Source organism: Pinus tabuliformis, chromosome 5_1 (assembly GCF_031772625.1).
Source record: "Pinus tabuliformis cultivar Carrire ecotype Pingquan chromosome 5_1, CPIR1, whole genome shotgun sequence".
Taxonomy (NCBI): domain Eukaryota; kingdom Viridiplantae; phylum Streptophyta; class Pinopsida; order Pinales; family Pinaceae; genus Pinus; species Pinus tabuliformis.
Window position 1 is genome coordinate 145,152,437 of NC_142305.1, and position 72,089 is coordinate 145,224,525.

At 37.2% G+C, this 72,089-nt stretch overlaps 1 protein-coding gene and 2 pseudogenes across 1 annotated transcript; 1 reads left to right on the plus strand and 2 right to left on the minus strand.

Annotated features, from left to right (window-relative positions):
- Positions 1-2,731: 2,731 nt before the first annotated feature.
- Positions 2,732-5,264, minus strand: LOC149163830 (L-ascorbate oxidase-like). The gene is made up of 5 exons (XM_089430815.1): positions 4,716-5,264; positions 4,490-4,582; positions 4,206-4,412; positions 3,931-4,104; positions 2,732-3,842 (listed from the first exon to the last, which is right to left on the minus strand). Exons 1-5 carry the CDS (start codon positions 5,001-5,003, stop codon positions 2,862-2,864), a joined length of 1,743 nt encoding a protein of 580 aa, XP_089286941.1. The 5' UTR covers positions 5,004-5,264; the 3' UTR covers positions 2,732-2,861.
- Positions 5,265-30,029: 24,765 nt separating this feature from the next.
- On the plus strand, positions 30,030-44,826 carry LOC149163831 (ABC transporter A family member 2-like; annotated as a pseudogene).
- Positions 44,827-62,144: 17,318 nt separating this feature from the next.
- LOC149163832 (uncharacterized) lies at positions 62,145-62,542 on the minus strand (annotated as a pseudogene).
- Positions 62,543-72,089: the final 9,547 nt, after the last annotated feature.

Here is a 72,089-nt window from a genome sequence, read left to right on the forward strand (position 1 = left end):
ATATAACAATATTTTTTTTTAATTATTATTATTAAATAAAAATCATATTTATTTAAAAAAAACTATAATTTATATATATATATATATATATATATATATATATATAACAATAATTATTTTTAATTATTATTATTAAATAAAAATCATATTTATTTAAAAAAAACTATAATTTATGGTTATTTATAATATATCTTTTATGATTCACTAAAAAATAAAAATAACAACCAAACTAATTAACAAATTTTATTACAATTAATGTAACAAATCATATTAAAAAAATAATATTAAAAAATAATATTCAAACTTATAATAATGTATTCCAAAACTACAATCCCCACACCATCAAAGACTTATAAATGATATAACTAATATTTATAATTGGTTTAAATTATATAATTTAAAAAATTGAATCTATTTCGATAATTAAAATTATTTTTTAAATAATAAAAATTTAAATTTAAATTATTTGTAAGTTATCTTAGGTGGTTTGATTTGATTTTAATAATAATGAATTAATTTTCGTTTGTGGATAATAATCAGAAATCACTCCCCTGGCTGCTTTGATAATGAAATTAAAATAGATTTTCCACTTTTCAAAAAATCTAAATAAAAATAATCCGAAATTTTTATAAGCTAATATGTTTTTATAGTTTTAAGTCAAAATTTTGATGATTGTATCAGGAGGCGGAGGAATTGTATTACCAGGCAGAGGAATTGTCTAATCAAGCGGAGGAATTGCCCTGCGACCAAAAGTCGCTGGAATCTGGGCAAAAAAAATTCAAAAAATCTTGTAGAAGCAGTGTTTGAATAGTGTTTTTGATGGTAGAAATAGATTCAGCACCATCAAAAACATCTAAATTACCTAAAATTTTGAAGTTTAACAACTATAATTTGGATTTACAAAAATCCTTGCTGGATTTTATGTAAATATGACCAAAATTTCCATAACTTTCCAAGTAACTCTTCCGCCTCATTAAACCACTGTTTTTTCAACTGTATTGGACAGATAAATCACCCATAATGGGCAATTTGCCCGTCAAATTCCAAAAGTGTCCTTGATCACCAATTAGAAATAGATGTGCATTGGTGGGGCGTGGAATAGGCTGTCGTAGTATAATTTCATTTGTCAGACTTCTGTGCGTTACATGAGACATTTTGGCATTGACTAAACAGACAAACGCGTATGCTACCAAACGCTACCAAACGCGTATCGCTAACAAAGAAAATTCTGCGGGTACTCAGACTGTATTGAAAATCTCCTTTCATGGGAAGGATACGCCGACAATTGTGAAATCGCTCTAGCATGGTTCGAATTTGAACTTTTGAAGATTGTTTTTTCCATTTTTAAACGTAGGGGAAGGCGGAGGAAAATTTTGAAATCTATTATTATAAAGAAAAATTAAAAACCATTTGGAGGTTTAAGTATTTAAGTTATAAATTCTAAGGAATGGTTTAAATTTTAACGAGTTATAAATTATTAGATACCCCATCGACATAAGAGAGAATGGCTAGAGGTGCTGCTAGAGTGAGTTGCATAGCTCGTGGGCGGGGCAAGGGGACTATGTACTGTTTTCAACTATGTGCCCGGTACTCTTACTATGAATCCTAAGCTTTCTCCTTGCCTCGATTTCGTGATTGGGTTGGGAAGGAAAGAGACTCTACTGGTCCCGTTAGGCTAGTTAGAGTTTCCCTCCTTCCCTCCCCTTAAGGAAGGTAGGAAGAAGGATTAAGACTCGATGGGCCCTCTTCGCTCTCTCGATGGTCAAGCGAGTAGTTCCTCCTCGGCTTAATCTGTCAGTTGACCTGAGTTGTCGGTATGGGGGGGGTGGGTTGTGGGGTGGTATGCCGATGTTACATATTATAATACGATGCGCCACTCTGGTTACAAGAGGTTAAGTTAGACAATATGTTTAATTGAGTTACTTAGTCAATTGGGTAGGAATAAAATTCTTATACACACAAAGGAATATCGAAAAAGATTGTACAGTGGTATTCTTTAGTTAAACACTGCTGGCATATATTTTATAAAGAATTATTTGATGCTAGTAAGTTAGATTGATGAGTTATTATGATTTTTTTTCAAAAATTAGGTTGATACTTATTTCTCAATTATTATAAAAATATTTGACGCTAAAATATAAATAACCATCATCAAATGAATATTTGACACTTAAAAATTTACATAAACATAAAATATAAATAATCATCATCAAATTTTTCATATGAAAATTACAATAAATTTGAAATCCAAGCCTGCTTAATTCTTTTAAATTCCTTTACTTATTTTTAAAAATAACTACTTTAAAACCCACACCCAAATTATTTTTTAAAAATAGCATATAATTCTTTTTGTTTTTATCAATCTATATAAAACTGATAAAAAAAAATTAAATTTGAGAGTCCAAGCCTGCTGTAACTTTATATATATATATAGTTGTGAACTTTTTTTAAATGCTTAAATTTAATTTGAGATTCCAAGCCTGCTTTAACTTTATATATATATAGTTGGTAAAGTGCTTTTAAATCCTTTTATTGAATTCTTTTATTTGTTTATGAGATTTGGGCTAAAGCTAAAGATCACATCGACTTACCATCGAAATCCGCAGACGGGAAAACGATAGTTGACTCTAATTACAAACACTTCCGGCTCATCAGAATGACAAGGAGAATCAAGATAGCAACATTCAGTAATTAAATATTTACACAGTCTGACACAAAGTTGATCCTGTAACGCCGCAGCCAATTTTATTCTCTGTTTTCTCCTTTAGGAAGGACATAGATGGTACAGGTATGCCGTTAAGGATAATGAATAAATAATGTCAAATTTCAATTTGAATTACAATAAGTTAAATAAATATGGCTCAATAATGCAGCATATTGTTAAGGGTCAGGCCGCATCCCATGGCTGAACGAGGCAACCTTCCTACTTTCGCAATCCCCTCTGCAAACATCACCCCCATTCCCATGAAGAAATGGGCCTCCAAATGGCAGTGAAAAGCCCACACTCCCGGATTGTCTGCCTTGAACCGCAGAGCAGTCCATCCGTAGGGAAACAGCGCCACTGTGTTACGAAGCGGAGGATTCACCAAGTTGTATTTCTTTGGATCCTTCTCAGGATCAAATGCACCCTCGCCGTAGCCGAGAATCCAGAAATCATGACCGTGCAGGTGCCATGGATGGATCTCAGAGTTATTTGCGGTCAGTGTGTTTGCATTCTGGAGAATCACATCTACCACAGAGTTCAGCTCGAATACGTACACGCCATTCCCTTCAACAGCATTTGGATTGGTGGGAGGGATACTGATGTTGTAATCTCGGGGATGGTAGGCGTCAGGAGGGGGCATGGTGTCGTAAGCGCCCTTGATTTTGTATTTCATGGCGGCTAGGTATGGAGTGGGAGGAGGAACCAGCGAGATGTTGTTGATGGCCCATTTTACAAATCCATTGATCTTGTTCTGCGTATTCAGTAAAATCAACTGTCTGGTGGGTTTCATAGGAGGAGGCTCTTCGTGTCCGGTGAGGGCCACAAACTTCTTGGCGAGTGACTTACTATAGGCATAATCGTTCCAGACAGGGCTCGTAGGAGGCGGTGTGGTGGGTAGCTTGGTGGAGAGATTCGGAAGATAGTTGAGGATGGCCAAGCCCGTAGGCGTATTGGGCTTCCGCCCTCTCACATTTACAGCTGCCCAATAGTTCTTGGTGGGATCCTGATCGGCCGTTATCAAAACTGAATACGTTTCTCCGGAGTACACATCCAGATTCTCCAGCTCCACCGCTTCCACGTAGTGGCCGTCCGCTTCCACGTAGTGGCCGTCCGCTTCCACAACGGTCATCTTGTGTCCCTGAAAAACACGGAACAACTAGTTAGATCTTCATTTTAAGCTTTAATTGAATTGAAATGATGAAGAATCCATGAATGCGTTATTTCACCTGAATCAAAAAATTGAGGGCCGATAAGGAAGCTACGCTGGCGATGCGCAGGCGGTATGTCTGGCCAGGTTTCACCGGTAGAATGTAGGGCGAACATTGGCTGCTGGTAGCGTTGCAACTTGTACTGCTGCCTGCGGAGCAGTTGTATTTTCCTCGGCCCTCTATCAGCAGAGACTGCAATATCAACCCACAAATTCACGTTTATTCATCCAGTTTCGATCAATCGGGATTTCAAACCGGAGTACCTTGATGAAAATAAAACGATATATATATACCTGAGGTTCCCCAACCCAGACAAAAGGATTGGATGAGAGGCCCACGGCTTGTTCGTAAGTGGTAGTGTGCCACCAGTCATTGAGGATGATGCTCAGTTCTCCGTCATAGACAAAGGGCTCTGTTTTTGCGGAGTCGACTATCAAAGAGCCATACAAACCAGCCGAACGCTGCAGACCGTAGTGACCATGATAGAAATATGTGCCAGGCTGCATACATAATTACATTAGGTCACTGTCTTCTAATTACAGAATCCCAACATGAAAAGAAAATGTGTTAAACATACTCTGTCAACAACGAATCTGTAGATAAATGTCTCGCCCGGTAGGATCGCACATTGAGACATGGATGCAGTTCCATCGCTCCACGGAGTTCCGATCTGAAGCACATGAGCATTCCGATCAGAACTCTTAAATATTATAAGAGCATATGTGGTGGTTAAAGAAAGAAAGAATCAATCTATCATAATGAGAATTAGGTCTGAAATTACGCGGATGGAGAGCGAATGGTACCTGGCGAATTCCATGCCAATGAATGACAACATTTTCAGTGGGCATCTGGTTCTCTAATTCAACAACAACGGTGTCTCCTTCCCGAGCTCTGATTGTTGGACCCGGATACTGCCCATTAATGGAGATGATCGTTGTTTGCATACAATCAGGAGACCAATTTTGGTAACTGAGCTTCCATTTATGGTGATGGACTGTCGCCTCGGAGACAGGTGCCATTGCCAAAATCACCATCACCGCAAACAAAATCCAGGTGACTCGGCTGAACAAGTGTGAATCTCCCGAGTCCATAATTTCACAGTTCAAAAACTGATGTCTTAGGCTAGGACCGACTTCACCAACGTACGAGGCTGAGTTTCAAATCTCAGCTAAGAAATCATACAATTCAAACCGGATACGCTGTAAAAGCCTGCAGACTGCAGCAGCGTTAGCGGAATGCTTAACTGATCTCTGTAAACGAATGTTTGCAGCTCTGAACTGATCACATTCCAGTGGGACGGTAGTCTTATATAGGGTTTACATCTATGAAAGAGCGCATTTCTTTATTGGATGCCATTCATTCAACTCTTGGAAAGATTCCTTGTGCTGAAGAGTTCAGGTCTCTTAAGAAGACCTTTCCAAACCAGAGGTTAACTCACCAATGAAGCAGTCAATATCACATGTGTGTTAGGGTTTTTGTAATGGAGTTGTCTATAATATAATGTGACTTTTTGGAGATTCCGGTGAGGAATCTGGTAGAAGAAATTGAGATTAAATCTTGATTTGTTGCAGTTAAAATGGTTTTTTAACTGCATATTTGGATTCAGCACCCTGAAAAAACCCTGGGACGCTTTGATTGTGCAGAAACTAGCGATCAAACTTGCGATTCCAATAAATTGCTGCCGGATTTTGACCGGAAAAACCCACCGAAAAGACTTCCAAAAAGTCGCATTATAGACAACTACTTTTGTAATGAATTGTGTAGATTGATCATATTTCCACATGCGGTTAAAATAAGTTGCAGATATTCCAAAGCTACAGTGTGCTACGTGGTCGTGTTGCACCGAGTCGAAAGGCTGTAAGATAGTTGTAATACACCACACCACACCACATGGGCCCCATCTTACATACGATGCTTCATTTCAACTACATGGGCCCCACGTTACCTACATAGTTAACTCTAATGCACTTCTTTTAAACAACCGTTGAATTTTGGTCTATCAAATCGTAAAGAAAAATGATAGAAGATTTAATTAATTTGTTTTAATATGGTTCATATGATTAAGAAGCTTTGGACTGAATTTTTTTATTGATAGGGTTATTTATGCTTTTTATCTCCTGTTTTTCACATGTTTTTATTGATAGGGTTATTTAGTATTATAATTTTTTTTTTATATCAAGTTCTTTTTTTTTAATCGATAATGTTCTTTATGCTTTTTATGTTGAATTTTTTTTTTAATGTATTTTTTTTAATCTTATAAAAGTCATAAGTTTTTCGTATTAATATATTATTTAATACAATTTTAAAACTTTTATTAATTAATTGATAAGGTTATTTATGCTTCTTATGTTTTTTTTTAGATGTATTTTTTATTTTTAATCTTATAAAAGTCATAAGTTTTTCGTATTAATATATTATTTAATACCATTTCAAAAAATTTATTAAAAAATAATAAAGATCATTTTTTAATAATATTAATGTTTTAATAATTATAACATAAATATATTTTTAATATTTTAATTTTTAATCACTCATATTTTTATAAGATCATAATTTTTTCTTCTCTTTATATTTTTATTTCGGTAATTTGCAATCCATAGTTTCTATGTTTCACCAATATAAATTCTTATAAAATTAAAATTATTCCAAGTATATATTTTCACTTTATCAAACTACTTCTTTGTTAGTCATGATCACCATGGCCCATAAACATATAAGAACAACGTTTAACCAGTGTTGAAATAAAATATTGATGTATTATAATTGCAAATCAATACATAGATTTTGTGAACTAAATAAACCATATATGAAATCATTTGTAACCTTTAACCTATACAAATATGAAATAGGTCTTATGGCTTATTCTAATATTGATGGGTTATAAGATATATGGATGGTCACACTATTTCCTATTATGTTTGATGGGCTAGATATATGGATGATCACACTATATATTTGAGTTATATATTTGAGTTGAGGTTTTTTTCCAGAGCTTTAGTTGTCAATTTTATTGATATGTATTGTCTTTTTTTAAATATGTTTAGGTCTTTCATACTTCTTCGATGTCTTTATATATAGTCAAGTGGTTTTATCCGACGAGAGCTTGCCATGTATCTTTTGTAATGGTTATCGGTAATCTTCATTAATTTGGTTTTATGGTTTGTTTTCCATATTATACTGGGTTTGAAGACCATTTTTATTGTCTAATCTCTATATGGGTTGTTAATATGGTTAATCTTGTACTAAAGAGCATCCTTTTCTCTGCATCTAGAATGAGGGTGATTAGTGATTTCAATTTCCTTAGATTTTTTGGGTTATCGAGTGAAGATTGTGATATTTTGTATGTGAATTTCTATTTTACTTATGAGTACAAATAGTCCCAGTTAAAAAAAAAAACATTTAACCCATACAAAATGCATTACAAAAATAATTAACTTAGACTAAAAGGGATTTTCATTGTATATCAGTGATATTATTAAAAACTACAGCTTAATGGTGAGTGCATGCAATTTACAGTGCCTCATACATGAGGGATTTAAAGAACGTTTTATGAATACTCAATGCTTTCATGAATGTCTAATTGAATACTTATTTTAGCTAAATTAGGGGAAGAAATTAAGCCCAATGATTAATGGCATTGACTACAAATACCATCACAATTCAAATAAGGGAGAATAATTGGCATAATCATAGCATTGTATTTCTTAAGTCAACAATGAAACTAAATGTAATTACAAAAATAACTAACACTTACATAGAAATTACCCTAGAAATCCAAATGGAAAAATTGTGAGTTAATCAATGATTTTTATTATTGTCAAGAAATGCTTATAATGATGAGTTATGCACTATTAACTATGAATGTGATGTATTCTTAATCACGGACACATTTCCACAATTTATTTATTTATTTTTTTTTTTTAATTTTTTTTTTTTCTTCAAACAAAATTCTTCTTCCAATGTCCCTCATGCTTTGTTACTATCTTACTTCATCACTTCCTCTCAAGCTCTCTTCTCAGACTCCCCTTCTCTTCTCTATAAATTCCCTTGGATATCCAACTATCACAATAGTTCATCTCATCCTCCAAGTGAAAAAAGAGAGATTACTTAAAAGATCCATATTAGATCATATTTCCTTGATTTTTCATTCAACTTTCCAAAATTAAATATTCTCATTATAAAATTAAAAGAGAGATTACTTAAAAAAATCCATAAATCCATATTCGATTATATCTCCCCATTTACAAGATCTTGGTTCTTAAAAAATTAAGCTCCCTTCAATCTCCATCTATAATCCTTCGTACCTACCTCATTGTATATTTGGATCAAGAGCATTCGTAATATTGGTAATGACATAAAAAAAATCTTGTAAAGGATATATTTCCTAAAACCTATTTGCAAACATGCTATGTTATTTTTAATTAGACTCTAACTATTTTGGTTGTTTTACAAAATTACACTAAATATGCATAATTATAGACTTTATAACATGCTTTGAATATCTAGAAATCTACGCATAGGACCTAATTCCATTATTTTTTAAAGAATGTTTTTATTAGAAGTATTGTGGAAGAAAATACACCGAAAGTGTTGATGTAGTGCCCAACAAATTTGTTGGAATCTTGTAAGAGAGATTAAAGTGTTTAGATGGTAACAAATACAAATACTAAAAAAACCCTTTTATTTCTTTTATTTCCTACCCTCACCCTCTCTGGTAGCTAATACCATCCCTTTCCCCACTCATCCCTTGAGGGAAAAAAAAAAAAAAAAAAAAAAATCATCCCCATGAGAAGTCATACAATTCCAAAGTCTCAATCATTATTATAGTTGTGATGACTGCTATTTCAAAGGAATTGAAAATAAAGAAAAAAAATATATTCCAAATGGGTGTGTCCTCCAAAGACTAATTGGAAGGCATTACTAAATTATAATTAGCAGAGACCACCCATATTCCTTATGAATAACAAACTTTGAAGCTCCTTGTTACGAACACCAAATTTCCTGGGAAGTTCTTCATTATGCATTTCCACACCCCAAACATTGAAGTTGATTGGTGACATAAAGAAATATAAGCTAATTATTTTGTTGATAGTGGCAACACCCACAATTTTATTCATAGGAGATTGGCCAAATAATCTCATTGTTATATCCATGCCATGCATAATTCAAGTTATGATATCCAATGGAAGTATGATAAAATGTTAAAGCCAATGTAAAAATGTAAAATTTCAAATGGGAGATTATCAACTCAAATCTCAAATATTAATTATTAAAATGGGTGGTTGTGATTTACATTTTAATGTATAATGGTTATGAATTGTGGGTCCTATTACCTTGAATTGCAAGGAATTGTGTTTTAGCATCAATAAGGGAATAAACATACATTGAAAGGGATTATGTTTGGTTCCCCTAAAATTATCAACTCTTAATGGGGAAAATATCGTGGAACGGTCATTCTAGTGTTATTGTTTAGCTCAATTGGAAGGAATTGTGTTTCAACATCAATAAGGGAATAAAAATACATTGAAAGCGATTATGTTTGATTCCCCGAAAATTATCAACTCTTAATGTATGGGGAAAATATCAAGGAAAGGTCATTCTAGTGTTATTGTTTATCTCAATGACAAACAATTTGTGGATCTCCCCATAGGAGATTCACCATGCATTCTAAATGGTTTTAACGAATATTGTAATTATAGACATTGGGATAAAATCGAAAAGGGTCTAGAAAACCAAAAAATTGTAAAACTTAGGGAAATATTAGTAAAATAAAAAAACATTAGCAAAAGTAAAAATATATATAAAATTTGGAAAAGTCAAGAAAAAGTAAAAAAAGTTTCACATAAATCATGATATTTTTCATCAAATTGCAATTTTTTCATGCGGTTTGTAGTAAAATCAAGATTTTTTTTCCCTTACAAAAATTGTTGTTTTTTCTGCTCAACAAAATTTGGCTAGGCCAAAAATTTCAATTTTGTGACATTTTTCATGATAAAATCAGGATGTTTTCCACCATTATTTTCAACTAAGCATCAATATGTATTTGAAACATCTTGTAGCTCACCAACTTTATGCCGTGAGTATCAAACTCACAAAAATAGATAAGATATTAATTTGAATAAGATGTGAGGTTGCATATTATTTACAAAATATACATATAAATACATTTTTTTTTGTGACCCTTCATTTCATCTTCCAAGAGGTCACTTGGAATTCTCATGACTATTGGTGTTCATTTGAGGCTTTTTTCCTTCCTCTCAAGTTAATAAGTCAAATTTACATCACCCAAATGGATAATTTTTCAAACATTCTTCCACTTAATTTGGAGTGTATGTGAGTCCAAAAATAGAGTTGAAATACAAAGTTGTCTAGTAGTCAATGGCTAGATGTGTTGTCTGAAATTGTGATTTAGAGAATATTGCAAACCAAATGAGGTAGCAGAAGCTAAAGTATTCCATTGGTGATGGTTTAAGGATATCCACCAACTCTGGAACTTGGCTTGATGCAATTCCTGGAACTATTTTGAATCTAGCTATAAGATGAATGCTTTTGCGAAGTGGAAGTGCCCCCTAATGATGGTTTAAATATGACCACAAACTCATGATATGGGTAGTAGAATCTAAATTCTTTTGTATGTGGTGGTTTAAGAATGACCGCCAACCAAATCATCCTCATTGAACATGAGTTTATCTTTGGCCACAACTCTAACTCTAACATTGGTTGACTTTGGCTCTAGACTCTAGTTCTAGGCCTAGTTAATGTTGTGGCTCAAACTCTCTTGATAAGAGTTTGGAACTAGTAGTTGACTATCAATTCCCCTGTATCAGGTACAACATGGGAAGAATATTATCTATAATAAGATGTGTCAATACTAAACAATGGAATATGTGGTATGACTGATATATCTTCTTAGCTATGAACGACCATTGAAAAGAAACAATCCATCCAAGATGAATATTTTCTCTTGCAAGAGTCTTGTGTTTGGAACATATTTCTGAACAATCAATATGTTTCCCATAATTCACACAAGAGTGAAGATAAATAAAAGCCAAATCTCGTGTGAATAACCAAAATTATATAACTCAAGAGGATTATGTTTTGAATAGTGAGCATGACCATGCTATTTACCTATTTCTAAGTAGTTTACGACCCAATGTGGATCTTTATACACACAATTTGTGCATAATTATGAAATAGAAAGAAATAATTTTAAAAATAGTGGATAAACTTATTGGATTCATATATTTCAATATAAGCATTTACTCATTGCCCATGGTTATGGTGTTATAAAAACAGGGTAGTTGGCATGTGTCGCCCAATTTTCAGGCCCTCAATAAATTTATCATCAAATAAAAAATTCCCATCCTAGTTATTGATGAGCTTCATGGAGCCAAGTTCTTCACTAAAAGTACCTTCAAATATAATACCACCACACACAAATGAAGGACGTGGACATCCCTGTGGTAGCCTTCCAAGCATGTGAAGTTCATTATGAGGTATTTGTGTTGCTCTTTAGACTTTGCAATTCTCCATCTATAATTAAAACACATTAAACATGAATTTTCAACCTTTTGTATGGAATTTTGTATTTCTATTATTTGATGATATCTTCATCTACAATAAAACTTGATGCTTCTAAGTAGAGCATGTTGATAGATCCTTAGAGCTCCTATATGACCCCTAGTTATTCCTTTTTCCAAATGTGCTTTTGAGGATTCTGTTGAGGGCCCCGAGGTCGGGTCAACAACAAGGGGGATACCCACCCGGTCCGGAACCTGGTTGGCGACTCCTTGCCCGTTTGGAGTGGCGGGTCCGACTGGGGGTAATGGGACCAGTTTTCCAATGTGATGGGTGTGTGTGTGTGCGTAGAGTCTGATGGTATTAATCTAAGGAAGGGGGGAAGGATTCTTCTAATCTAGTTTTAATTCTAACTGCTAAATTAACTCTATGCTAATGTAATCTAATGAAGAAAAATACATCTAATATACGCTAACCCGGGTGTTTTTCTTTTGTTATGCGATCTAGAAAGATTTCTAACAGCAGCCGGTAATAAAGATCATTCAACTGATATCAGAATATAAATCAATAAAGATAAACCATTCTGCATAAGAAGTTAGGCAGAGTAGTTGTGAACAACATATCGCATAATCAGTTTTCTATATGTTAAACATAAATAAATGACCCCACCGTACAGAAGTGCCAAATGGTAATACAGACATTCATGCAATAACATACAAAGAACTCAGCCACATATCACTTTAGGAATACTAGCAGAATCTAGCCAAGAGATAAAAGTACCATTTATGACTAAGTTCACTAATAAACTTCAAGTAACAATGATTTATTTCTACTTGTTCTAACATCTGCTAAGAGTACAGAAGTGCAACATCAGTAACAGATATTAAAATGCAAACATAAATAAATCTCGATCCATCCATTCATCAAAAACCTCCTCTGAGGGTGCAGAAGTGCATGTTCTGAGGATAAGTTTTTTGACAGATTTCCGGACCCTTCTCCAAAAACCATGAGAAGGGTTAAATACTACTAACTAATCAATATTAATTACATGAAATTATGGAATCGGCCTCAAATGACCGCCCTTTTACTAAAAGCAACTTTATTTCTAAACTTAAAATCTAATTTCTGACCGTTTCTGTATATTCTCTTTAGTGTTGTCAACAGTGTAATGCTTTCCTGGGAAGAGTCGGCTAGCCGCCTTCTTGTTTCACTCGGGAGATAAAAGTGGAAATAGCAGGAGCTGGCACTTCCTTTCGGCAGACCAGAAGATATTTTCGAAAACCTTTCTCTAGCTGGGTGTATTCGCTGTGTATACTTAGCGTGTCCCAGTTTCTTCTCGAACTGATTTTGCTGTTGCCGTTTTCGGTTTCCGGTCGTGCGAATGACTGAGTGGGTTAAGAGTCGTGCTGCATGGGCAACTCCCTGTGTCGAGAATTTCTTCCGTTCTTTGTTCCAGGTTTCCCTGAAGCGTTCTCCTTCTCATGCGCTTCTTTCTCTGCTTCACTAAGTCTTAGCTTCAGGATCTTTTCTGAATACGCTGCTTTTGTGCGCCTTTGACTCTGAGTCCTGGATAGTCTAATTTCATCAGTGCCGGTTGGCTGATAGCCTGGAATCCGCGGTTCTGCTGCATGCGGCATCCATTTTGCGAAAGCATTCTCTCTTTGTTGATTGGTGCTTTCCTCTTTCCTTCAGATGTTTCCTGCATATAAACTTATATCAGTTGCGTGTCTTGCAGTTTACGCAAAGGAGAAGTGAAATGAAAAGACTTGACGTGAAAGCATTAATCTCTAATGAATGCATAATTCTGACATCCATCGTCACTTGACTCTTCGATAAATGTAACGCAATCATTCCTAGATACTTAAGCATGCGGTCATTAAATTCTTTCAAGGCGCGCGCTTAATGCATGGGTCTATCGTGTGGTAAGTCTTTTCAGATCGCAGGTCGCAGATCGCAGATCGCCGCCATCGCAGATCGCAAATCGCCGCCATCGCAGATCGCAAATCGCAAATATCGCAAGTTCTCGTTTAATGGTCACGTCGTATAGCGTAATGCTTGCGATTTGCGATATCGCATATCGGCGATCGCATTGCTCGAAGGTTTTTCTTTTAAGGGGCGAGTGTGAGGTATGCGATGCGATGAACTTCGCATCGCAATTTCGCAGTATTTGTTTTTTGCGCTCGAGTTATGCTTCGGCCTTTCTTTGCGATGCGATTTGAGCCTTAGGGAGAGAAATACAAAAACTTTAGAAAAAGTATTTTTTTGGGATTTTTGTTCAGGGTCCCCTCTTCGCTTGACGTTATTGCTAATGTCAAATGAAGAAAGGGGGGTTGTTGGTGACCACAACAATGGCGATTCACTGTGAAGAACCAGTTATCTCTGCTTGTTCTATTGCATTTTCACTTCCAAAACAGAAAAGTTTTCTTGTGCCTAAATTTTGTTATGGACAGATAGAGTATTAACTTTTATCCTGTTAATGATGCTTCGTCACAACTTCTTATTTGATTCTGATTGTTTGTTTCCCCTGGGTTATTTTTTGTATTCATACCTAGTCATTACTCAGTCTCCTCAAAGACAAAATAAGGTCTTCTCTGCGTACTGGCTTTGTAAAGTATGCTCATTTGTCGCAGGTAGAGCCTCTGCTGCCCGCAAGCGTCCATAGCCTCGACAGGGTTACCATGTTATCCAGCAATGATCCTTTTTCCTGCTTGAGGTTATTTACAACATTCCAGAGAAAAATCCTTTTGACACTTTTTCTTTCTTTTTTTTGATTTTTTATTCTCTAAAGAACAATGTCTTGGTTTGGTGGCCAAATTATGACACAGTCATTCACTTGATTTATACTTCTTGCTGAACAAGCTGGCTCGTGATGAGACCCCTTGTCTTTCGATTGCACAATCTTGAGTCGTTGCCCTGTTTTGGTAGACAGTAGTGGCAAAGTCAGCAAGTTATAATATCTGTGATCATGATAAGCCGGCTCGTGATGAGACCTCTTATTCTTTGAGATATAGTGTTTTCTTGGATTGTTTCTCTGGATGCTGCGATTTTCCTTAGCAGGGAGGAAGTCATTGTTTTTCCTTAAGAAAGCTCTGGACGACAATAATAGAGTTTTAAGAACAGCAGTTTTGCAGAGAATACCTATTTTGCTATCGATGATACCTTTCATAGCATTGGCATAAAACAATTTTTTCCAAAAGTTACTCTCATCCCAGGTTTCTTTGTGAAGTTTGAAACTAACATCATATTCAGGTTAAAGTCAACTCTATTTGTCAATAATAAAAATCGGATTTTTTCGAAAAGTTTTGCTATTTATACAAGTGAAATCAAAATTTGATACAGAAATGGTATGTTTCTTCATGAATACTATTTATGATCATTCACAACCAGCCCTATCTATATAAAAAAAAAAAAAATGAAAAATGAAAACTAACATGAAAATTTAAAACTATCCTACAAAAACAGAAGGATGACTTTCTATGGGAAATACATTTTGAGGATTTGTCCGTTTACAGACAGAGAATCTCTCCTGCCTGTCAAGTCCTGCAACACAAAAGTCGACGGGCCTATGACTTCTACGATTTGAAAAGGACCAAGCCATAGCTTCTGGAATTTCGTATGTTTGCCCTTCTCTTCGTGAGCCTTATCCCACTTCAAAACTAGATCACCCATCTGGAAGTTTTTTCTGGTCTTTATGTTCGAGTCAAAAGAGGATTTTATCAGCGCTTGGTGGTGAGCATGGGTTTTCTTGGCCTGTTCTCGTCGTTCTTCTAACTTGATTACCTCCATTTGCCTTAGTTGTAAGGGAGAAGTAGGTACTTCATCAATGTATTGTACTAAGGACAAAGAGGGGATGAGTAAGTGAGTAGGAAGAACTGCTTCTCTCCCGTAAACCAAATTAAAGGGAGAAGTCCCGATAGAGGCTTTCTTGGTAATTCTGTCTGCCCATAAGGCGTTTACCAGCGCTTTGTGCCAATTCTTTTGGTTTTGGTCAACTGTCTTTTTGATAATCCTAATTAGGTTCTTGTTCGTTGATTCAGCCAACCCATTACCTTGCGGGTAGTAGTTGGCAGAATACTTCAGTTTGAACCCTCTTTTGAGCGTGAACTCAGTCATGGTATTTCCAGAAAAATATGAAGCATTATCAAATATTAAGGCCGTCGGCAATCCAAACCTAGTAATGATAAACTGATCTATGAATTCAACAATGTTTCCAGAATTAGCTGTCTTGAGCAGAACCGCCTCTACCCATTTAGTAAAATAGTCGGTTGCAGTGAGGATATACCTATGCTGTTTAGAGGAGTGAGGAACGATCTCACCTATTATGTCCAGGCCCCATTGGCTGAACGGCTGTTCGATGTTAACCGGCTGCAGTGGCATGGATGACTTCTTTTGTTTTCCTGCAGCAGTTTGGCAGACTTGGCATTTTCTCACGTGATTGTACGAGTCTTTGAACAGCGTGAGCCAGTAGTATCCTGCACGTAAGATCTTGTGTGCGGTGGCTTCTCCAGCATAGTGTCCACCTGTTGGTCCATCGTGGAGTTCCTGCAAAACCTTTTCGGCTTCAGTTTTCTCAAGACATCTAAGAAGCACAGAATCATAGTTTCTTTTAAATAAGACATCATTTACGAGCTGGTATTGTTTAGCTTTTAACCTCAGGGCTCTCTTTTTTATGTGATCCAGGTGGAATGGAGCATATCCGTTCTTTAGGAAATAAATGATGTCGGCATAAAATGATTCTGCGTCGTTTAGGCTTACCTCATACGCATGTACCTCTTCAGGTGACTCTTCGGGGATTTGCGATGCTCCAGCTAACATCTTGCAGAAGCCTTGGCCTCTTACGATGTGTGCCGGCTTGATTTCCAGGTCGTATTCTTGCAAGGCGGTGATCCAATTCGCTCTCTTTTCGCCCACGTCTTTCTGAATCAGGAGGTTTCTTACCGCCGGGAATGGTACTATGACCTTGGTATGGGCCTTTAGCAAGAAGGGTCTGAAATATTTGACTGCTTTAAAGACGGAATATGCCTGTTTTTCTACGTCCGAATATTTCAGCTCAGCACCTTGTAAGTTTGAGCTAAAGAATGCTATTGGGGCTTCTGCCTTTTCTTTGTTTGCCTGGGTCAAGATCGCAGCATAAGAATGCTCTGAGGCAAACGTGTATAAGACAAATGGTTCTGAAAAATTTGGGGTTGCTAGGGATGGAGCGTCGATGATGGCTTGTTTGATTAAGTTAAACGCTTCGTGCTCGTCTAGACCCCATTTAAAGTTTGAATTCTTTTTTATCATTTTTTGTAAAGGAGAAATAATACGTGAAAAATCTGGGACAAATCTTTTCACAAAATTGATCTGTCCTAGGAAAGATTGCATGGTCTTTTTGTTATGGGGCATGGATATCTCGGAAATTTCTTTGATTCTGGCAGATTCGATGTGAATGCCCGATTTGGACACTATGAATCCTAGCAATTTTCCTTCACTCAACGCGAAAAAAGATTTCTTCGGGTTAAGCGAGATTCCATACCTTAAACATCTTTGAAAGATTTGCTTCAAATCTCTGAGATGGTCGCTTCGTTTTTTGGAGTACACAGTTATATCATCCAGGTAAATCACTACTGATTTATTGATTAACCCTTTGAACGCAATATCCATAGCTCTTTGAAAAGTAGCGCCGGCGTTGATCAGACCGAACGACATCCTTCGATATGCGTAGGTACCCCATTTAGTTCGGAAGGTGGTTTTTAGCTGATCGTCTGGGTGTACCAGCACTTGATTATATCCTGAAAATCCATCCAGGAAAGACATCAATTCTGAGCCTGCTACAGCCTGTAATATTTTCTCCATAGGTGGGAGGGGAAAATTGTCCTTCTGACAGGCTTTGTTGAGATTCCGGAAGTCGATGCAGATTCTAATATCTTCGTTTTTCTTCCTAACAGGTACCATATTGGATACCCATTTGGAATGTCTGACCGAGAAAATTATTCTGGCTCTCAACAACTTATTCAGCTCCGTTTTTATCTGATTTTCCAGGTTGGGGTTAATTTTCCTGAGCTTTTGTTGGACGGGTTTCTCGTTGTCGATCATAGGGATAGTGTGCTGAATGATAGAAGTGTTATAAGTTTTCAGCTCATCGTAGTTCCAGGCAAAGACGTTTTTGTACTGTCGTAGAAGACGGATGTATGCTGATTTTTCTTCAGGAGCTAGGCCTTGGCCTAGATTGACGTTTTGGGGTTTCTCGTCGGTTCCTAAGTTCACTGATTCGTAGTTCAGAGTTGAACTGTAAAGTTTGGCGTTAGCTGACCTTTTGAACCGACTTTTTAAGTCATACAAATCTTCTAATTTGACCACTGATTTGGGTATAGCGTTATTAGTGCCACTTTGTTGTATTTGGTGGTCGTGACAGTCCTCGTCGATTATCTGGTTTGAGTAGGATCCTTCGGACATAAGGAAACTTACGATGTCTGGGTCGTCGTTGAATACTCTCCAGTTGGTGATGTTGTCAGGAATAGACGGTTTAAAAATTAATTCTATCGAAAACCTATCTGGACTAAAGTCTTCGGAGGGAATGAGTCTGGAGGCTACGTTTGCTAGCAGGTCTGCGCTTGCATTATGAAGTCTTGGGATTGATGAAATATTAAATGCTGTAAAATGCGCAGTGAGATCTTGCACTAAAGATTGGTAGTGCTTTAAATGACTAGACAGGCAATGTATGGTGTTACGTACCTGTTTGACGACGATCTCGGAATCTCCAAAGACTTGAAGATATTTGACGTTGGAGCCGATTGCTTTGTATAGGCCTTGCACCAAGGCTTCGTATTCCGCTGTGTTGTTCGTGCAATCGAACTCCAGTCTGCATGTGAGCATGGTCTTATTTCCGTCTGGGCTAATCAAGACGCATCCTACTCCCGCTCCCTCGTTGGACTTAGAGCCATCAAAATATAATTTCCAAAATAAAGAAGTATTTACAGGGTTATCTAAGAAACTAACACATTTTGAATCATCGGTCTGGGAAAAGTTTTCTACTTGGGACACGACTGAATTTTCTAAATATGGTGATATGTGAGCATTGAAATTTCCAAGGAAAGAGTCTACCGAATAGTTGCCTATGATGCTGCTGTTGTATGCTATGGCTTCGTTCTCTCCCTCCAGGTCCGTCACTATGTACTTTTGGTGCAGTTCTCGTTCAACCTTTATTTGATTTGGCTTCCCGTTGAAGGGTAACCACATGTGCGACCAGTCAGTCGAAAAATATCCGTGGAGCTTCTCGGACCAATCCCTGCTAAGAATTAGACCATAAAATTCAGGGATGTCAGCAACTAGAATATCGATGACCTGGCACACCTTGGGGTTGGACGATAGTCTTATGTTCACTTGATTTAGTTCGCCTATCACTTCGACTTGTGATCGATCAAGTTGAACTATGCGTACTGCGGATTTTTGCGGTTGAACATTAAGTTTGGCACATATTGACTTGGGTAGAATATTGGTTGAAGCACCAGAATCAACCAAGCAGTTATGCACGTTTCTGTTAAAGATCTCGTAAGTGAGGAGGAAAGGGGGAGTGTGAGATCTAGACCTCCCTCCAATCAAGGCGATGTCATTTGGATCGATTTTATTGACCGCGTTGATTGGGGGTCTCCCTATGTTATGAGAAGCTATAGTTGTAGGTAGAGGCGCAGTAGGTACGGCGTGTAACTCTTTCATCATGATCTTCTGTTGGTGTTTCAATTTGCTCAACTCGTATAGGGTGATATTGGCCCTAGTCTTCTTCATGTCGTCGATGATGTTATACTCCATTTCATCCGACACTATTAGTGTCTTTGATGGAGGCGATTGCTCTGATTGGACTGGGCTAAATGAGGTCGCTTTAGGGGTTGTCTTCTTTGTTGCGACCTTTTCTTTTGCTGGAGGGCTTGCGCCCTTCTGTTTTGGGGTAGTCTGGGGAGGATCAAGTTGATTTCTGCTTCTTGTACTAATCGGAAGTGCTTCTTGATCTTCCTCTTATGGGAGGATGAAATCCCACATTCCTTGCAGTTCCACCACTTCTTCATCGTCGGTATGTGTTTCAACGGTGTTCTATTCTTCTTCTTCTTCTTCAGATTCCACGTTAGAGACCACGCTGGGTGGCTTCGTCTCCATAGGAGGATTTCTCTTAAAACTCCTAAAAGGCTTTCTTGGGGACGATTCTGCTACTTGTTTCCTGATATCAATCATCTCATTTGACATGGCGTTTAATACCTTTTGTAATCCTTCCATGTCGAAAGGATCTTTCGTTTGCTTCTTCTTGGTTTCTTCTTTGAAAGAGATTTTCTTAGATTTACGCTCTTCGATTGTAGATCTCTTTTCTAGGGCTACTAATCGTCTTTCGACTGCTAATGCCTCAGCCAAATTTTCGACTAAGGTTGTCTTGCTTGCCCTATCTACGAAGATGGCCAAGTTTGAAGGTAAGGCGGTGATGTACCATTTGCATATTACTTCCTCGCTGGGTTGGGAAGCAACGGGGATTTTATTGAGGATCTTGTTGAACCGTAAGTTAAAATCTTTAATGGGTTCCCGAGCCTCAGCTTTAAGATTGGACAGATCATTGATCAGTGTCGCTGTCGATGTATCATCGCCGAATTTAGTGAGAAATTGATTTTGAAAAATATCCCAGCTGGTGATAGATCCAGAGGGTAGCGAGAAGTACCATGACCCGACCGTCCCTTGCATCGTATAGGGGAAGAGTCGAACCACCGCGTCTTCGTTGGTAACTCCGTTGAGATTAACAGAAAGCATGAAATTATTGATATGTTCTTCAGCTAGCATTCCAGTTTCTGGATTGAACTTTGGTAACCACTTCTCGGGATGGGCAGGTATTGGACTCAGGGGTGGAGGCATTAGAACCGCCCCAGGGTTGTTCCATGGAGATTGTGCCATCGCTGAGTTACTGGTTAGTAAAAGTGTAGAAGATGATCTTTGAGGTTGAGAAGATAGAGATGTTATGATCTTTGACGATTGTGGAGGAAGAGTTGCGGAAGATGGATGAGTGATTTGAGGTGGAGATGTGGGTGGTCGACTTCGCGGAGAGGGAGTTGAAATGGATGAGGTGGATGAAAGAGTCTCTTTGTCAGACTCTTGAAATGTTTTCCTTGCTCTTTTCCTAGTGGGGAGAGGGATTTCAGTTGGCTGAATGCCAAACTTTTCACTCTTCAATCGGGTCAGGGGATGAGCAGGGTTGTATTGCGAAGTCAAGCTGCTTTTAGATTTATCAGATTTCTGGTTAAAAATAGAGAATCCCTGGAGTTTACGGATCAAGGTTTGAACTTCAGGGGGATCGACAATAAGTTGTTCTGATGTATCGGGATGTATAGCAGCGGTGGATGTCCGAGTGACTTCCAGTTCCGAGTTTAGTCGTATTGGGGAAGTCAGGGAAGTTGGTGAGGGTGATTTGCTCTTAGAATGGTATTTGGGTTTTGAATTATGTGCCATTCATAGCTGTGGCCCTCCTTCTAGCGCCAGAAATGTTGAGGGCCCCGAGGTCGGGTCAACAACAAGGGGGATACCCACCCGGTCCGGAACCTGGTTGGCGGCTCCTTGCCCGTTTGGAGTAGCGGGTCCGACTGGGGGTAATGGGACCAGTTTCCCAATGTGATGGGTGTGTGTGTGTGCGTAGAGTCTGATGGTATTAATCTAAGGAAGGGGGGAAGGATTCTTCTAATCTAGTTTTAATTCTAACTGCTAAATTAACTCTATGCTAATGTAATCTAATGAAGAAAAATACATCTAATCTATGCTAACCCGGGGTGTTTTTCTTTTGTTATGCGATCTAGAAAGATTTCTAACAGCAGCCGGTAATAAAGATCATTCAACTGATATCAGAATATAAATCAATAAAGATAAACCATTCTGCATAAGAAGTTAGGCAGAGTAGTTGTGAACAACATATCGCATAATCAATTTTCTATATGTTAAACATAAATAAATGACCCCACCGTACAGAAGTGCCAAATGGTAATACAGACATTCATGCAATAACATACAAAGAACTCAGCCACATATCACTTTAGGAATACTAGCAGAATCTAGCCAAGAGATAAAAGTACCATTTATGACTAAATTCACTAATAAACTTCAAGTAACAATGATTTATTTCTACTTGTTCTAACATCTGCTAAGAGTACAGAAGTGCAACATCAGTAACAGATATTAAAATGCAAACATAAATAAATCTCGATCCATCCATTCATCAAAAACCTCCTCTGAGGGTGCAGAAGTGCATGTTCTGAGGATAAGTTTTTTGACAGATTTCCGGACCCTTCTCCAAAAACCATGAGAAGGGTTAAATACTACTAACTAATCAATATTAATTACATGAAATTAGGGAATCGGCCTCAAATGACCGCCCTTTTACTAAAAGCAACTTTATTTCTAAACTTAAAATCTAATTTCTGACCGTTTCTGTATATTCTCTTTAGTGCTGTCAACAGTGTAATGCTTTCCTGGGAAGAGTCGGCTAGCCGCCTTCTTGTTTCACTCGGGAGATAAAAGTGGAAATAGCAGGAGCTGGCACTTCCTTCCGGCAGACCAGAAGATATTTTCGAAAACCTTTCTCTAGCTGGGTGTATTCGCTGTGTGTATACTTAGCGTGTCCCAGTTTCTTCTCGAACTGATTTTGCTGTTGCCGTTTTCGGTTTCCGGTCGTGCGAATGCCTGAGTGGGTTAAGAGTCGTGCTGCATGGGCAACTCCCTGTGTCGAGAATTTCTTCCGTTCTTTGTTCCAGGTTTCCCTGAAGCGTTCTCCTTCTCATGCGCTTCTTTCTCTGCTTCACTAAGTCTTAGCTTCAGGATCTTTTCTGAATACGCTGCTTTTGTGCGCCTTTGACTCTGAGTCCTGGATAGTCTAATTTCATCAGTGCCGGTTGGCTGATAGCCTGGAATCCGCGGTTCTGCTGCATGCGGCATCCATTTTGCGAAAGCATTCTCTCTTTGCTGATTGGCGCTTTCCTCTTTCCTTCAGATGTTTCCTGCATATAAACTTATATCAGTTGCGTGTCTTGCAGTTTACGCAAAGGAGAAGTGAAATGAAAAGACTTGACGTGAAAGCATTAATCTCTAATGAATGCATAATTCTGACATCCATCGTCACTTGACTCTTCGATAAATGTAACGCAATCATTCATAGATACTTAAGCATGCGGTCATTAAATTCTTTCAAGGCGCGCGCTTAATGCATGGGTCTATCGTGTGGTAAGTCTTTTCAGATCGCAGGTCGCAGATCGCAGATCGCCGCCATCGCAGATAGCAAATCGCCGCCATCGCAGATCGCAAATCGCGAATATCGCAAGTTCTCGTTTAATGGTCACGTCGTATAGCGTAATTCTTGCGATTTGCGATATCGCATATCGGCGATCGCATTGCTCGAAGGTTTTTCTTTTAAGGGGCGCGTGTGAGGTATGCGATGCGATGAACTTCGCATCGCAATTTCGCAGTATTTGTTTTTTTCGCTCGAGTTATGCTTCGGCCTTTCTTTGCGATGCGATTTGAGCCTTAGGGAGAGAAATACAAAAACTTTAGAAAAAGTATTTTTTTGGGATTTTCGTTTAGGGTCCCCTCTTCGCTTGACGTTATTGCTAATGTCAAATGAAGAAAGGGGGGTTGTTGGTGACCACAACAGATTCATAGGTTGAATATTTCGGTAACACCATCATTAATTAGGATAGGGTGTTAATTCATCCCATGAAATTTGTGAATATGTAGCATTGGTCATGCCTTAATACCATAGTATGTGGTTTCTTATAACTTATGGGCTACAATAGGAAGTTTCAAAAGTGATCATAAAATTTATATCCTCTTAACAAACTTGCTGAAATGAATGCCTTCTTATGGAACAAAGACACCAAATATACATTTTCAGTTTTAATGGAAACCATGTGCACTACACCCATTTTAGTAGTCCCATTTTTTACTATGAATTTTGTCTTGCAACATTATGCTTCAAGTAAAGGCATTGGAGCTATTTTGATGTAAGAAGGGAACCCTTGGCAGTCACCAACAAGTAGTTGTGTGACATAAAATTGGGAAAATTGACCTATGAGAAAGACATTGTGGTCATACTTCATGAATTTGACATTTGATATCCATATCTCCTTGGGCGGTGCTTCCAAATCAAGACCAAGCATCATAATTTAAGGTATATTATGTATTAGGTATTATCATCTATGGAGAAACACAAGTGGATCATTAATATTCTTGGGTTTGATTATGATATCATATAAAAGAAAGGAAGATATCATGTGATGTTTCATGCTTTAGTATGAACATATGAGGGAATATTTATCTTTTCCTTATTGAAAACGATACTTGATTTGTCTCACCAAATCACGTTAAAAATGGTTGGTGAATGACATTGTGGTTTAACTTATTCAAAGGATTAATGAAGATCATAATTCTTCCTAAGGGTCATTCATGGTAGTAAGATAACTTAAGGTATCAAGGGAGAATTGTTTTGGTGTAAAATTATACTTTAAAACATTGGGTCTTATAGGAGTTCTGTTAACCCTATATATTGTGTCACTTTGGATTTTAGAAAGCCTATGGATGAGTTAAGTGTTACTTATTTTGTGAAACCATGGAAACATGCATACATTGTTTGTAGCTAAATGTGATAGTTATAAAATGAATAAGGGTGAGATAGTGAAGACTCTTTGTGCATTACAACCACCATTGATGCCAATTGTTGGACATAATTCTTTAGAATTTTTCTCCTAAAATAAAATAATACAAAAAGGGAATATGAAATGACTTTTGGGTAATGAAATTAATGGCCATTTCTTTATGTAATTTCTCTAATTCATAAATTAAATTCACATTTGGGAGTTACCTATGACATGGTGTCATATCTTGGTTCATATTATTTCCTACACAAAGCCTCTCTTCTCGTTAGATGATCATTTCCTTTTCTGGCTATCCACCTAACTTGGCTACCCTCGACTGACTATCTCTTTCTCAAGCCTATTTAGCATTGTTACCTATCTTATGAGCATTGTTGATCATTGATGTGGCCATGTTATTTGCACCATTTTCTATTTGTAACTCTAAGTGCTCTCCTTGAGCCCTAGGGCCATCTCTTTCATGTTCACTACCCTCACTCAACCACCTTCTACATGTACTCCACTAGGTCTTCATAATGCTAATCTTGTTTCTAAGATAGTGATATATTTCCACTATTGCTCACACGGTCCTACATTGTCCTTTATTTTGGTTTCATGCATGCAATATCCAAGATCGTCTCAGTGTTGAAAAGTTTCAAGCTAGGTTTTTGTAACATCTAATACTTAAATGAAGGGATTGTTTAGACACTATCATAGCGCATAAAACTGAAGCCTCTATTCACAACCCTCCATCTCTGATCATTCCAAGGGCTCTTTGGTCCACTACGGTGTGCCTTTGAATTTCTCATTGAGTTAGTGAAGTCATGGTTTAGAGTAAAGCAAAGGAAATATTTCCAATGCAAGCTTATCCTTTCCAAAACAAAATTTTATCAAGTGTCCCATGACCTAGTAGATTTTGAAGCCCTTTTAGCCCACAATTCCAACATGGTTTTCTTTTCTTTTCTTTTTCGTTCTTCTTATTCATTCTCAACGTTGTGTTATATACCTTACATTTTTTGGGGACTTAATTCATTCATTTTTTTTAAATTCCACTCATTGTCGAGGGATACTATTGTAGTTTGTATTTTTTTAGAAATATGAAGGCTTGTAATGAGAAAATATTGGAAAATTTAGTATGATAGATCCTTGTTTCTTCTAGACATATATTATAATTTTTCATCTAAGATTATTTTTGTAGAGATTTTCATTACTTAGACCTTAGCTTTGGACTTTGTTTAAAATGTATTCTCTCATTTCCATTGTCGATGTAGTGTTGATTGGAAAGGAGAACTATCGAAAGTGGTCTATAGATATCAAGAACATGTATTAAGCCCACATCGTATAGAAGTTACCCATTTGAGATAATAAGGAAAAGAAACCTATGCCTTGACTATGTTTATGTAAGTGAAGTGGTGAGCCATCATAGAGTTATGATTACAAATTCTTATGTTGCATTGAATAATTCAAAGATATATATGACTCATACTCAAAATTGAATATTGTTCAATTGATTGTCAAACTCTTCAACCTTTAGTTAAACTATGACGATCCCTTGGTCCTAGCCTCTAAAATTAGAGCGATGATGCATGATGTAGATGCAAATGGAGTGAAGATGGTAATTCCTCTGACAACCTTTGTTAAGGCCCTGTACCTTACATATTCTCATTATCATGAACCTCAACATGCTAGAGAGCAACATAAGTCCATTATGGTTGAGAATATTAAAGAACGAGAAAATATTTTGTGAAGAGGAAGACAACAAATCATTCCCTTGAAGAATAAATGTGTCTTGCTTAGAAAATGAAAAAATAGTCACATGATTCTCCTAAAGGAAGTGGGAGGAGAACAGGACATCGAAGAAAGAGATTCAATTGCAAGGGGGTAAACATCATTAAAAATCAAATATTTCATTTTCACTGCCTTAGTTGTGGCATAGATGGACATGATGTATCAACATGCAGAATCCCTTGGGAGATAATTGAAACCAAAAATAAGATAGAGGTGAAGCACCAGATCCTGCTAAAGGTAAAGCATGTACATTTACTTAGTATATTTTTTCCCATTACAATATTCGAGTCACAAAAGATAAGTTTAACACTTAATTTTCTTCTTACATAGATGCATGACTGCTTAATACGACTACAAACATGCCACATGACCTTCCAAATAGAATTCAGTGAAATGTAAATGAAACGATGTATTAGGTAGATAAATCAAACCTAAAACCCTTGTGACTTAACACCATCATGCTTAAACTACCTAGATTTCTTCATTTTCTTCTACAAGATGTGCTCTACCTTCCATAGATATCAAGAAATCTGGTGTCACTTGTTCACATTTGCCAGAAAGGCCACTTTATTCATATCTTTGATGGTAACATGGAATAAGAAAATCATTTGGAAACATGGTTGTCATGACTACTGTGGAGGATGAAATATTGTTGAATTTGAAAAGGATATTGTTTAATATACAACATTATGCATACATTTCTCATCATAATGAAGGTACATTGCCATCTAGTTTAATATGGTATTTTATAATGACATTCTTCATGTATTACAAAACAATGGTGTTTCTAGTTTTCCTACTATTCTTAGGAAATTCAAGCAATGTGATGTGTGTATCCTTGGAAAGCATAACAAACAACCTTTTCATGATTCTACTTCTAGAGCATGTAGACAACTTGGATTGATATACTCTAATTTGTGTGGCCCTATGCTTGTTCATTTTTCTAATGAAATAAGTATATGATGACTTTTATTGATGATTACACCATAAATTATTGTCTGTACTTGTTGAAAATTAAATCTAAAGCTTTTGAAACTTTCAGAAATTTCAATGTATTGAATGAAAATGAAACACAGTCATATATTGACTCTCTTCATACAAATAATGAAAGAGAATACACCTATAACGAATCTAAAAACTATTGTTGCTAGCATGGGATCCAAAATCAAACCACAATGTTATACAACTCTCAACGAAACGGTGTAGCTGAAAGGTTGAACAAGATTGTCTTGAACATGGTCCTTTCAATGATTTTTTCAAAAAAGCAAAATTGATGTTTTGGGTCGAAGCGGTTCTATGTGTAGTGTATGTGCAAAATAGATGTCCATCTCATGCTCTTAGAAATAAGAGTCCTTATGAAATGCTATATGGCCACATTCCTTTGGTAGGGCATCTTAGGGTCTTTGGTTTCACCTACTATGCCTTGATTCCTAAGGAAAATAGAAGCAAAGTTGTTGGAAGGAGCCAAAAGTGCATATCCTTTGTGTATTTAGACACCACCAAAGCATATCCTCTTTAGGATAAGATAAATAAGACATTTATCCTTTCTGGAGATGCAAACACTATTGAGCAATAATTCATCTTTTATAAAGATTCACTCATGTAAAAATATATCAAGGATTTGATAATATATATGTAATGGACCATTATCTTATATACATTCTTTTATCTTTCTCATCACTAAATTGGATCACTTTATCAATATTCACCATTTTAGTTATGTAAATATTTTATTATTATCTTTATTTTATTATTCTATATTAATTTAGATAAAAATATTAAGATAAAATAAGTTTAATTTACTAATTTCTAAATTTACTTACCTTGTATATATATATATATATATAATTAAATTAAATAATTTCAATTTTATACAACATTTTGAAGTGTTACCATGTTTAAAGAAACTAACATAAATATATATATCTTAATTGTCTCAAGTCAAGGGAACCTTTTCAAGTTTGCTTTGTTTTTTGTGTTTTTTTTAAATCTATTTGTTTTCTTTTTACAAAATTTAATAATTATAATTATGTTGTGTATAACTATTTATTTTTGGGGCTAAAATAAAAATGATGGTCAAGAATATTGTTGGGAATTCAAATATATAGTTGTAAAACATACCTATGTAACTGACTTAAAATATTCCGTGCTCCCTTTAAATAAAGAAGGGTGTCGAGAGATGAGCATCCATCCCACTAGAGTGTGTTAAAGTTGAAGGGAACCATATACTTCGCCATTTTTAGTCCCTGTCATCCAGGGGACTATAGTAATCGGAAATGAGCACTTTAGTATTATTAGTGTTGCTTTTACTCGTCGCTTATCAACTATAAAGCAAGTTTTGTAGACACATATTGATAAATCATGTTATTTGGCCTCCGAACCTAATCCGAAGCTAAAGCATATGTTATAATTTTGTGTTTGCTTCATATTTTGAAACTGTTAAAAATACTACCTAATCTAATGCTGGCATTAGTCAACGGCACTAAATGTTAGCTCCACTATTTTGGATTTCCATGGACTACATGGTATAATAGAACAAGTATCGACCCGGCTTGTACACCAGGGTATGCCTGCCACCACTACTTATCACCGCCTTTTTGCTTGCCACTCCTACCTGCCACAACTTCCAGGGGCCATCTCTCTTATGTTTGCATGTAAGCAGGTGTAATCTTATTTCAAATCTTATTGCAGGACTGGCAGCACTGGAAACTCCCCTATATCTCACCATATAGGGGAATGATTCATGAAGAAAGGAAAATGAATCATGAAAAAAATACAGAAGTTACCTCCTGCTTCTACCTATCGCCAGCGCTCTGTGATTGATCCTGCTCAAGTGCTGAATGCAACCTTGCTCAACTGCTGAATGCTTTTACAGTATTGTTGCTCAACTGCTGAATGCTTTTACAGTATTGTTGTATTATCCAGCCTGCAGCCCTGGAATATTCCAGGGTTCATTTAATTGTGTCATTGACTAGTACAGGGTTGGCTCTGAAGGAAGGAAGGAGAAGGAAAGAATAAGCTTTTACCCGGGAGCCTTTCATCTTCTACCTTCAACTTGGAACCACTTTTACGGACAAGAACCCGCATCTGCTTCACATTTGGCCAATCCAAAATTGGCGATCTTTGCTCGAAAATTCTTGTCCAGAAAAATGTTGCGGCTATTAAGGTCCTTGTGAACACAGGTGGGAGTGGATGTAGATACTCCAACCCCTCTGCGATGTCCAGAGCGTCTGCAGCCTCTGGTTCCATGACAGGGTCGAACCCCCTGCATGTGACTGTGCGCTATGGATATAGTAGTCCTGGTCCGACGATTCTTCAAGGCAGATGCCAAGCAGAGTGACGAGACTTGTGTGGTGGAATCTGTGAAGGGTGTTGATCTCCTTTAATACCTTCCCTCTCATTTGTTTGATCGCCACTCTGTTTCCGTGCAGAACCACGTGGAAGACAGAATTCTTGATTCTGTGCGCCCCGCTGAAATTGTCGGTGGCCCCCTGAAGTTCTTTGAAGGAAAAGCCTATTAATCTATCCAATGCCAGCAATTCTGACATGTTCGAAAGAAGGCTCGATTCGATCTCGAAACCCTTCGCATCGCCTGCGTCTGGATTTATTGTCTCTGGTTTGCTTCACCTTTTTCTTTAAAATCAAATGGCTCACAGAAGCCCGAGTCCAAGAAGTAGTGTTCCTCCTACGGATGCAATAATTGGTACATAAATATGGCTGGAGCTCTTGTGGGAGGAAGGTGCGGGGTTATAAACGAAGGTAGGCGCCTTTGCTATAATAGGAGGAGGGGCGGAGAGAATAGGGTAGAAGGGGGAATCACAGTGCTGTGGTCGAGGAGAATTAGCAGAGTTGTGTAGTAATTGTTGCGGGGACATTGGGCTGATAGTTTATACTATCAATGAAAAGGATGGAGGCAGTGGTGGTGGCACTGGCAATGGCAATGGTAACAGCAACAGCAACCCATCTGGGGCTCAGACACCGGTGAAGTCTGTGCAAGAGAAGAAATTGGAAGTGAGGCATGCATTCAAGATAAGACAGGTAGCACCTGATTTCCCATACCTCCGACACCTACGAAGCATGCTCTTGGCGTGGCAAAGTATCTTTTTAAACGTCTCTTTTTAATTTAATTTAATTCACTTTATTATTTTTATTTTTTAACATTCTCATATCTAATGGGTTGGGTCAATTTTCATGGGGCTTGCTTATGGCTTCTTCTTCGGGCATGGCCTTGCTTCTGGTGGTCTTCATGCTCAGTGGGGTATGGACTTCGAACGGCTGCTGAATTCTGCTTTCTGTCACAAATGTAATGGCAACGGTATGGCTTAACTAGAGGGAATGAACCATTTCAGGTTTCACAATTTGTAGCATCTAATAATGCACAAATTCGCATATCTGCACCGTCAAGGTCTGTGCAAACAAATGTTCCAACGTAGGTGGCATTGGAAACTTTGGAGGACATGTATTTCGCTTGCTGCAGGGGAGCAATTTCAGAGCGTTTAAGGCTGCAAGCTCACAAGATATCCAAGGCACCATAGGTTTGCGCAGGTCCTCAGAAACACAAAACGATTCTCATGATCAACATGGTATGGTGCACCAGGGAAGTAGACAGTTTACTGATGCGCAGTTGTTGAGGTCTTTTGAATCATCTATTTACGACACTCATCGACTGCTGTAGCTATGATCTGTTTGGTCATACGACAGTATTTTCTTTGCCGTCGGACTTGAAGCTAACCGTTAAAAATTCATTATGACAATTATCCATATTCTCTAGTTGCAATTACTTTCAAGTTGCAGTTAATCTTGCTTAATTTGCTTGTTACCATGTGTGGTCCTGGTTGTTGTCTTTATCTAGAGTACAATATCATATTCGCAGTTTCTCTATTGTTGAACAAGCCGGGCCTACATTTTTTCTTGCCGCTGCAATGTTCGGGTTTGTCATTCAACTGGGTTCTATAGTTGCCGAAAATGAGCTTAAACTTCGTCAGGCATCCATGTCAATGATTGCCTTTTTTGGTTCCCTATTGAAAATTTCAAATGCTTCTAGAACGCATTTCAAAAAGATTTCTCTTGATTTAGCATTTGAATTTTGTTGGGGATTTTTCTGGTAAAATCCCAAAAAACACACAAATAAAACTCAACAAGAGGCAATGCTCTGTTTCTCTATCCACAGGATCTTTAATACAAGGAAGCTAATAAAATTTCTGAGAACAGAGATTTTTCACACCCATAATAAACTTGTATTAATTCATAAAAGGCCTGATACAATTTTCTTCCTCTTTCACTCAGAGGGATTTACCAAAAAAAACTTTCACCAAAACAAAATACTCTGTCTCTCTTTTACAAAATGATTTTTACACTGCTGTGTAAAATCTTCATTCACATTTTACTGCTGTAAAAAGCATTTTACATATACTGCTGTAAAAATAATTTTACATATGCAGTAAAAATTTTCATTACATTCACAAAAAAAATTCTTTGCTCACACCATACAAATCTTCATTCGTTCTTCCCTTTTTTTTGAGCAACCAACAAAACTCAGGTTTTTATATTTCGCACTGTTGTGCGTTCATCTCCTCCTTGCTTCACACGCTGTTCAATTCATAACTTATGCACTGCTGTGCACTCCTCTCTGTTCTCTTTTGCTGCCCCGGGCTCACATATTACAATGGTCAACACCAAACAAAAACATATTTCATATACGATACATATGCAACCAAATAAAAAAAACTTACGTGCTTTTCTTACCCATACCTCCATAAGTTTAAAAAACAATAAAATTAAAAGTTTCTACCTCAAACTATGACTAAGCATTAAATGCATTAATTAAAAGCCAGCAGTAAAAGTAAAATTAACGTTCTGGCAGGTTGGAGTGAATCCATATGCGTTGACCTGATCGGACGCAATTCGCACACCAACCTCACACAACTCAAACGACTTTTAATGGCCGGGGAATGGGCGGTTTCATGGTTGTACATTGGACGCGTGTCTCGTGCTGATTGTGTCGGAGCCCTCCTTATGGAAACAACCTTTTGCGAATGGTGGTGTGGGGAAGATACCGATGGTTTTGATGACGCGCAGATGAAATTACAACTTCAACACTCCCCTTTAATTTCAACTGCTGGGCATTCAGTCATACCCAAACACTTCCTCAAAAATTCAAAGCTTTTCTGGTCCAGTGGCTTGGTCAAAATGTCTGCAACCTGTTCCTGAGTCCTGCAATGTTCTAGAACAATTTCTCCATTGCTCACCAATTCTCTGATGTAGTGAAACCTTGTATCAATGTGTTTCGTTCTCTTATGAAACACTGAATTCTTTGACAATGCAATAGCTGAGCTATTGTCACAAAAAATCACTGTCGCTTTTGCCTGCTCTTGGCCTAAGCTCCTCAACATTCTTCTCATCCAAACTGCTTGACATGCTGCTGCTGTAGCTGCCACATATTCAGCCTCTGCTGTAGATAATGCTACAATGGACTGCTTCTTAGAAGCCCATGAAATGGCTCCTGAACCCATATGAAAAACATAACCGGAAGTGCTTTTCCGATCATCTACACTTCCAGCCCAATCACTATCAGTGTATCCAATTAAATCTGAACTTTCTGAGACATTATATAAAATTCCAAACATTTTGGTACCTTTGACATACCTTAAAATTCTTTTTGCTGCCTGCCAATGTGCCTCCTTTGGCCTCTCCATGAATCTGGAAATTAAACTAACAGCAAACATAATGTCAGGCCTAGTTGCTGTTAAATACATAAGGCTGCCAACAATACTCTTATACAAGCTAGGATCAAAATCCTTGCTGCTGTCCTCTCTGCCGAGTTTTAATCCCATTACTATGGGAGTGATCGCTGCTTTGCATTCTTGCATGTTAAATCTGCCCAACACTTGATTTACATATCTAGCTTGTGAGATAAAAATTCCTTTTTCATTTTGATCTACTTCTATGCCTAAGAAGTATCTCAAGAAACCCATGTCAGTCATTTCAAATTCCTCTTTCATGACTGATTTAAAATTCTCAATGAGCTAATCATCATTTCCTGTGAAAATAACATCATCAACATATAAGACAACAATTAAAATTTTACCATCTTTTTCTTTGATGTAGATGGTGGGTTCTCCTTCACACTTGTCAAATTCATTATCCAATAGATAGGAATCTATCCTGTTGTACCATGCTCTTGGCGCTTGCTTCAGCCCATAAAGAACCTTCTTCAATTTGCACACTTTGTGCTCTTCACCTTTCTTCTCATAGCCTAGAGGTTGTTCAACATAAACCTCTTCCTTTAACACTCCATTTAGGAATGCTGACTTCACGTCCATTTGGTAGACTTTCCATTTGTTTTGTGCTGCTATGGACAACACTGCTCTCACGGTTTCCATTCTTGCAACCGATGCGAAAGTCTCCTCATAGTCTCTCCCATATTGCTGCTTGTACCCTTTGACAACCAGCCTTGCCTTGTGTCTTTCTATTTTACCTTCAGCATTGCTCTTGGTCTTGTAAACCCATTTCACTCCAATGACTTCTTTGCCTTTTGGTAGCTCAACCAAATCCCATGTTTTGTTTCTCTCTATGGCATTCATCTCCTCATCCATAGCTTCTATCCATTTCTTATCTTTAATTGCATCTTCAAAATGAATAGGATCATCAACATGACAATACAAGGCAAACAAAGAATTCATTCCTTCATCATAAATGTCACTTAGATTTCTAAACTTCTTACCTCTTTCATTTGGTGTGCAAGTGCTTGAAGATGCACTTGAATTTCCTCCTTGTGGTGTGCTTGGAGAAGCACTTTCATTTATCCTCAATGGTGTCCCTTGCTGTCCTTGTGTTGGCGCTGTTGTTTGGGGATGCATTTCAGCCACCTCCTCATCATCTTCATCATGAGACAAACAGTTTTTTACATTCACTGTTTTCTCTATGCTTCCATCCCAAGCTTCCTCCTCAATGAACTGAACATCTCTGCTGACAAAAAACTTCTTGGTGGATGGGATATACAACCTGTAGGCTTTGGATTCCTCACTGTATCCAATGAAAAGACATTTCTCCCCTTTGCTGTCCAACTTCCTCCTTAGCTGATCTGGAATGTGTGCATAGGCCACACATCCAAAAACTCTCATGTGGGTGACTCCTTGCTTTCTCCCACTCCATGCTTCTTCCGGCACTTTGTTCATCACTGCTTTTGTAGGACACCTGTTCAAAATATAAACTGCACAATGTACAGCTTCAGCCCAATAATCATTTGGCAAATGCTTTGCCTTCAACATGCTCCTCGCCATATCCATGATGGTCCTGTTCTTCCTTTCAGCAACTCCATTTTGCTGTGGGGTGTACCTAGCTGTAAACTGTTTATGAATTCCATTTTCTCTACAAAATCTTAGGAATTCCTTGGAGATATACTCACCTCCTCTATCAGTTCTCAAAACTTTAATGTGCAGCCCGCTTTGGTTTTCCACAAATGCCTTGAAATTTTGGAATTTCTCAAACACTTCACTTTTGTTTTTAAGGAAATATACCCAAGTTTTTCTTGTAAAATCATCAATGAATGTTAGGAAATATTGGCTACCTGCTAATGATGGAGCTTGCATCGGTCCACATAAATTTGAGTGAATGATCTCTAAGGGTGCCTTTGCCCTTATGCTCTTCCCTGATGGAAAACTTTCTCTGTGTTGTTTTCCCAAAATGCAACCTTCACAAAGGCTGTCCGGTTTCTCTATCAATGGTAATCCTCTTACCATTCCTTTCCTGCTCAACAAGTTTAGACCTCCAAAATTGAGATGTCCAAATCTCAAGTGCCACAATCAATTTTCATCCTTTGGCACGCTTTGGAAAGCCTCTTGGGTGACTGCTGCAATTTCTCCTTTGTTTTTCAAATCTGCTCTTATCCTGAGAGGGAACATCCTGTTCCTCGTCATCTTCACTTCAGCAATGCATCGTTTGCTGGGTGCTATATCCATGATGGTGCATACATCATTTTCAAAGAAGACATTGTACCCCTTTTGAACAAGCTGTCCAATACTCAAGAGGTTACATCTCATTCCAGGGACATAGTAGACATCTGCTATGGTTTTCCTTTCTCCTTGCTTTGTAAATATTTTTACCTCTCCTTTTCCCATAACAGAAATTTTGCTATCAGTTCCTAGTGTGACTTCTGATTTCATATTTTTATCTAGGGCAGAAAAGAGGGATATGTTTCCTGTCATATGGTTGCTGCAACCTGAGTCTAAAAACCATATGTCCTCACTGTTTGTTTCAGCCATGTTACAAGCTAACAACACATTATCCTGGCTGATGTTTTCTCTAGTGACATTTGCATTTTGTCTATTACTCATATCATGTTGCTTCTTCCTACATTCACTGGCATAATGCCCATATTTTTTACAATAATAACATTGGACATTGGATTTTTCATACCTTTGTCCTTGAGCATGATGTTGTCCTCTTTGTTGGATGCTGCCTTGGCCTTGGTTCTGATTTGGATTGCTGCCTCTTCCTTGAGCATTTGCTAGACTGTTCCTTCCACCTTTGTTCTGGCTTCTGCCTCTTCCTCTCTTGTTTCCTCTGCCTTGACCTCTTCCTCTTCCAAAAGACATCTGGGTCTTAAAGGCTTGCTCTAGAGATGAGTTTTCATTTCTACTCAACCTCTGCTCATGTGTTATCAGTGATGCATGAAGCTCATCAACTGAAAAGTTTGAGAGATCCTTTGTCTCTTCTATGGTGGTGACAATCACATCAAACTTTGAGGGTAGGACCCTCAACAGTTTCTCCACAATCCTTCTTTCTTCAATGGTTTCTCCATGAGTCCTCATCTGTGTGACTAGACCAATTACATGTGTGAAAAATGAGTCAATGGTGTCTGACTCCTTCATGCTCAGATTTTTAAAATCTTTCCTCAGCAGTTGTAGTTTTGTTGTCTTCACTTTCTCCATGCTTTGATAGGTTGTTTTGAGGGTTTGCCATGCTTCATTGGATGTCTTAGCTGCTGCTATCCTTGGAAACACACTCTGGTCCACTGCTTGATACAACAATACAATGGCTTTTGCATCCTTCTTCCTATTGCTCTTCAGCAGATATCTCTCTGCCTGAGTTAAGTTGTTAAATTGATTTACATCTGCTGGTTCTTCAAACCCAGATTCAACTAATTCCCATAAATCTTGAGAGATAAATAAAGATCTCATGGTTATTGACCAGTAGTCATAGTTCTTCCCATTAAACTGTGGGAACTGGGAGTTAAACATACCCATGCTAGTGCTAGTGCTAGCCATTCCTTGCATCCTCAACTATGCTTCAATTTCTTGACTGTGTATTTTAAAACAACTGACTGTTTCTTCAGCAATAAAAAAAACTTTGTGAAATACCTGAATCCTTTGTTGACTGAGTCTTCACTCTGCTGGAGAAGATTTACTGATACAACAAAAGGAACCTTCCTTCAGCTTCTTGAACACCTTCAAAGAGCCTAAGCCTGCTCTGATACCACTGTTGGGGATTTTTCTGGTAAAATCCCAAAAAACACACAAATAAAACTCAACACAGAGGCAATGCTCTATTTCTCTATCCACAGGATCTTTAATACAAGGAAGCTAATAAAATTTCTGAGAACAGAGATTTTTCACACCCATAATAAACTTGTATTAATTCATAAAAGGCCTGATACAATTTTCTTCCTCTTTCACTCAGAGGGATTTACCAAAAAAAACTTTCACCAAGACAAAATACTCTGTCTCTCTTTTACAAAATGATTTTTACACTGCTGTGTAAAATCTTCATTCACATTTTACTGCTGTAAAAAGCATTTTACATATACTGCTGTAAAAATAATTTTACATATGCAGTAAAATTTTTCATTACATTCACAAAAAAATTCTTTGCTCACACCATACAAATATTCATTAGTTCTTCCCTTTTTTTTGAGCAACCAACAAAACTCAGATTTTTATATTTCGCACTGTTGTACGTTCATCACCTCCTTGCTTCACACGCTGTTCAATTCATAACTTATGCGCTGCCGTGCACTCCTCTCTGTTCTCTTTTGCTGCCCCGGGCTCACATATTACAATGGTCAACACCAAACAAAAACATATTTCATATACGATACATATGCAACCAAATAAAAAAAACTTACGTGCTTTTCTTACCCATACCTCCGTAAGTTTAAAAAACAATAAAATTAAAAGTTTCTACCTCAAACTATGACTAAGCATTAAATGCATTAATTAAAAGCCAGCGGTAAAAGTAAAATTAACGTTCTGGCAGGTTGGAGTGAATCCATATGCGTTGACCTGATCGGACGCAATTCGCACACCAACCTCACACAACTCAAACGACTTTTAATGGCCGGGGAATGGGCGGTTTCATGGTTGTACACTGGACGCGTGTCTCGTGCTGATTGTGTCGGAGCCCTCCTTACGGAAACAACCTTTTGCGAATGGTGGTGCGGGGAAGATACCGGTGGTTTTGATGACGCGCAGATGAAATTACAACTTCAACAAATTTATGCCGAAAATGCTTTCTTTTAGTTTGAATCATGATTGCATTTAACAAAATTGTAAGTTGGTATATGCATTGTTATCTAGCTGTCTTTAGGGATCCGATAGGCAATGTCTATTATGGGGCTTTATAATTCAGCCTACTGGTTGACTTGGCTGACTTGGGAAGGCATCCTCACATTTGTATCTGCGATTCTCATGGTTCTTTTTGGAATGATGTTCCAATTCGACTTTTTCCTCACGAACAACTTCTCAAGTTTGTTCCTTTTGTTCTTTCTATGTCAGTTCAACATGGTGAGGACATGAACCTCCATCCCAATTATTTTCGAACCTGTAGAGTAAAGACTTTGATTTTCTTTAAAAAAACAAGAAGAATTTCAGATGCACATCGAGGCCATCAACATTTCAATCACAATTCATGAGTGCACATGATGACACAAATATGCATATATTTGATACACACTCTGTATGTATATGGTTCATCTTGACATTTATATTGAATGACCACATGTTAATACATTACCGTTGAAATAATGAAGTAAACATTTATTTCAAAATACAGATTTCACATTTGCAGAGATGAAATGACTTTATACTCAGGGAAAAGAAGAGGAATATACATTGAGACTAAATTCTTTTGGATTGCAATATTTAGGCATGAATAACATATACTCACTTCACAAGATCATGCAACAGGTTGGATTTGCTTTCTTGTTCTCTGCCTTTACAAGCAAATCTTCCTCTGCCACCACTCTCGGATTCTTTGTCTACATAATTGGGTTCATAACACAGGTTTGTTTTTAGCTGTAGCAGTGTTTGCTTTATGTTCATGTTTCAATCCTTTGTAAAATCTCCATAAAACTATCATTTTGCACCACTCCTAAAAGCAGAGTCCATATAATCCAAAACACTAATAGAAGTATCTTCCTTTTTGTGCAGCTTGTTACAACATTTGGATTTCCATATTCACATACATATTCTAAGAGCTACCGTGCCATCTGGTCCTTTTTCCTTTTTCCTTCCAAATCTTTTTGCTCAATGCCTGTTGGAATTCAGAGGCACAGTAAATCAATTAAAACACACAGCAGAATAAATCAAGCACATAAACACAATTTTTAACGTGGTTCACCCAACCAATCTGGGCTACGTCCACCAAACATAGGCATCAGGAATTTATTAATCAAATTGGAGATTACATCAAGAAATCCTCACAAAACTCTCACACTCTCAGCAAACCATCCGAATGGTTGCCTGTTATATAGCATAGAGAATCTAACAGCTTCATTAACTCACTCACATCAAATATAGGAGGCATTAACTCCCTCCCAACAACCTGGAGCTAATCTAGGAACTGAATTCCTATTGTTGTCACCTTCAGAGATTTTTGCCTATTTCATCCCAAACAGAAAATCTCAACAATCTCCACCTTGACAATAATTCGCTTGATGCCCTGTTATTATTATTTTATCTTTTCTGCAAGCCAAGAGAAGCCAAACACCAGCGTAGCTTCTCCAACAAAACTGGTTTCGTGAACATGTCTGCACAGTTCTCCTTTGTATGCACCTTTTCAAGAGAGACTCCTCTTTCAGTGATAACCTGTCTTACAAAATGATATTTGATTGGAATATGCTTTGATTTACTATGATAGGACGGATTCTTAGCCAAATGTATTGCACTTTGACTGTCACAAAGTAACCTGATGTTGTCCTGTAACCTACCAAACTCACCAAGCAAACCTTTCAACCAAACCGCCTCTTTGCAAGCATGCGAAGCAGCAATGTATTCTGCTTCAGTAGTGGATAAAGCAACAATGTTTTGTAGCTTTGACATCCAGCTTATAGCTCCACCTGCAAGAGTAAAGACGTACCCTGAAGTTGATCTTTTCTTATCCAAATCACCTGCAAAATCGGAATCAACATACCCGCAAACAAATTCACTACTCTTATTGTAAGAAATACAATAACTAGTTGTGCCTCTCAAGTACCGAAGCACCCATTTCACTGCTGACCAGTGTTCTTTACCCGGATTTTCCATGTACCTGCTGACAACCCCAACTGCATGTGAAATATCTGGTCGAGTACAAATCATCGCATACATTAAACACCCTACTACATTGGCATATGGAATTCGAGACATATAATCCTTTTCTTCGTCTGTATTAGGACATAAACTCGAAGAAAGCTTAAAATGGGAAGCTAAAGGGATTGATACAGGCTTCACATTGTTCATACCAAACCTCAAAAGTATTTTCTCAACATACTTCTGTTGTGATAGCCACAGCTTACCATTACTCCTGTCTCTGAAAATCTCCATGCCCAAAATCTGTCTTGCGGCTCCTAGATCTTTCATATCAAACGTCCTTGTCATCTGAGTCTTCAACCTGTTGATTTCTTCAATGCTTTTGCTTGCTAAAAGCATATCATCAACATACAACACTAAGATAATGAACATGCCATTATTTAACTGCTTAAAGTAAACACAATGATCATATTCACTTCTTACATATTTCTGACTCAACATGAAAGAATCAAACTTCTTATACCACTGCCGAGGCGACTGCTTCAGGCCATATAATGACTTCTTGAGCCTGCAGACAAATTTTTCATTGCGATGCTGAACAAACCCTTCCGGTTGTTCCATATATATTTCCTCATCTAAATCACCATGTAGAAATGCAGTCTTAACATCTAACTGCTGCAACTCTAAATCAAGCAAAGCCACTAATGCTAACACAAGTCGAATTGAAACAATTTTAACCACTGGTGAAAAAATCTCATGAAAGTCTATGCCAGCTTTCTGAGAAAACCCTTTTGCAACCAGCCTCGCTTTGTACCTGTCTTCATTCACACCCCGTTTCACTTTGAACACCCACTTGCATCCCACAGTTTTCCTGCCTTTAGGAAGTTCAACCAGATCCCACGTGCCATTCTTACCTAAGGCCATCATTTCTTCCTTCATAGCTGCTTTCCATTTGTCACTATTTGAACCTTCTACAGCTTCCTGATAACACAAAGGTTCATCATCATTAGCGATCAAAGCAACTGAAGTAACATGATCATCATACCTTCTCGGAGGGCGTTTGATCCTTGTAGACCTCCTTAAGAATGTTTCTGGTGCTTCCACAATTGGCTGTCTATCATCTGTAGGAATTTATTCATGATCGCCATCTGAGACCTGTTCATGTCCTCCATCTGAACCCTGTTCATAATCTGATTCTGAAACCTGTTCATGACTAGAATCTAAACTATGATCATCATGACTATCAGAAGAAGTGCTGTCAAATTGAATATGCTAGAAATCAGATACATCATCCTGTTTCAATCTACTATTTACATCTAACTGTACAAGAGAGGATTCATTAAACTTTACATCTCTGTTGATGATGATTTTGTGGGTAGTAGGATCCCACAATCTATATCCCTTTGTTCCATCACCATACCCAACAAAGATATACCTTTTAGACTTTTGATCTAATTTAGTTCGCTGATGTTTAGGCACTAGAGCATATGCATCACAGCCAAACACTCTGAGTTTAGAATAGTCACAAGGGTGTCCTTTCCATACCTCTTGCGGAACCTTGCAGCCTATCGCCGTTGATGGAGATCGGTTTATCACATAACAAGCTGTTGCCACCGCTTCCATCCACAACTCCTTCGGCAACCCGGCGTTACTCAGCATACACCTTGCTCTCTCTAGAAGAGTCCTGTTCATGCGTTCAGCAACTCCATTCTGCTGAGGAGTATAAATCGTGGTCTTATGTCTCTCGATCTCTGCATCCTTGCAATAGCTGTCAAACTCCTTGGAGGAAAACTCACCACCATTGTCAGTTCTTAAACATTTTATAGTTCTACCAGTGCTGTTTTCTACCAATGCTCTAAACTGCTTGAAAACTATAAAAACATCAGACTTCCGTTTCAACATGTAGACCCACACTTTCCGAGAAAAGTCATCAATAAACGACACAAAATACGACGAGCCACCATACGACGCTGTAGGAGCTGGACCCCACACATCTGAATGGATATAATCAAGTATGCCTTTACTAGTATGTTTGCCTGTTTTAAACTTTTGTTTACTTTGTTTACCAAACAGACAATGTTTACAGAAATCCAATTTTCCAGATCTTAGATTAGGAAGTAACTTTCGGTCAGCCAAAATTTTCAACCCTCTTTCACTCATATGCCCCAATCTTTGATGCCATAAGTGAATGGAACTATTGTCATGTTCAGACACAGACACATGATCTGACCCAGTTCTACCTTCTAACTGAAATAGATTTCCTACTTTCTTAGCCTTCATCACTAGTAAGATACCTTTATAAATTTTCATAACTCCACCTTGAATTACAGTTTTATATCCATTTGAATCAAGTGCTCCTAATGAAATCAAATTTTTCCTTAAATCTGGTACATGCCTCACATCTGTTAATATTTTTGTTGTCCCATCAAACATTTGCAGTTGTATGCTCCCAATTCCCACAATATTACATGTTACATCATTACCCATGTACACAACACCATCATCAATTGATTTATATGTTTTAAACCAATCTTTATGTATACACATGTGGTTAGATGCCCCGGAATCTAACAACCAATGTTGATCATGCTTTGAAACATTAACAGACAATACCTCATCACTCATACCTGAACCAGATACTGAACCTGTATCTGTGGTGTTGGCTTCCTTCTTTTCTGTCGAAGAGCCTTCTTTAGCAGCCTGCTTTCGCTTCCAGCAATCCTTTTTCAGATGTCCAGCCTTGCCACAATGCCAGCACTTCACCTTTGGCTTCTTTCCTTTGGACTTTGAGCGAGAGTCGCTAGGTTTTCCCCCGGAGTGTCTCTCTCGTGAGCGACCTATGGCCATCATTACCTTTGATGTAGAGGTGTCTGCATTCGACCTCTTCCTCGTCTCCTCAGCCAACAAGGCTCCAACAACATCGTCAAACTCAAGAATTTTTGATGTACTAAAACTTATGGAAGTAACAAAGTGATCCCAGGATTCAGGCAAAGAACATAATAGAGTTATTGCCTTATCCTCTGAATCAAATTTCACATCTAGACTGTCTAATTGCACCAGTAAGGTATTAAAAACATTCAGGTGATCAGCAATTGAGGTACCTTCTTTCATCCGCAAACCGTAAAGCTGTCGTTTCAGGAGAATCCGATTTGTCAATGATTTCGTCATATAGAGCTTCTCAAACTTCGACCACAAGCCTGCGGCGGATTTCTCTGACACAATGTTGAACAGAACATCGTCCGCCAGACATAACCGAATTGCACTCAGAGCTCTATCGTCCATCTCATCCCATTCATCCTCCGTCATGGAAGGAGGTCTTTTGTTTTTCCCCAACAGTGCTTTCGCCACACCTTGTTGAACCAGCAGATCGTGCATCTTCACCTTTATTCTACCAGCAAATGAACGCCACGCACAGCAATGAATTCCACGCACGCTATACACAGCTCCCTCCAGCGCCTTTGTGCTCCACCGTTCGGGATGGCTATCTACGCACGCAGAGACACCACGCAGCGCTTCCAGGCAGCACCTCCAGGCAGCAAATCCAATCTTGTCTCCAACTTGCTCTGATACCAATTGTTGGAATTCAGAGGCACAGTAAATCAATTAAAACACACAGCAGAATAAATCAAGCACATAAACACAGTTTTTAACGTGGTTCACCCAACCAATCTGGGCTACGTCCACCAAACATAGGCATCAGGAATTTATTAATCAAATTGGAGATTACATCAAGAAATCCTCACAAAACTCTCACACTCTCAGCAAACCATCCGAATGGTTGCCTGTTATATAGCATAGAGAATCTAACAGCTTCATTAACTCACTCACATCAAATATAGGAGGCATTAACTCCCTCCCAACAACCTGGACCTAATCTAGGAACTGAATTCCTATTGTTGTCACCTTCAGAGATTTTTGCCTATTTCATCCCAAACAGAAAATCTCAACAATGCCTAAACTTGCTGGGAGATGCGACGGCTACAGGTCAAGATGAAGGAATCAGTTGGTCTAGTAGATCAAAATGTCCTTCAACAGACTCTGACTGCGTTATTCAAATGGTTGGTTCACGTGATCTTAAGGATAGAATATTTTTATTTTAGGAAATATTCTTAGTTACTAATATATAATATATAATTGTAAAAATTTTTATTATATTTTTATAAAAATATTTAAATTTCTAATAATCTTATACCATAAATATTTTTTTTTATAAATATTTTTTTTTTTACAATGATCATAAAAAATTTGCCCATCTACTAATATTAACCCTTTTCCCTTTTATGAATTGTACGTTTGCTTATTATCAAGGGCCCGATTCACATTTAGTTGCTTCATATTTAGTAGTTATGAGCCCTATGATAGTCGACGAATATTTTTTTTACAATGATCCTAAAAGATTTGCCCATCTACGAATATTAACCCTTTCCCTTGGATAGACTTGCTTCATATCTAGTAGTTATGAGCCCTATGATAGTCTACGAATATTTTTTTTTACAATGATCATAAAAGATTTGCCCATCTACGAATATTAACCCTTTTCCCTTATATGAATTGTACGTTTGCGTATTATCAAGGGCCCGATTCACATTTAGCTAATTTGGATAGACTTGCTTCATGTTTAGTAGTTATGAGCCCTATGATAGGAAACTAGATGGCTTGGGGAATGGGCTAAAGGTTGCAGTCCCTCCTGTTTTACTTGGAGCCATTTTACCTAAAAAAACCTAATATTTTCCTTATTATAGAGCAGAGGATGTCAACTAGATTCTGCATTGGAATAGAACTAGAACTTGCCATTCATCACTGTCTCGTTGCCTCCCCACTGATGCATAATGCTAAATATTCCAGTAGTTTATGAGCTCTATGGTAGTAAACTGAGTGGCTTGGTGAATGGGCTAAAAGTTGTGTCCGTCCTGTTTTTACTTCTTTTAGAGACATGACACGAGAGATGCACCATGTTTCCAGGATGATATTTTCAAATGGCTCACTGCAACATTCTTTCTGTGGTTCATTCTCGCCATTTACTTTGACAATGCACTCCCAGATGTGAATGGTGTTAAAATGTCCTGGTTTTACTTTTTGAAGATATCATATTGGACTGGAAAAGCCAGCGATCGAGAAGAAGGTAATCAGGAAATTTAATTAATTTGCTCATCGTTGTTCTCTTTTCACTGATGTGATTGTAGTTTCTGAAAAAGTTAACACCCATCAATGTGCTTCACTAAGAAGATTTGATTTCTGCAGGCGGTGGTTGTTGTATCTGTACAGGATCTGTTCCACCGTTACTTGAAAGTAGTCCTGATGATGAAGATGTTGCCGCAGAGGAATCATTAGTCAGACAGCAAGTCACTGAGGATACCACGAGTCCAAATGTGGCTGTCCAAGTTCGTGGCCTCATCAAGACATTCCCTGGTATAAGAAATATGGTTGGTTGCTGCAAATGCAGAAAAACGGCTCCTCAGCATGCTGTAAAGGTATATTAACACATAAGAATGGCATTGGATATCTTATGATTCATTCTCAACTTTCTTACATGAAAGAGCAGAATACAACTGATTTTCTTGAGTACCAGCAGTCACATTGGTATCATCAAACCTCTGGATCCTAAAATTCCATTGTGCTGAAGATTGTTGTGCTTCAATTGGACAGCTCTATAAGCAATTCCATAAGAGCAAATTCTCCTTAAACTCCAACAGAGTACCAGAGCAACAATGACCAGTGCCCAAAACACGAAAAAATCACAAAGTTTCCTCTTCTGCACCATATTCGCTGACATAATTTCAAACTGTGAAGCTTTCACCATGAACCCTCTATCTCTGTAATAGGGTTTTGCTTCACATCTGCCACAGCTCATCCACTCATCTGTTCTACTCTGTAATATAAACAAATACAACCATGGGATGAATCGAAAGCCTCATTATTCTCTCCCTTATGTAAGTTCTCATATCAATGACAAAGTAATCATGATGGGGACTTGTCGCCAAATTATGCAAGAATTAAAATGACAGTTAAGAGAAGAATCTTTCACCGACTTGAAACTCAGATCTCTATATAGTAGTCGATACCTTCTGCTGTTCACCTGTAACATCCATTCACTATGTGGCCAAACGCAACCCATCTATAAAAGTGGCTGTGCTTTTTTTTGAGGTATGCTATTATATTTATTAAGGAATCATGACAAAACAAAAGTTCAGGTTGTGAAATCATTTTCACAGCAAGATATGTAATGTTTCTGGCACTTTTTTATTCACTTCATCTGTTCTACTCTGTAATATAAACAAATACATGTTCTACTCTGTAATATAAACAAATACAACCATGGGATGAATAGAAAGGCTCATTATTCTCTCCCTTGTGTGAGTTCTCATATCAATGCCAAAGTAATCATGACGGGGACTTGTGGCCAAATTATGCAAGAATTAAAATGACAGTTAAGAGAAGAATTTTTCACCGACTTGAAACTCAGCTCTCTATATGGTAGTCGATACCTTCTGCTGTTCACCTGTAACATCCATTCACTATATGGCCAAACGCAGCCCATCTGTAAAAGTGGCTGTGTGCCTTTTTGTGAGGTATGCTATTATATTTATTAAGGAATCATGACAAAACAAAAGTTCAGGTTGTGAAATCATTTTCACAATCATGACAAAACAAAATTTCAGGTTGTGAAATCATTTTCACAGCAAGTTATGTAATGTTTTTGGCACTTTTTTATTCATTTACAAAGCGCGCTATTCGAATTAGTGCATTATTTGATATAAAGCAGTTTTATGTTTGAAATTCATTTTATTTTAATTCATTTACAAAGTATTATTTGATATAAAGCAGTTTTATGTTTGAAATTCATTTTATTTTAATTCATTTACAAAGCGCGCTATTCGAATTAGTGCATTATTGGATATAAAGCAGTTTTATGTTTGAAATTCATTTTATTTTAATTAGCTTCATGAGAGATTTTCAGGCCACTGACACTTACTTCTTTGCCCATCCTGATAACATTTATGCCATCCCCACCTGCAGAATAACAGACCTTATTAGCTTCTTGTTAAATATTATGCTTGTTCTTTTTAGTGTTAGCTTATTTCTATTTTAGTTATTGACTTCCTCTTTGAGTTTCCAGGAGACTGATATTGGTAGATAAGTGAATGGACTGCGAAGAGATTCCTATGCTGACATTCCAAAGCTAGTAAAAGAGCCCATAAGGTTAGTTCACTTTTGGTTCACGAAGGTTCTTGTTCGTTTTCTTGCATGACTTTGCAGAAGTGACTTTCTTAAAAAAACAAGGATAATTTCAAATGCACATCGAGGCCATCAACATTTCAATCACAATTCATAAGTGCACATGATGACTCAAATATGCATATATTTGATACACACTTTGTATGTATATGGTTCCTCTTGACATTTATATTGAATGACCACATGTTAATACATTACCGTTGAAATAAAGAAGTAAACATTTATTTCAAAATACAGATTTCACATTTGCAGAGATGAAATGACTTTAAACTCAGGGAAAAGAAGTGGAATATACATTGAGACTGAATTCTTTTGGATTGCAATATTTAGGAATGAATAGCATATAGTCATTTCACAAGATCATGCAACAGGTTGGATTTGCTTTCTTGTTGTCTGCCTTTACAAGCAAATCTTCATCTGCCACCACTCTCGGATTCTTCGTCTACATAATTGGGTTCATAACACAGGTTTGTTTTTAGCGGTAGTAGTGTTTGCTTTATGTTCATGTTTCAAACCTTTGTCAAATCTTCATAAAACTATCATTTTGCACAACTCCTATAAGCAGAGTCCATATAATCCAAAACACTAATAGAAGTATCTTCTCTTTTGTGCAGTTTGTTACAACATTTGGATTTCCATATTCACATACATATTCTAAGAGCTACCGTGCCATCTGGTCCTTTTTCCCTCCAAATCTTTTTTCTCAAGGCCTAAACTTGCTGGGAGATGCGACGGCTACAGGTCAAGATGAAGGAATCAAGATGAAGGAATCAGCTGGTCTAGTAGATCAAAATGTCCTTCAGCAGACTCTGGCTGCGTTATTCAAATGGTTGGTTCACGTGATCTTAAGGATAGAATATTTTTATTTTAGGAAATATTCTTAGTTACTTATATATAATATATAATTGTAAAATATTTAGCTATATTTTTTTAAAAATATTTAAATTTCTAATAATCTTATACTATAAATAATTTTTTTTTTTTTAAATTTGCCCATGTACGAATATTAACCCTAAACCTTTTCCCTTATATGAATTGCACATTTGCGTATTTCCAAGGGCTCGATTCACATTTAGCTAATCTGGATAGACTTGCTTCATATTTAGTAGTTATGAGCCCTATCATTTGCGTATTTCCAAGGGCTCGATTCACATTTAGCTAATCTGGATAGACTTGCTTCATATTTAGTAGTTATGAGCCCTAGGATAGGAAACTAGATAGCTTGGGGAATAGACTAAAGGTCGCAGTCCCTCCTGTTTTACTTGGAGCCATTTTACCTAAAGAAACCTAATATTTTCCTTATTATAGAGCAGAGGATGTCAACTAGATTCTGCATTGGAATAGAACTAGAACTTGCCATTCATCACTGTCAGGTTGCCTCCCCACTGATGCATAATGCTAAATATTCTACTAGTTTATGAGCTCTATGGTAGTAAACTGAGTGGCTTAGTGAATGGGTTAAAAGTTGTGGTCCGTCCTGTTTTACTTCTTTTAAAGACATGACACGAGAAATGCACCATGTTTCCAGGATGATATTTTCAAATGGCTCACTGCAACATTCTTTCTGTGGTTCATTCTTGCCATCTACTTTGACAATGCACTCCCAAATGTGAATGGTGTTAAAATGTCCTAGTTTTACTTTTTGAAGATATCATATTGGACTGGAAAAGCCAGTGATCGAGAAGAAGGTAATCAGGAAATTTAATTAATTTGCTCATTGTTGTTCTCTTTTCACTAATGTGATTGTAGTTTCTGAAAAAATTAACACCCATCAATGTGCTTCACTAAGAAGATTTGATCTCTGCAGGCGGTGGTTGTTGTACCTGTACAGGATCTGTTCCACCGTTACCTGAAAGTAGTCCTGATGATGAAGATGTTGCCGCAGAGGAATCATTAGTCAGACAGCAAAGGATACGACGAGTCCAAATGTGGCTGTCCAAGTTCGTGGCCTCATCAAGATATTCCCTGGTATAAGAAATATGGTTGGTTGCTGCAAATGCAGAAAAACGGCTCCTCATCATGCTGTAAAGGTTCATAAGAATGGCATTGGATATCTTATGATTCATTCTCAACTTTCTTACATGAAAGAGCAGAATACAACTGATTTTCTTGAGTACCAGCGGTCACAATGGTATCATCAATCCTCTAGATCCTGAAATTCCATTGTGCTGAAGATTGTTGTGCTTCAATTGGAATGCACTGCGAAAAAAGTGTTTCAATTGGAATGGACTGCGAAAAAAGAGCTCATAAGGTCAGTTCACATTTTGGTTCACGAAGGTTTGTCGTCCTAGGGGCCATGAGAAGAATGTTGCTTCCGAAATCTCGAGGTCTATGTGGGGAACAGGGTTGGAATTTAGATTCCTCTTTACCCGTCAGACAATTTTTTTTTTTACGTTTTGTGTCTTTAAGTTGCCCATCAAAGAACGTTATGTTTAAAATTTTGCCCTTTAAGATTGATGTTTTAATAATAAATTAACCCTTCACCAATGAAGATTTGATTAAAATATTACCCTTCAATATTACAATTATTTTTAAAAAAATCACCTATTTATTATAAGCAAAAAAACAAAATGACCATAACACACAAAAGACTTAGTGAATCATGAATGTTAGTTTGAAATTTCATGAAGGGACACAATAAAATCTCCATAGCTTATTTTCCTTACCATGCCAGAACATTCATATATAACATGCACCTCAAGTCACATCAACAAATCAATCAAGATCAAAAGGGGCCTAAATAGTTTTACCCATGAAAAATTTAAATCTTACAATACTTGTGGCACACAATCAAATAAATAAAGGCTAAAAATGTAAAGCCTAGGAGTAAAAATACATACAAACTTTATCTACAAGTTTATAGTTTGTATTTGTAATAATTGCCAAAGCATAAAAAGAGCCAAACAAAGCAATTTCTGGATGGTTTTGTCAAAAAAAATTCCAAGGTAAGATATCTACATTATTATCGTATTTACAATTGATTTCTTCAACACCAAAGAAAGAGATCAATGTGCCACAATGACAAGAAGTGAAAGTGCACAGTTTTGGTCTCAAGGTGGCAACCAATGTTGCCAATATTAACAACTGGGTAGCTCGAGTAGTCAAGACTGGGGTGTGAGGAATGGTGGAAGACTAATGTATTGGGGTGTGAGGTATGGTGGATGATTAATGTAGTGGGGTTGGCCCAAGTAACTCATTTTTGTTTATATTCAACTCATAATTTATTTACTAACAATAAATCTATTACAATGTTCTCAAATAGAAAAGAAGATGGACGAATGAGCCCTAAATTATTCATCAACTATGGTGACTAATTCTTTTAACGGTATTGAATTATCAAAAATCAATATCTTTATATATATATATATAGAAGCATGGGTCTCTGAATGTTGTGGCCTACCATAAATTGAGAACTTAAACAAGGTTCACCAATGCTAAAGTGGCCTACCATAAATTGAAAACTTAAATAAGGTTCACTATTGCAAAAGTAAATGTGGAGACGTATAAGCAAGACTTGCAAAATAGAATTTTTGAGACAAAGTTATCCTATAATTATATTTAAGGAAATTAGTATCCATGATTAGAGAGATGATTAAGGAACAAAGTATGCAACAATTGCAGTGTGTTCCACTCTCCATTTACCAATAAAGTGCAAGCTACAAAATATGGTACAACAACTATAACTAATTATTTTACCAGTATAGAATTATAAAAAATTGATATATATTTATATACTTATAAAAGAATGAGTACCTAATATGCCATCACAAATTGATAAGTGGAACAAGGTTTGTCCTCGGAAAAATAAATGTGAATACATATATCAAAGGATTGCAAAGTAAATTGATTATTGAGGTGATCAAGCAATAGAGTCTACTACAGTTAGTATTTAAAACAATGGGTATCTCATAATTAGTGAGGTGATCAAGCAATAGAGTCTACCACAGTTATAAAGAGCTTCACTACCCACTTTCCCCAATATGCAAAAACAAAAAAACTGTTAAAAGATGGTACAAATCATTGTGGGTAGTTCCCTTTTGCTAAACATTAAAAATATATGAATTACTTTTGTAGTAATTCAAATATATAATCCAAACATTCCATAGATTCGAATTTTCCAAACCAATAATTAAGGGCAACAATGATAATGGATAGGTAAATGATAATTGTGTGCATCCATAACCAATGGAGCCAATAGAATACTAGCATTTGCACCTTATGTTGCAAAGGAAACGCCGTAAGGCATAGAGTGGGGAAGAATAGGTAATCAAATCCGTCAAAATTAAGATTAAATTAATCTATTAATTTTTCATTTACATACACTGAAATCGTATGCAGCGTGGGATAAGAATCTCAAGTTATCATTCAGATAAATTTCTATAGTCCATGTTCTATTTTAAATATTTTACTCTTTTGTCATAACTTGAAGAATCTCAAGTTATCATTGAGATAAATAAATTTCTATAGTATATATATATATATATATATATATATATATATATATATATATATATATATGAATGAAGATCTCTGCTATGATTTATATTACTTTCTATAGTCCATGCTCTATTTTAAATATTTTACTCTTTTGTCATAACTGGAAGAATCTCAAGTTATCATTGAGATAAATAAATCTCTATAGTACATACTCATTATATATATATATATATATATATATATATATAGATATATATATATATATATATGAATGAAGATCTCTGCTATGATTTATATTACTGTGGCAATGCCATTTTTCTCTCGCAAAGTTGCATCCATTGGTTTTTTTTAAGACATTAAAAGAATCTCGCTGCTATGGTTTGTTATGATTGATGGGTTATCTTTCAGATTATATTGTAGATGATGTTAGATACATTAAATCATTTTGAAATAAACACGGACATGTCGTTGGAATTGATTCACGGCATATGCTACAATAACTTATCTTCATTGAAAAAGAGGTTGATGTATTCATTGAGAATCTCTCACACTAAAACTTCTTGAAACATGGCTTGAAACACCATGTGTTAATGATGTTTTCATAGAAGTCGCAACAATTAATGTTGAAGGAAAGATGGATGTTGTAGAAAATAAAAATGTTAATGAAATTTCCATGCAATAGTGTCCTTGAGAGACAAAATATTTTTATGATTTATTTTGGAACAAATTGATGAAGAGCAAGCTATGGAAGGTGACATGTGGTAGTCGTTTACATACAAGCCATTGTTTGAAGAAATAGAGGACATGCATGGACAACTTGGAACAATCAAACAGTTGTACCAGCCAATAAAGACATTGAAATCTGAAGCTTACAACAAAAAGACAAAGCTAAAGCAATGAAGAAAAGAAAAGGAAATCCAACTGATGTCAAAAAAAATTAAATTGTAACCATAGCTTAGACTCGGACCAGAAAATATCTTAGTTTAAATTTTTGTTTTTTGTAATTAAAGGGGAGTGTTGCATAAAATAATTTCAACCACCCATTTTAATAGGAGACAAATGTTTGTTGGAAATCTTCGAAAATTTTATATCGGAACGATCTCAAAACATACATGTAATGACTCATTTTCTTCGGTCAAAGAAAGTGTGCATTTGCATGGAGTGCACAAAACAATTACAAGTGATAAGTATATTTATTTTCAAAGTGATTGGTACATTTTTTCCCATTTGCAAATCGATGGTACAACAAACATGGTAAATTACACGTTTTATTAAAATTAAGTGCTAAGTTCTCCCTAAGGATGGTCAAAATGACATTTATTAAGCAAAGAAGCCATAGAAGCACTGGAAGTAATGGTAAATGTATAAAGCATGCATAAATATGTTTTCCAGAGTCCAGACTGCACCCTATGTTAGAGGCTTACCAGAATTTGATCACCACAGAGTCATTAATTGGTCAAGTTTATGAGGTACAAGGTTCATGTATCTCCCCATTCAAAGTGAGTACTATGGAGCAGGATAGATCTTCAATCCCTAGCCGAAAGATGAATAAATCTACCATCACTGATAGGGAAGGCATGTAAAACAATATTAAAACTGCCATCACCGAGGGGAAAAGAACTCCAACCTTGCCTTTAGGTGATAGCAATCAAAAAAGATGTAAACAGTAGTAATTCTGATATCACTGAGGGGAATATGTGCAAACAATATTAACTACTATCACCAAAGGGAAAAGAACTCCAGACCTTGCCTTCAGGTGCCAGCAAGCAAACATATTCAGATTTCCAACCAGCTCATCCCTGGTGCGTCACCAGTGTAAAGACAGACTTCCAAATTCCTACCAAAGCATCAATCAGTTTCCAAATAAGATTCAACGGTATTTGGGTATTTATTCAGTTTTAAGAAACCAACAACGTTGTTAGGTAGTAGTGTTATTTTCCCAGTATGTACAATCATTATTGGACAAATTTAAGCTTTGTCGTATTGGGTTTCACGACTAAACTTCTGGCTAATTGTTATCATAATGAGATTACAATGGGTAAATTGCACTGTATCGGAAACCTCAAAATAGACTGCCGTAATCTTCACCATTCTTGGTGCTTGATAATATAAATACTGACCTTAGATTTGATGTGTAGGAGGTGCATGATAATATAAACAAAAAATTGACTGCACGAGAAATGGGATCCAAAACTGCGCCGCTGTTGATCCATTGATCTCACAGAAAAACAGTGCTGCAAAGGCTGACAAACACAAACTATAGTCCTTAAGGTGGAAACTTAGCCCAACAAGTCTCTTATTTTTATTGCAAGGAAGCCATAGAAAGGATGAGTTGCAACATCAGAGTCAAAGTTAAATGTATTAAAATGTTGCCTCTAGGAGGGGATTGAATTCCAAATACATAGTCACAGAACTAATTAGTTTTAGCTTTTATGCATTAGGAAGAAGAAAACCTCAAATTGCTGCAAAATTGTCAGATAGAAGTCCAATATCTTAAAAACCAAGTAGTCATAGAAGTACCTTACAAGTACAACTCCCAAGTGGAAATACAAGTATATGCTTGATCGAATACATTTGCACAATTCCGAGAACCCCAAAAATTCCTATAAATCAAATACAAAGCAGGACACTGGTGGTGCAACTACTCTTATAAACATACATAGAGGTGAACATCCAGTACATCTTCAAATCTCTTGGCTACCTTTAGTATAAATAAAACTAATACACCCATTTTCCATACATTTTAGCTGAAAGTAACTTTGATCCGCTCCTGACAGTTCACTTCATGGGTGACTAAGACCACGAAAGCAGATGGTACCATAATTCTTCCCATGTAACCATGAAACATCCCTTTTGAAAACAACGACCAGTGCAAAACCAGAATAAATACATACACAGAAAAGTATTACTTATTTCTTGGCCTTTCTTGTTCCCGCACTCTGTTTTTCACTGTGATCGCTTTCATCCTCATAATTAACATCTTCATAATTATCATCATCATCTTCCTCTTCTTCGGAATCAACAAACCCAAGACGAGCTGCATCTTTTTCCCACTCTACAATATTCTCTACCTCAGATTCTGAGATTCTTTCTTCATCATCAACATGTTCTTCTCCCACATTGTTAAACTGACCCGAAGAAGAAGAAATCCCTGAAACCCTACTCCTTTCAAGCTTAATGGAATCTTGAACAGAAGCTAGCAGCTTCTGCACTTGTTCCTCTTCAGAATCAATTTCATTTTTCTTCACAAAGCCTGTTTCTCCAGAATCACCATTTTTTTCTTTATGGGTTCCTACTGTTGTCTCACGGGAATCGATCCCCTGACTTTCCTGTGGCTCATCCAAACTCTGGGACTCACTAGTTACGATATTTTTGGCACCTGAAGAAGATCTCAATGCCCCCAATCTCAACGCAAGTTCTTGCCCTAAAATTTTCTCCTCTTCTTCATCAATCAAAACCCTAGATTTCCCGCCAATTCCTTCGTTTTCTCCAACATCCCCAACCAAATCTGGATCCTTCTCTAGATCATTCTTTTTCCCTCTGTCATTATCTATGTCGTTTTCTAAATCACTACTTTCCTTCTTATCTCTAATTTGGAGTTTGTTGGACTTACCAATTGGGGTTTTGCAGGAGGAGGAGCTTTGAGCTTGGAATATCGACGGGCCAATTCATTGTCAAGTCTAGTGGAGTCGAAGCCTCCAACATCTAAATTCAGCGGTGAATGTAAGGGTTTGGTTGATCTGTGGGAGTCAAGATTAAGTTGCAATGCACTTTCATCTTGGAACTGTGCGAGAAGTTGATTGACCTGTTCATCATTCTCTTCTCCTCTCAGCAACCTGCTCCAAATTGTGCTGCTGGAAGACCTTCTGTCCATTTTATTTTTGAAGTGTCAAGGTTGTGTGTCTTCTGGTTTCGAAACTGCAACGTCTCTGTGCAGAAAATTAATAGGCTTTGTTTCTGGTTGTTCACACAAATAAATCCTGTGAAAATAGAAACGCAGAGTCAGCCGAGAAATATTTATTCAACCATTGGGACAAAATTGTGGAAAAATGAATGTCGAAAATTGTGTGCCACATGTCAATAAGAAAGTTCTTGCCCTAAAATTTTCTCCTCTTCTTCATCAATTAGAACCCTAGATTTCCCGCCAATTCCTTTGTTTTCTCTAACGTCCTCAATCTGGATCCTTCTCTAGATCATTCTTTTGATTCAAAGAACAAGAAGAATTGGATTCATTTACAACTGCAGTTCATTTGATGAATATTCTGCTTGAGTATTAAATATACGCTTTTTTCATACAAAAAGAAAGTAATAATGGAATTCAAACCCTATGGCATAGATCCATAGCAACTCATACAATAATAGAATCCAATCTCTTATCTCTTTTTCACTGTGAAGCAACGATATGAATTTAAAAAGGCTAACAGAAACAAAACTAAACTACTATTGAACTCACAGAAAACCAGTGATCCAAACTCCAAAGGCTTGATGAGTTATAGTCCTCAAATGAAACCTAGCCAAGTAACTGCTTTACGCAGATCTCTTATGGAAACCTACCCCAGATACGCGGCTATAGATCTATTGATCTCACAGAAAAACAGTGCTGCAAAGGTTGACAAACAAAAACTATAGTCCTTAAGGTGGAAACTCAGCCCAACAGGTCTCTTATTTTTATTGCAAGGAAGCCACAGAAAGGATGAGTTGCAACATCAGAGTCAAAGTTAAAGGTATTAAAATGTTGCCTCTAGGAGGGGATTGAATTCCAAATACATAGTCACAAAACTGATTAGTTTTAGCTTTTCTGCATTAGGAAGAAGAAAACCTCAAATTGCTGCAAAATTGCCAGATAGAAGTCCAATATCTCAACAACCAAGCAGTCATAGAAGTACCTTACAAGTACAACTCCCAAGTGGAAATACAAGTATATGCTTGATCGAATACATTTGCACAATTCCAAGAACCCCAAAAATTCCTATAAATCAAATACAAAGCAGGACACTTGTGGTGCAACTGCTCTTATAAACATACATAGAGGTGGACATCTAGTACATCTTCAAATCTCTTGGCTACCTTTAGTATAACTAAAACAAATACCATATCAGACCTGTGCAGCGCAGGATGTTGATCGGTCCTGTAGCTGAAAAATGCAAGAACAAATTGCACCGGCTTACCAAATCTTCAACTCTTCTTATATGCCATTATTTTTATGCTTTGTGCCCTTTTATCAGGATATGTCAGCAAATGAATTTGTGATTTGTATGTCAGGTTATAATATGCTTTTGTACCCTTTTGGTCTGATGTCAGAAGATGAGTATGTCAGGTTATAATATGCTTTGTACCCTTTTGGTCTGATGTCAGAAGATGAGTGTGGCACTTTAAATTTTCGCATGCCAAGGTATCAAATGCTTCATACTTTTTTAATCCTAAAATGAATGACTCTCTGCGCATCGAAAATTTTGAATGATCACATGCACAGATGGAAAGATACTATAATGTACTATTAAAAGAATTTATGATCACATGCACATATGGAAAGATACTATAATGCACTATTAAAAGAATTTATGGTCATACAGAGCTGGAAAGCTTATCATGGCTCATTGATATCAAACTTTGTTAGCGTAAGAGATGTAAATGGTGAAAGGGGATGGATATCCTACGTATTCTTATCCTCCGACATATATTTATATATATACACACCGTATGTGACAATAGTTTACGCTACTCGAAGAATAATGAATATATGGTATTCAATGAATTATAGTAGCTATTTCTGGTCCCTTTACAGTCTCTGCTTCCTTCTTTGTCACTATGTAAAAACAAGAGTCATCTGGAGAGGAATAAGTCCAGCAGCTGTCAATTAAAATATCCATGAAAAAGAATTCGTTCAAGCAGAATGGGCCTGGACAATTATCATCAATTAAACGGTTGCTTCAATTGAAATGACATGAATTTAATTTCTAATGTAGCCCTCCACTGACCATTCAAATGCAGAAGCCCTCTCGCAGACTCAACCATACAATAGAATACAATACCAGAGCATTTATGACAGTATGCAGTCACTCCCCTAACATAAAAAGATGGAACATGACCCTATGTTGGAAAGGATTTCATGCGAACCAATGCTTCTAGTGCATTACCCTCATAATAGATAGCATATTTAAACTCATCCCATTGTAAAGTACTCTCGACAAACAACATCATAACATTCAAAGTGATTCATAAAAAAACCCTAAAACAACAGAAAAACTCAAAATCTGCCAAGCAATTGTAATCTGCTAAGTCCAAGATTATCAAAAAAAAAAATATTAACTCAAATCATATTCAGTAGAAAGGGCCGTGAAAAGATCCCTTTATTTCCTATATGGATAAAGAATGAAGGAAGAAAAGCATGTAGCAGATGCAAAATTCAAGGAAATGACTTCACTCACATAGAGAAAATGTCTAAAATTTGACATCAAATTTTATTTTGATTCAAAGAACAAGAAGAATTGGATTCATTTACAACTGCAGTTCATTTGATGAATATTCTGCTTGAGTATTAAATATACGATTTTTTCATACAAAAAGAAAGTAATAATGGAATTCAAACCCTATGGAATAGATCCATAGCAACTCATACAATAATAGAATCCAATCTCTTATCTCTTTTTCATTGTGAAGCAACGATATGAATTTTAAAAGGCTAACAGAAACAAAACTAAACTGCTATTGAACTCACAGAAAACCAGTGGTCCAGACTCCAAAGGCTTGATGAGTTATAGTCCTCAAATGAAACCTAGCCAAGTAACTGCTTTACGCAGATCTCTTATGGAAACCTACCCCAGATACGCCGTTGTTGATCTGTTGATCTCACAGAAAAACAGTGCTGCAAAGGCTGACAAACACAAACTATAGTCCTTAAGGTGGAAACTCAACCCGACAGGTCTCTTATTTTTATTGCAAGGAAGCCACAGAAAGGATGAGTTGCAACATCAGAGTCAAAGTTAAATGTATTAAAATGTTGCCTCTAGGAGGGGATTGAATTCCAAATACATAGTCACAAAACTGATTAGTTTTAGCTTTTATGCATTAGGAAGAAGAAAACCTCAAATTGCTGCAAAATTGCCAGATAGAACTCCAATATCTTAACAACCAAACAGTCATAGAAGTACCTTACAAGTACAACTCCCAAGTGGAAATACAAGTATATGCTTGATCGAATACATTTGCACAATTCCAAGAACCCCAAAAATTCCTATAAATCAAATACAAAGCAAGACACTGGTGGTGCAACTGCTCTTATAAACATACATAGTGGTGAACATCCAGTACATCTTCAAATCTCTTGGCTACCTTTAGTATAAATAAAACTAATACACCCATTTTCCATACATTTTAGCTGAAAGTAACTTTGATCCGCTTCTGACAGTTCACTTCATGGGCGACTAAGACCACGAAAGTAGATGGTACCATAATTCTTCCCATGTAACCAAGAAACATCCCTTTTGAAAACAACGACCAGTACAAAACTAGAATAAATACATACACAGAAAAGTATTACTTATTTCTTGGCCTTTCTTGTTCCCGCACTCTGTTTTTCACTGTGATCGCTTTCATCATCATAATTAACATCTTCATAATTATCATCATCTTCCTCTTCTTCGGAATCAAAAAACCAAGACGAGCTGCATCTTTTGCCCACTCTACAATATTCTCTACCTCAGATTTTGAGATTCTTTCTTCATCATCAACATGTTCTTCTCCCACATCGTTAAACCGACCTGAAGAAGAAGAAATCCTTGAAACCCTACTCCTTTCAAGATTAATGGAATCTTGAACAGAAGCTAGCAGCTTCTGCACTTGTTCCTCTTCATAATCAATTTCATTTTGCTTCACAAAGCCTGTTTCTCCAGAATCACCGATTTTTTCTTTCTGGGTTCCTACTGTTGTCTCATGGGAATCGATCCCCTGAATTTCCTGTGGCTCAGCCAAACTCTGGGACTCACTAATTACGATATTTTTGGCACCTGAAGAAGATCTCAATGCCCCCAATCTCAATGCAAGTTCTTGCCCTAAAATTTTCTCCTCTTCTTCATCAATCAGAACCCTAGATTTCAAGCCAATTCCTTCATTTTCTCTAACGTCCCCAACCAAATCTGGATCCTTCTCTAGATCATTCTTTTTCCCTCTGTCATTATCTATGTCGTTTTCTAAATCACTACTTTCCTTCTTATCTCTAATTTGGAGTTTGTTGGACTTACCAATTGGGGTTTTGCAGGAGGAGGAGCTTTGAGCTTGGAATATCGACGGGCCAATTCATTGTCAAGTCCAGCGGAGTCGAAGCCTCCAACATCTGAATTCAGCAGTGAATGTAAGGGTTTGGTTGATCTGTGGGAGTCGAGATTAAGTTGCAATGCACTTTCATCTTGGAACTGTGCGAGAAGTTGATTGACCTGTTCATCATTCTCTTCTCCTCTCAGCAACCTGCTCCAAATTGTGCTGCTGGAAGACCTTCCGTCCATTTTATTTTTGAAGTGTCAATGTTGTGTGTCTTCTGGTTTCGAAACTGCAACGTCTCTGTGCAGAAAATTAATAGGATTTTTTTCTGGTTGTTCACACAAATAAATCCTGTGAAAATAGAAACACAGAGTGAGCCGAGAAATATTTATTCAACCATTGGGACAAAATTGTGGAAAAATGAATGTCGAAAATTGTGTGCCACATGTCAATAAGAAAGTTCTTGCCCTAAAATTTTCTCCTCTTCTTCATCAATCAGAACCCTAGATTTCCCGCCAATTCCTTCGTTTTCTCTAACGTCCCCAATCTGGATCCTTCTCTAGATCATTCTTTTGATTCAAAGAACAAGAAGAATTGGATTCATTTACAACTGCAGTTCATTTGATGAATATTCTTCTTGAGTATTAAATATACGATTTTTTCATACAAAAAGAAAGTAATAATGGAATTCAAACCCTATGGCATAGATCCATAGCAACTCATACAATAATAGAATCCAATCTCTTATCTCTTTTTCACTGTGAAGCAACGATATGAATTTTAAAAGGCTAACAGAAACAAAACTAAACTGCTATTGAACTCACAGAAAACCAGTGGTCCAGACTCCAAAGGCTTGATGAGTTATAGTCCTCAAATGAAACCTAGCCAAGTAACTGCTTTACGCAGATCTCTTATGGAAACCTACCCCAGATACGCCGCTGTTGATCTGTTGATCTCACAGAAAAACAGTGCTGCAAAGGCTGACAAACACAAACTATAGTCCTTAAGGTGGAAACTCAGCCCAACAGGTGTCTTATTTTTATTGCAAGGAAGCCACAGAAAGGATGAGTTGCAACATCAGAGTCAAAGTTAAATGTATTAAAATGTTGCCTCTAGGAGGGGATTGAATTCCAAATACATAGTCACAGAACTGATTAGTTTTAGCTTTTATGCATTAGGAAGAAGAAAACCTCAAATTGCTGCAAAATTGCCAGATAGAAGTCCAATATCTTAACAACCAAGCAGTCATAGAAGTACCTTACAAGTACAACTCCCAAGTGGAAATACAAGTATATGCTTGATCGAATACATTTGCACAATTCCGAGAACCCCAAAAATTCCTATAAATCAAATACAAAGCAGGACACTGGTGGTGCAAATGCTCTTATAAACATACATAGAGGTGAACATCTAGTACATCTTCAAATCTCTTGGCTACCTTTAGTATAAATAAAACAAATACCATATCAGACCTGTGCAGCGCAGGATGCTGATCGGTCGTGTAGCTGAAAAACGCAAGAACAAATTGCACCGACTTACCAAATCTTCAACTCTTCTTATATGCCATTATTTTTATGCTTTGCGCCCTTTTATCAGGATATGTCAGCAAATGAATTTTTGATTTGTATGTCAGGTTATAATATGCTTTTGTACCCTTTTGGTCTGATTTCAGAAGATGAGTGTGGCACTTTTAAATTTTCGCATGCCAGGGTATCAAATTCTTCCTACTTTTTTAATCCTAAAATGAATGACTCTCTGCACATCGAAAATTTTGAATGATCACATGCACAGATGGAAAGATACTATAATGTACTATTAAAAGAATTTATGATCACATGCACAGATGGAAAGATACTATAATGCACTATTAAAAGAATTTATGGTCATACAGAGCTGGAAAGCTTATCATGGCTCATTGATATCAAACTTTGTTAGCGTAAGAGATGTAAATGGTGAAAGGGGATGGATATCCTGCGTATTATTATCCTCCGACATATATTTATATATATACACACCGTATCTGACAATAGTTTACGCTACTCGAAGAATAATGAATATATGGTATTCAATGAATTATAGCAGCGATTTCTGGTCCCTTTACAGTCTCTGCTTCCTTCTTTGTCACTATGTAAAAACAAGAGTCATCTGGAGAGGAATAAGTCCAGCAGTTGTCGATTAAAATATCCATGAAAAAGAATTCATTCAAGCAGAATGGGCCTGGACAATTATCATCAATTAAACGGTTGCTTCAATTGAACTGACATGAATTTAATTTCTAATGTAGCCCTCCACTGACCATTCAAATGCAGAAGCCCTCTCGCAGATTCAACCATACAATAGAATACAATACCAGAGCATTTATGACAGTATGCAGTCACTCCCCTAACATAAAAAGATGGAACATGACCCTATGTTGGAAAGGATTTCATGCGAACCAATGCTTCTAGTGCATTACCCTCATACTAGATAGCATATTTAAACTCATCCCATTGTAAAGTACTCTCGACAAACAACATCATAACATTCAAAGGGATTCATAAAAAAACCCTAAAACAACAGAAAAACTCAAAATCTGCCAAGCAATTGTAATCTACTAAGTCCAAGATTATCAAACAAAATTTATTAACTCAAATCATATTCAGTAGAAAGGGCCGTGAAAAGATCCCTTTATTTCCTAAATGGATAAAGAATGCAGGAAGAAAAGCGTGTAGCAGATGCAAAATACTCTGGCACTCGTCCAGAAAAGAATGGCCTCCACAAAACCTAGACCTATAATGTCGTATACATATCAGAAATATACATAAAATAGGATAATAAAAGCCACCCCTCCCTTATCATTAAAAATGACCAAGAGCAAGGGCAACAGATCTCAGTAAAATCGAGAGGCCAAGAAGGGTATGAATGAGGCTATGATGGTGAAGAATAGAGAGGGAATGAAGGCCATGGAAGCAGCACCTGCCTCCATTGTTGGACTGGGAGATGCTGCCGTCACCTCTGTTGCTGCTGTAGCTACTCACACTCCCACCATTATCAACACTAACGGCCAAGAGAGCCGCAGATGCGTAGTTGCCCGCACCTGCCATTCTCGCTCACGCTCACAACGCGCCTGTTACTACGAATTGATGTGGAAAAGCCCAAATCCTAAGCGCAATTCCTGCTGAGCAAATGTGAATCTCAGACAGGCCACTACAAATTTGAAGCGGAAATCTCCCTGCTCGAGGTTCGAGCAGTCGACCAGAATGCACCGAGAAATGTGAGATAACAGGATTTGCAATGCAATGGTTGAGAGTGTCGCGTATTAATAATCGTCTACGCCTCGGAGGACCAACGGACAAATCACGCGTCATAGAAAAGTAATATAACAAGCACATGTCGGCTGCGAAACGAATGGCTCGCTGGCAGTGCGTTTGTCCCGCTTCCTCATTAACCATTCAGTTTTGGATCAGTGTTGGATCAACGATCACACTTCATTCAATCGTCTAACACTACAAATCCACGGTCAACAATAGGACACGGCGGCAGCTGGGGCAATTCATTTCAAAGGGAAACGCCTTAGGGCGTAATTAAAAAAAAACCAAGGAATTCATGGAACAAGCAATGTCAGCAATAATGATATTAATTTGGGTCAATTGTTTTACTTCTTGATACAAAGAACCCACCCCTGCATGCAGAATCTTCAGAATCATACAAAATGCCTCTATTTTATTAACATTTGGTTTCAGGGTTATTCCTATAATAGACCTAGTTTCATGGAAAGTTCGAAACTCAACTTGCATACAACCACCACTTCATTCTCTTCTCTCATGCGCCGCGGTTTTCCTTTACAGAGGCCAACAAGGTTGGAATTTGGCATTTTGCCCAATCATAGGGCATTTTACCAGGCAAAATGTCCTTAATTTTTTAAAGTAGAATCTCTACCATCTCTATGTCGTCATTAGCATTGGAGAGATCTCCATATTCTTATTATATTGGAGCAGATGCAGCTCTTTTAGCCCAAATTTTGCCAGATTTGAACGAGCTATCTTCTCTAGACAGTACTCTAATTTTTCCTCCATCCGATTTTTTAGCAGATTTTGTTTTGCAAGATTTCTGCAAGGGACCAGGTACATTAGCTTCAGAGGCAAATGAGTTTGAAGACGTTTCCTCTGATCAAACCATCATGCAGCGTGTCAACGGTTTTACAGTTTGGGATGATCGAAGAATTGAAGAATTCTACGATCACACAACAACACTTAGATTGATTCCTGAACTCGATTATACAGAGAAATCAAGCCCACAATCGTTGGGTTTGCTACTGTTGGAATCCGAACACGAAAAGGAGGAAACAAAAGGAGACCATGCAGAGATCCCGAAAATCATCCTGGCAAAGATTCCAAATTAACGTTGGTTTGCTCACAAGACCATTCCGTATTTGATCAACATAATTACCATTCCAAAACTATAGTATATTCTTTCCAAGAGAAAGAAACTTCGGCTAATGGAATGGAATGGTGTGAAACTATAGTATATCCTTTCTAAGAGAAAGAAACTTTGGCTAATGGAATGGTGCGAGATCAGGTATTAATAACGTTTTTCAAAAAATTTAACCCGTCAAAAATATGTTCTTCACATTTCAACACACTTCACCATAAACGGTCATTTGAAAATCTAAAACGTATTTTACGGGTGAAATGCCTCATGACAGACAAAATGCCCGTCAAATTCCAACCCTGGTGGGGAACGCCGCTTCAGCAGCCACTTTTCTTACTGCCTCGATTGCGCAGAAAAGCATTCTACCCCACTCAATGCAATGCTGCCACGCAGCTTCCCTTGTTTGATAGTTGATCCTCTTCCAATTTTGTGATAATTGGTTGATATTTGTATAAAAGAAAAGTATAGAAAGGGATGTTCGTGGCCACCGCGTATAAATGTGAAGAGGTCAGCTCTTCGTGATTCGACTTTGTGAAATTAACGAATCGCTTGACCAATGCGTGTTAGATAAGCGGATGGGTTTTGTGAGGAGTCGAGGACCACTGACCATGGATTTGCTTCCACCGACACACATAATGCAAACGACGACCATTTCTGTCACCACATTTTACGTTGCATTCCACGGTCGCTTTTAGTTACGGAGAATCCAAAAGCTGCCAACTGCTTTGGTTGGAGTAGAGCGAAGGCCTGTTCAAACAGCTGTTCCTCATAAACGGTGTGTTAGATTCTATAATACTTTAATGTCATTGCACTACATTTCAACATAATTTACCGTTCATAAATTTATAGTTTCTATGTTTCAGCAACATAAATTCCCATAAAATTAAAACTATGACAATGTATATTTTGATTTTGTCAAACAACTTCGTTGTTAATCACAATCACTGTCACAAATAAGCATACAACAATAACTCTTTACCAGTGCTGAAATCGAAACATTATGGTATTATAATTGCAAATCAATACTTAAATTTTGTCAACTAAATAAATCGCACATGAATATTTGTAACATTTGGCCGATACAAAATGCATTACAAAAGCAATTAACATAGACTCAAAGGAATTTTCTTATGAGTATGTACTACTTATATTATAACAAAATAGAATAGAGCTTAGTGGTGACTATATGCAAGTGTCAATGGGATTTAAAGAGTGTTTTATGAATAGTCAATGCTTTCATGTTTATCTAATTGAATATTTATTTCAAATTTAGATCATTAATATTAATAAATTTGAAATTAATAAACAAATAAGTATTATCATTGTTATTTTTTTATATTATATGGATGGGTTTTTATAGCCTAAGCAAACTTCTTATGTCAATGAATGGTACATGAGTTAATTTAGTTATAAGATTCTCTCCATTTATTTAAAGAAACACAATTGAATTGCAAGAGAAAATCAACTATGTGGGGAACTCATAAATGCACAAACTAATAGTATTCGGCTAAGGGTTTTATTAAAGTATCACTCAAGAGATTGTTGGATAAGAGAAAAAGATGTAATGTGTGATTCAACAAACCAAAGAATCAACAATCATACAAATGAGCCCCTACAAATGGTGAACCAAACTAATAGTTTCACTCAATTAGCTAAATTAGGGGAAGAAATTGAACCCAATGATTAAGTGCATTGACTATAGATACCATCATAATTGAAATAAGGGAGAATAATTGGCATAATCATAGCATTGTACTTCTTAAGTCAACAATGAAACCAAATGCAATTACAACAATAACTAACACCTACATAGAATTTACCCTGGAAATTCAAATGGTAAAACTATCATTTAATTAATGATCTTTATTAAGGTCGAGAAATGCTTATAATGGTGAGTTATGCATTATTAACTATGATTGTGATGTATTCTTAATCACTGGCACATTGCCACATTTTTTTTTTTATCTCAAGACAACCTTTAGTCTTCAAACAAACTTCTTTTTCTAAAGTTCCACATGCTCTGCTACTTCCTTATGATCCGAATTGGATCATTGTATTGTTTTTCATCCATCTCGATGCATTTGGAGTGGAAAAAGTGGAAGACCTCACAGGATTGTTTTTACTGGCGAGTCTCAATTCGGCGAAACAGGGTCTGAAACCTTCTAGGAGTGTTTTGAGGCATCAAATGACGTTTTTTTTGGGTAAAACTTTGTCACTCTAGCACCGCGTCTTTTCATGCTATTTTACACACAGGTACCTTTCTAATGGCGCAAGACGCATGCCAATCGGAGTCTGTATGAAAAAGTATATGCCACTAAGAAGTTGACCTTCCTGTTTTCACACCTATAATTCAAGAGTACGCTACATCAGCCCTCATTATTAATGGAAAAGGGGCTAGCCACGTGTTTGTGATGTAAAATACTCTAGAAGAGTATATTTTGTAACTCTAGTTAAGAGTTGATGTAGTCAACTTAACCACTAGTAGGTTATTGGGCTATATTATAACCGGGCCACTAGGAGGAAGAGGCATTCCATACTTTTGAGGGGATTTTGTTCCGTAGTTGAGCAAAGACAGCCAGGAGAGATAGGAGGTAGATCACACAGAAATTATTTGTGCATTGTAGAAACCCACAGGCCATGGGAATTACTTATTTGTACCTGCAGCCATATTTCTAGACAAAGAAAGAGAGCAAAGCAACCTCACCTTTTAGCTGGGTTTTCTCCCGAAAGGGTTTCCTAAATATCATATCTTGTGTCTTATGTGTGTGTGAGCTTATTTTTCATTCTATACTTTTCTGCATAATTTTCATTCACATGCATGCATTAATTATAGTTAAATCTACAGATCTTAAAGTTTAATAAACTGTAATAGTGTAGAATTTTTAGAGTTTTAATATAATATTATTAGATCTGTTGTGACAAACTATCTAGTGGAATATCCATGGAAGTTTATGGACCATTTGGTATCAGAGCATGTTTCTTTGGGTATTTTGTGGAGATTGCAAGGATCTAGATCAGTAGGGCCGAAAATTGTAAAGCCCTAACCATGGGCGACAAATCTGTAAATGAACCTCATGATCTTGTAGAGGTGAGGTTTTTGCGGCTCGAACAACAAGTCACAGATATAAACTGCAATGTAAGCCTCCTCATGGCAGCCCTAATCAATAAGTCGACGATGTTTGGAAAAGGTGGGGGTTTGAATGCAGAGGAAAAATCAGAAGGGGGCTTGGGAGATTGGGAAGACAAGGAGAACCAGCCGAATAAATAACCAAGAAAAGATCAGCCCATTTCGAGTATTCTGAATCAATCCCTGTTCAAAATGGAAGCAAAAGTCAATATCAAGTCGTGCCACGATGATATTGACACTCTGAAAGTGAACCACTAGTTGCAGCAACTGAAAGTTTATTTCAGCATCCATCGGAACGAGGAAGGGCAAAAGATCTCCTTCGCATGGCTGAAATTAGAGGGTCATGCATTGAATTGGTAGGAGAGCCACACAAAAACCCCGAGGTTGGAGGGATAACGTCTAGTGACTAAGTGGAAGGATTTCAAAACGCTCATTAAGTCACAGTTTTATCTCATATTTTAAGTGGAGGACCAGTGGATCTTGTGGCATTACTTCAGGCAAAAGTTGAGCGAAAGCATGCAAGAGTACACCACAGAATTTAGAAAGATGGCTATAATGTTGGGTATCTCTCCAAAGAACCCAGATGTACTCTTGAAGTATTTGGGGGTTTTGCACCACCATCTGCGTAAGTAAGTGATGTAGTTCAAGCCCAAATTGGTGGACGAGGATTGTGTACAAGCACAGTACCCGGAGAACATAGGCTTGAAAAGAGCGCAATCAAGTGGATCGAAGCAGAAGGAGGAAGAAGAAGCTTCTAAGGAGGGGAGGAAGAAGCAAAAAGGGGGAAAAGATAAAAATACGACAACCACAACACACTAGTGCAAAGATCCTAGCAACCACTGCAACATTGATGGGCATACAGAGGAGGTGTGATGGAAGTTGCATCCAGAGTTAAACTCAAAGAACAAGAAGAAAGATAATAAGAAGAAGAATCTCATGGCCACTAATTCGAGCAACCAAGTTGAAAGAATCTCGTTCATGGGTAAGAAGATCATTTCTGCATAAGTACAAAAGGAGGTGAATCTAAGTAGCCTTTATGAACAAGAAGAGAAAGAAATTACCAAACTCTTCCATATAAAGATACAGGTCAAGAAGACAAAGGTTGATGCTCTGTTTGACTCAGGGTCACAGGAGAATCTCATTGCAGCAGAGCTAGTCAAGAAGTTGGGGGTGGAAGTTCGTGATCATCCAAACCCATATCTACTCGGATGGGTAAATACGGATGCAAAGATGAAGGTCACAAAACAGTGCAAAATTAGATTTTCTATCAGTGCTAATTTTATTGATGAAGTAGATTTGGATGTGTTTCCCCTTTATGTATATGGAGTTGTGTTTGGGAGTCCATACATATATATGTGTGATGGAATATTCATGAGGAGAGCTAACGAGTCCCGGCTCATCAAGGATGGAAAATAGTTCATCATCGACACACACAAAGGCAAGTCAAAAATTTCACTGGTAAGTGCCAACGAAGCCAAGAAATTGATCAGTTCCAGCAAGAAGTATGTTTTATGATTTTTAAGAGAAACTCGGTCTGAAGAGGAGTCAATAAGAGGTAAGGCATCCCTAGAGGGGTGTATTAAGAAACATAAAAAATAATGGAAGGAGTTGTTACGGGAATACAAAGATGTGTTCTGACAACCTAAGGGGTTACCACCTAAGAGAGAAGTGGGGCATGAGATCCAACTATTGCCAGACTCCCCATTTCTAAATATTGGGATGTATAGCCAGTTTGCTATAGAAGCAAGTGAGGTGAAGAAACAACTGTAGGAGCTGCTGGAACAAGGTGTCATTCAACCGAGTACATCACCATGTGGGTCACCCATCATCATTGTGACAAAGAAGGATGGGACTTGGCGGAGGTGTATAGATTACAGGGCGTTGACCAAAATCACGCTCAAGAAAATATACCCCCTGCCCATGATAGACAATATGCTAGATCTGTTGCAACAAGAAAAGTATTTCACCAAGCTGGACTTGAAGTCTAGATATCACCAAGTTCGAGTCAAAGAAGAAAATACATGGAAGACCGCATTCAAAACCAAGAAAGGTTTGTATGATTGGTTAGTTTCCATTTGGCTTATGTAATTCACCAATTATGTTTATGATATTAATGAATGTTATACTGTGCTCTTTTATATATTCATTTGTTATTGTCTATCTAGATGATATACTAGTATATAGTTCTACATGGGAGGAGCATATTTCACATTTGATACAGGTGCTAGAAACATTAAAGAAGCACCAGCTGCTAGAAAATCTCAAGAAGTGCAAGTTTACGCAGCGATCCTTGGTGCATCTAGGGTATGTGATTGGTGGAGGAGAGATGAAAGTAGATCCTTCCAAGATGGAGGCCATCATGAAATGGTCAGTGCCTACTAATTTTTCTAAGGTTAGTAGTTTCACTGGGGAAACATAGTACTTGAGGAAATTCATAGCTTCATTTTCAGTAGTAGCATCACCGCTTCACGCCATAACAACAATTGGCAAGAGTTTCTAGTGGGGAAATGTCAGCAGAAGGCTTTCGAGGAGCTAAAGAAGAAGATCATTCAAGCATTAGTTATGGAATTACCAAACTTGCAGTGGCCCTTTGAAGTGGAGACAGATGCGAGTGGGTATCCTATGGGAGTTGTCTTAATGCAAGGAGGAAGGCTCGTTTTCTACCATTTTGAAGTATTTCATGAGGCAGTTCTTAACTACCCTACCTACAGTAAGGAGTTCTATGCCATGTGGAAGTTGTGAAGAAGTGGAAACACTATCTGATGAGAAAGGAGACAGTAATCCACACAAATCACTAGCTGTTACAGTACTTGCAGACCTAGAGTAAGCTACAACAGACTAGACATTACAAGTGGATGGGGTTTTTACAGTAGTTTCATTTGGTGATCAAGTATAAGAAGGGAAACACAAACAAGTTGGCCGATATGCTTTCAAGGCCATCCACATCAAGGATTACAGCTTTGGGGAATCTTATGCACATGGATTCATTCGTCCATGATGCATAATGTTAGTGTCTATGAGTCACCAGTGATCAAATATACTCTTTCCATGTGGTTGATAGGGTTATTAGGTCAAATTGTTATATTTCAAATATAAATTTTCAAATAAAATTTGATCATTGGTTAGTGTCTAAGTATATTCCTGCTCCCTCCATATTCAAGGTCATAAATTTCCATTATGGTCATGTCATCATTCCTTGGAATAGGTCAACAAAGAGTGCCTTGGTCATCATTCTGATCATCATATAATTATCATGCATACTGCAAATGTTTAAAGGTCCAATTCATGGTTTAGATATTCATTTGGTGTCATCATTAGGTCATATGATCAAATTGTCATATAGGAGTCATAACATTTCCATAGTCATCATCACGAGAGTTAGTAAGTAGGGATATGATTTCATCAAGAGTGTATAAGGTACATTCAGCCCACATGGAGATGTAACCTTTCCAAATAAAGTTATAAGATGCAATACACTACCTCATCGTGTCATTTCTCAAAAGGACATGTGATGTTACACCATCACCAAAGCAAAAAATCGACTTTCAAGAAATAAAAGGGCCATCCAAACATTCGAAAGCTTCATTCCATCCTCCAAGAGCACTTCTCCGCCATTGTGCTTCATCTCAGCCATTAGAACCAATATTTTTTCATCACCAAACTCTTTTCATAAGCACGTTGTGCTTTTGCACTAGCACATTGCGCTTCTTGGAAGCACGCTGCGTTTTTGGGTTTGGAGGACAAAGAGAGCAACAACAAGGCTCATTCCTCATTATACAGGTTTCAGATAGTCCTAAGCAAGTAAGTAAGCCTTTCATCACCTCTTTCATGCAGTCATTCCTCACAAAAATTGAATTGAAATCCCTCTCCTAGGGTTTTACTGCGCTTTTATCTTTCATTGGATTTTGCTTTATCTCATAGAGAATTTCCCTATCTTTTCTTTGAATGCTGAAGCACATCGTGGATCTTCCAAGAGAAAGGCATGTTGTTCTACTCTTGCTTTTGATCTGGAAGTTGTTGCCATTTTTGATCCACCAAATTATTGCAGCCAAGAGGACTAGTTGGTTTATTACCATGTTGATTCTTGAGGCGTTTCCAAAAATAAAGTGATGAAATTATGTCTTAGCCTTCTTTCTCCTCAACTTTCTTCAATAAAATTGATTTACACCTTTCGAAGAATCGATCTATACTGGGATTGAAAGAAAAGAAAAGATAAATATTGAACCTTCATAAGGAAATTAAAAGCATTAAAAATCGATCTACACTGGGCTTGAAAGAAAAGAAAAGATAAATATTGAACCTTCATAAGGAAATCGAAAGCATGCAAATAATAGTAGATAAAATAATAACCCACTAGATGAATTTCTGATATATAGAAGTTGCCCAGAATTTATGACTTCTATAACCAGAATTTATGACTTGTATATATATTTCAATATACAACAAAGAATGAAAGCAGCTATAGGTGACTTATTTTCAAGGAAACCTCGGTTTGGCCTGAGTACAAGACTATTGAAGATTTGGTCCTCAACTGTAAGTGCGAGTAGATTCAACCCACAATTTTTGCACAAGACAACTCAATAAGACTATTACAGGCATCAAAAAGTTTCTTTCGATTTGGTCTTTATATTTGGAGCAACAACTGGATGCTTATCATAGTACCTCCAATACCTCGGCCTCTGTGAATAACACTACATATAATTACTGGGAGCGATCTACTATAGGATTAGAATGCAACCCACCGATGAAAACAAGACCACACAATTCCAATTGACTTCCTATTCAAACAACACTAGGCATTCATAAAGGTGTAAATGTGTTAGAAAACTTGCACAGATGAATCTAGCTAGTAAAGGTTGAACACACAGCTTTGCAGAGCAAAAACACTAAAAGAAAATCAAAAGAACAAAAGAATGATTCATTAGAAAATAGGTTACAATGCTCATGATATAGCATTACTGGGTGAAGATCCCAAGGTAATGCACCATAGTGGTGATCAATGAGAAGACTCAACACCTACAACAAGTTCCGGAGAGAACTAGCCAGTTGTGGAGTAAAAGAAGGAGAAAATCAGGGAGTAAATCATGCAGAAGAACTAACCAGTTGCGGAGTTAAAGAAGGAGAAAATCAAGGAGTAAATCATGCAGAAGGAATCTTGCATGTAGTCCCATGCTCTAACTAAGAGTCCGCATGTAGGTGTGTAGTACTTCCAACACCCCCCCTGAACACCACTATGGGGAAAAATAGAAAATGGGCCCTGGCAACTAAGGCCAAAGG

Bases quoted from the DNA above. Each gene is read 5' to 3' on its own strand.
- LOC149163830 (XM_089430815.1), bottom strand. From the start codon at position 5,003: ATGGACTCGGGAGATTCACACTTGTTCAGCCGAGTCACCTGGATTTTG. The intron at 4,583-4,715 runs GTACCATTCGCT...CATGTGCTTCAG, and splicing joins ATTGGCATGGAATTCGCCAG to ATCGGAACTCCGTGGAGCGA. The intron at 4,105-4,205 runs GTATATATATAT...TTGATATTGCAG, and splicing joins TCTGGGTTGGGGAACCTCAG to TCTCTGCTGATAGAGGGCCG.